Source organism: Solanum dulcamara, chromosome 8 (assembly GCF_947179165.1).
Source record: "Solanum dulcamara chromosome 8, daSolDulc1.2, whole genome shotgun sequence".
NCBI lineage: Eukaryota > Viridiplantae > Streptophyta > Magnoliopsida > Solanales > Solanaceae > Solanum > Solanum dulcamara.
In genome coordinates this window covers 16,874,518-16,946,606 of record NC_077244.1, presented here as the reverse complement: position 1 = coordinate 16,946,606, position 72,089 = coordinate 16,874,518, and the positions used below count along the sequence as shown (strand labels likewise).

The window sequence follows — 72,089 nt, the reverse complement described above, 5'->3', positions numbered from 1 at the left end:
TCCTTCTTATTAGTGTGAACTGTGCCACATCTATAATAGGGAGGCTATAGGACTTTTGAAAATGTTTCGCTTCTTTCATACTCCAATTCATGCAATAGAGTTTAACTTTATGAAATCTTCTTATAATTCATGTGTTTCACATTTTCATATAATGCCTTTAAAACATACTTTGAACCAGAGTAACATTACTGACTATGAGATTCCATAACCATCTAGAATGTAGACCCAAAATCGAGCCCGAGCAGCTGAAACTGAGAATGAGACTAGGACTCAAGAGGTTCCACAGACTGTCCAGCCTACTATAACTTCTTAGTCGAAGTTTAGAGTAGCAATTTCTATGCTCACACAGTTAGCTGCTCATCCTGGTTGTCAAAGTACCCCAATTCTTAGCTATAGTTCTCAAGAGGCATCTGATATCATATGGATTAGAGACTTTCTAAGGATAAACTCACCAGCCTTTACTGGATCCAGAGATGAGGAGGATCCCTGGAACTTTATATATGAGATGTGAAAGATCCTCAAGGCTATGGATGCGACTGAGATTGAGAGAGTCGAGCTTGTTTCCTACCCCCTGAAATATGTTGCTAATGTCTGGTATAATTAGTGGGACGAAAGTCATGGAGAGGATGATGAGACTACAATTTAGGATGAGTTTGAGAATACATTCCTAGATCACTTCTTTCCATGAGATCTGAGGGAAGAAAAGATTGATGAGGAGTTTGTTAATTTAAAAAAGAGTGGTTGACTATTAGAGAGCCTCAAATTTATCCAGTTATCCATATATGCTTTAGAGACGATTCTTTATATGAGAGATAAGATGAGAAAGTTTGTCCTTGGCCTAAGCAAGCATATGAAGAAGGAGAGTCAAGTTGCCTTGTTGATTTTAGACATGGACACCTCTAGACTAATGGTGTATGCTCAAGAAGTTGAGGAGAACAAGAGGAAGGATAGGGAGGAGCACTAGAGTAAAAAGTTCAAGTCTATGGGTAATAAGTCTAACCACCAGAAGGGTGGTAATGGTAACCTTTACTTCTCTCAGAAGAGATATTCTAGTTATGCACCATCATCAGCAAGTTTACTTGCAATAAACAACCAAAATAACTAGAGATCTCAAGGGATTATAGGCCAGAGTTCTTCACGCAAGCTGCCTTATGGTAAGTGTGGAAGACTATATTTGGGAGAGCCTTATAATGGTACTAATGATTACTACAAGTGTGGCCAGATAGATCATTTTATGATAGATTATATGTTAGATAGCCAAAGTAATGGGGAAATAGAGCCCAGTCTTCTTTAGAAGCATCACCAGGTAGAGGTAATCAGAGAGATTCTAATTTAGGGGAAGGTGGAGGTTCAAACCATCTGTATGTTATGGCTAGTCACCAAGACCTACAGAATTTACCAGGTGTTGTCACTAGTATGCTTCAAGTCATTTCTTATTATATTTATACATTACTTGATTTAGGTGTTTTCTTTTAATATTTTTTAAAATGCTCATAAGTGCCTTAAGAATGCCTTAGGAATAGGCCACTTGCGTAACACATTATCCTTATTGTTTTTGGCAAATCCAAGTCTGGAAGGTTGATCACGGGGTCAAAACCTATGGGAAGATGGAGTCGATGGATTTTTAGGACTCGTGTATTAAAAGATGAATTTTGTCAAAAATTATACAAAACAGTAAGGTGCACGACAGCTCCTCTTCTCTCACTTGATACCATTCAGTGTAATTTTTCCCCCAGTCAAAATCTGGCCAAAATCTCATTCGCTAAAAATTTCCCTATCCAGGAGCAGCTCCATGTCGTGGACCTGGGAGATGTTTTTTCTCCCGGATTCAGTTTTTAAGTAAGGGTACTTTATACTTTTTCATAGTTATTAATTAATGAACTTGGACGTTTTTAGGGCCTAATTCTACTGTATAAACTACCCTAAACCCTTAATTCCATTCATTCTTCTACAATTTACTTACACAAGTATTTCTCTCTCTACAAGAGGCTCTCAAGGACTCAATTGAAGACTTTCAAGATATTCACTCAAGCTCTCCATCAAAATTCTCAAATTCTTCCAAATTCTTTAGTCTTCTCACTCAAGGTATGTGGGGATTGATTCATGTTCTCTTTTCACCCATGAAGTCCCAAAGATTTCTCACGTCTTCATTTAATTTATAATTAATTATAAACCCTGGTTTTGATGAGTTGCATTGGGATGATTTGATTTTGTTTTTAAATGTTATCAATGATCTTTATATGCATGTTTTCATATGAATTACATGATTTCAAGTTGATTTATAGATGTCCATGCATAAAGCTATATTTTCAAGCTATGATTATGAATTTAAGATAAGTTTATGAGTTGATCATGAGTTAAATGATTTTCAATGAAAGTTTTATATGATTTAAAGGTGAGATTTATGATTATAAAGTTAAAGTTATGATAATGATAAGAGTTAAGATCAAAACATGTTTATAGATGGTGATAAGGACAATTTTCACCGAATTTATAGAATCTTATAAATCACTAAATAGATGAGCTATTCCTAATATTTTTTAAAGATGGATTGATAGGCAGTTACTATCTTTCCCTACTATGTTATGATCATGTTTATGATTTTCTATTAGGATAGTGACTAAGCACCGAGAGGTCTTCTAGGTAGGGTTCAGTCCGGTAACACAGTTAGTTACCCAAGGGAATTCTAGTAGCAACCTAAAGTCCCAAACTATGTTGCCCACGTAGGTTGCCTTCATGGCCTAGCTAGTGGGTCCACATATATCATAGTTGAGTTGAGTTGAGTTATTTTTGGAGTATACCCTGGCAAGGTAGCCTCTCCTATTTCAACGCAAGAGTCATCGGTCTATCTCGATGTAGGAGTCATTGGATTCCATGTAATAGCTCGTATTGTCTTAGTTGTCGGTTAATCGTCCTATCCCACACAAGTTGAAGTTGAATTTATGAGATGTGAAGTTATGAGTTTATGATAAAGTTTTATGATATGTATTGACTAAGAGTTTCTTATGATTTAAATTGCTTTTAAACTATACTCATGTTCATTATGATTGGCCATGCATCCTATGGAATATTGATTACTCTCTTTACTTATTCATGCATACCTTACATATTTAGTACATTCAAATCTACTAAAGTATATTTTTCCTACATTGTCTCATAATGTAGGGACAACACTCATGATCACCCTATTTTTGGCTAGAGATTTGCTTTAGATTTCAAAGAAGTTGGTGATTCCTCATTCTACCGAGGATAATACTTATTCATGTTACTAGTTTTTACACTTTCTTCTATTGTTAGGGTGAGCTAGGAGCTTTTCCTAAGCCCCCATCAAAGACTACATTAGAGGCATATTTGGATAATATTATGGTGTAGTCCAGTTGAACGTTTATAGAGTTGATCTTCCTTAGTCCCATTCCCCACTTAATGATTACTTCCACTCATATTTATGTTATTCTTTACCTTATGTATATGATGTATGGTAAGATAGCTTATGGTTGGGCTCCCTCGCATCCTGATCGTCGTGTTACGATTAGGCCCTAGGTTGGGTTGTGACATTTGTTGTCTTTATTACTCCTTATGTGGCTGTTAAATTTGGGATCCTTTTCGAAAGTCTTTTAGACCCCTTCAGTATTTCAACTCATATTGATGAGTTGATTTTATCTAAGAGATTCTATCGAGATTGTACAATCTCTATTTATCATAAACATACTTTTGCAGACTTAGTTAAGTTAGACATTAAACTTTGATGTCATTCCTAGCATAGAATTGATTTATGCTTATTATGCCTTGGTTGATTGTAAAACTCGAGTTGCCAAGTTTCAGTTTTTGAATGATCCAGTCATTGAATGAAAAGGTAGTCCAATAGTTCGTAAGGGTAAATTCATTTCAAACCTTAAGGCCAGAAAGTTGGTTTCTAAGCGGTGTATCTACCACATTGTTCGAGTTATAGATGATAGTGTGGAGATACCATCTCTTCATTTAGTCCCAGTTGTAAGTTAATTTCTTAAAGTCCTTCCTAAGGGATAGACTTTGGAATAGATATTCTTCTCGAGACTCAGCCTATTTCTATTCTGCCATATAGAAAGGCTCAAGCCAAGTTAAAAATGTTGAAAGAATAGTCGAGAGATCTTTCAAATAAGGGATTCACTAGGCCAAGTGTCTCACCTTTCATGAGAAAGAAATATAATTGACTACCGTCAGTTGAACAATGTCACTATAACGAATAAGTACCCTCTTCTGAGAATCGATGACCTATTCGACCAGCTTCAAGGTGCCACTTGTTTCTTTATGATAGACCTCAAATCAAGTTATCATTAGTTAAAAGTGAGAGACAGTGACATTTTGAAGACAGCCTTTAGAACCATATATGTTCATTATGAGTTTCTTGTCATACATTTCGATTTGACCAACTCTTCTAAAGCATTTATGGACTTCATAAATAGAGTGTTCAAGCAGTATCTAGACATGTTTATTATCATGTTTATCGATGATATTTTGATCTACACTATAAATGAGGAGGAGCATGCCACAATATTAGAATTTTTCTCCAAACTCTTAAGGACCGAGAGTTATATGCAAATTTTTCAAAGTGTGAGTTTTGGCATGCATCTGTGGCATTCTTAGGTCATTTTGTTTATGGTGATGGTATCTGAGTAGATTTGCAAAAGATTGAGGCAGTAAAGAATTAGCCCAAACCCATGTCTCCAACAAACATAAGAAGTTTCTTGGGTTTGGTTGGCTACTATATGAGGTTTGTTGAGGGATTCTCATCAATATCATCTCAATTGACTAGGTTGACTTACAGGAACACCAATTTTCAATATTCAGATTCTTTGAGAAAAGTTTTCAAGAATTGAAAATGAGATTGACTATTTTTCCCTACCCAAGGGAATAGATGATTTCATCATTTATTTAAGATCCATGAGAGGAATTATCTAACTGATGATGTAGAGTTGGAAATTGTAGTATTTGCTCTCAATAATTGGCATCATTGTATCTATTGTGTGCATGTAGATATGTTCGCTGGTCACAAAAGTTTACAATATGTGTTAATCAGAAAGAGTTGAACTAGAGGTAGAGGAGATGACTTGAGTAGCTTAAGAATTATGACATGACCATTCTCTACCATCTAGGTAAAGATAATGTTATTGTTGATACTCTTAGCAGGTTGTCCATGGGGAATACAACTCATGTTGAGAAAGAAAATAAAGAGTTGGCTAAAGAAGTACATACACTTACATGTTTGGGAGTTCTTCTTGTGGACTTTGATGAGGTAGGTTTTATTATTCAGAATGGGGCTAAGTCTTTACTACACTAGTTTTGGAGGTGAAGGAAAGGCAAGACCACGACCATATTCTACTTCAATTGGAGGAATATATTCATAAATAAGAAGTGATGGCATTTTCCAAATGGGGAGATGGAGTGTTGAGGTATCAGGGTAGTCTATGTGATCTGAGTGTATATAGACTCCAAGATAGAATTATTGCAGAGACCATAGCTCCAGATATTTGATTTATCTAGGTTCTACTAAAATATATCATGACTTGAGAGAAGTCTATTGGTGGTATGGTATGAAGAGAGATATAGCATATATTATGTCAAAATGCATGATTTCTCAACAAGTCAAAGTTGAGAATCAAAGACCTTGTGGTGTAGTTCATAATATAGAATTACTATATTAGAAGTGGGAGATGATAGATATCGATTTCATTACATGTATATTGTGGTCTCGCAGATAGCATGATTCGATCTGGGTGATTATGAATAAGATGACCAAATCAAACTACTTTTTGCCCGCTAAGGCAACAAATTCAATAGAAGATTATTCTAGATTGTTTATTCGATAGATAGTTTGACTTCATGGAGTTTCTTTGTCTATCATCTCAAATAGAGGTACACAATTCACCACTCCATTATAGAAGTCATTTCAGAGAGGTTTAGGTTTAAAGGTGAATCTTATTATTGCTTTCCATCCTTAGATAGATGGTCAAACAAAGCGTACTATTCAGAATCTTGAGGATATGATAAGAACTTGTGTCATTGATTTCAAACATAATTTAGATGACCACTTTCCTCTTATTGAGTTTTCCTACAATAATAGTTTTCACTTGAGTATTCAGATGGTTCCTTATGAGATTCTTTATGGGAGGAGATATAGATCACATATTGGTTGGTTCGAAGTTGGTGAAGCTAAGTTGATAGATCCATATTTGGTTCATCAAACTATAGATAAAGTGAAAATCATCCGAGAGAGGTTGAAGACTACATGAAATCATCATAAGTCCTACACTAATATGAGGAGAAAAGACTTAGAGTTTGAGGTAATGATTGGGTGTATCTGAAAGTTTCATCCATGAAGGGGGTCATAAGATTTGGGTAGAATGTGAAGCTTAGTCCTCGATATATTGGTCCTTATACATTATTAAGAGAGTTGGTAATGTCTCCTATGAGTTAGAACTACCATCAGAATTAGACAATGTTCATCCAGTGTTCCATATTTCAATGCTTAAGAAGTTCTTGGGAGATCCTTCACTAATATTTCCTACAGAAAAACATTAGAGTAAAAGATAGCTTGTCCTATGAGGATATTCATGTCCAAATTCATGATCGTCAAGTTCATAAATTGAGAACCAAAAGGATCGCTACATTCGAAGTCTTGGGGAGAAATCAATTAGTTGTGGAGGCTACGTGGGAAGCCGAAGAGGATATGAAAGCGTAGTACTCTCATCTATTTTTGTTCCTCTTAGTATCGATGTTGAAAGTAATATTTCTATTCCTATCTCTTGGTTTAGTGCCTTCTTGAGTTTTGAGTATTTGAGTAGTTATTTTTAATTTTGAGTATTTGATTTCTTGCATTGTATTGGTTCCTTGAGTAAATTCTTACCTTAGTCATCATTAGAGGACAAATAATCTCAAGGGGAAATATTATAACACCCCGTATTATTTTAACTTAGATTGATGCCGAGGATCCAAGAGAAATATGAGAAAATTGAGTTGTGAAAGGTCTACAGCCACACTCTATGACACGTAGAGTGTTCTACAAGCCATAAGAGGGGCTCGTAGAAACCCTTGACACTTAGCCAAATTCACGTGGTCAAGAACCTCTTCTATGATCCTATGTTATGACCCACCAATCCTTCTAGGACTCGTAAAGTTCATCATAGAACAAGGTATCACATTCCAGTAGCTAATGGTATGCATACCACAACCCTACGACCATTTCTACAATCCGCAATAATTTTTATGGACCGTATAACGGTCTGTAGTACCCTTGACTCAATTCTTCAGTAAAGCCTACGATAGTCCATTACGACCCGTCTTTAGGCCTATGACACATAGAGGTATATTCATAGACCCACCAAGTCGTGAAACAGTAAGCTCAAATTTTGGTCCACAACTCCTATGACCGACCCTCTATGATTCGTAGAAGAGCCCATAGCGGCTAGAGATAGTTTTTAAGTGGGAAGATTTTAGTCTTTTTCCATCTTTTCCGAACTAAAATTAAGATGTTTAGGTACTAAAATTAACCCTTTATCAGTACCCAATTATCCTTTTCTCTCATTATAACATATAATATTTTGAGAGCAAGGATTGGAGAGAAAGACAAAGTTAGGGCCCAAGAGATTCAAGCAAGATCTTTGAGTTTTGCTTAGATAATCATTGTTCCATGTATATAAGGCTAATCACAAAATTGGACTGAGTTCGTGCTGGTTCCCTACATCTTCATTCAGTCAAGTTTGAGATTGAGTTTGAGTTAAATCTCGTATATTGAATTTTGAGTTAATTATGAATCTATCATTGAGTTCTCAATTATGAATCTTTTGTTGAGTTTGCTATATATTTATTTATATTGACATCATTCATATGAGTATGAATTCTTGAGATTATTATTCATAACCCTAGTTGAGCAATTGTGTTATTTAATTTTATGCATTGTTTTGAGTTTAAAGAATGATATATTTCACCTTTTAATTGAGAAAGAGTTTGAGCATGAGTTGAGTTTTGAGAAGTCTCTTATTCACTATTTTGAGCTTGATCATTATGAAATCTAAATGAGTTGATTTTTAATGCATTTAAATATATATTTTAATATTAGGTTGACAAGTCAGGCAATGTTTTTAAATTCATTCATTGAGTTGAGAATACAATGTTTTTAAAAGAAAAGAGATGAGTTGAGAAGAGTGGAGTTATTAAGAAAGTCCAATGAGCCTAAATGAGTTATTTGAGTACATATACTAACTTGAGATATAAGCATAATAAGAAACAATTAGGATTAGTATGGAGCATCAATTTGGGTAAGAGTATAAGAACAACTTGAACCTCATAAACTACTTAGCCTGCGTAGGATAGGATTGTGTTGTTCATTCGGATCACTCCTCACCAACTTCATTGAGGGATTTTATATGGATCCATAACATGAGTTGAGTCCATTATCCTTACAAGGTATTTGATGGTTGTGTCAATGATAACAGTTTATTGTATTATCATAAGGCTCATAGTGATAGTTGTCGGTTTGAGAAACTCCCCAAAAAGTAAATTACTATTTTTATACTTAGTTGCATTAAATATCTATATTTTTGTAAAGCATTGTACCTCTGGAAGAAATGAAAGGTAAGGTTGTGTACAATAGACCCTTGTGGTCAGGCCCTTCCTCGGACCCCGCGGATAGTGGGAGCTTTAGTGCAGCGGGCTGCCCTTTTATTTTTGTAAAGCATTGTCTAATTCATATATTCCATGCTTTATTGAGTTGAGTTTATTGAGAATTCATTGAGTTGAGTATCTATGATTAAGCTTCCATTCAGCTATTTTACATATTATATATTCCATATACTGACGTCATTTAGAATTGCATCATTTTATGATACATACACAGGCGATATAGATACTCAATAGGCGCATCGTTGAAGATCAGTTTTTCATCCATCTTTTGATGAAACCTCTTTTCATTCAGATGACCTCTTGAGTCCTTATTTCAATATTTACATTAATAGTATTTTAAGGTAGTTGTAGGCATGTATCGATACCTATTTTTATAGTCAGTTTTAGAGGATTCATAGACTAGACATAAACAGAGTTGAGTTATTTAGTTTTATCCTTTGAGTTCATGTTTTGCAAATATTGAGTTATATTATATTCAGAGTATATTTGGAGACTGAATTATGAGAAGTGAACTTATAAATTTGCATGCTAATCATGAATTATATTTCTATGAGTTGTGTCTTCTACTTAATTAGCTAGGCCAAGGGTTCCCTTGGTAACCAGCAATGGTTTCTAAGTGCCAGTCAGCCTAGGGTGTCGACTCGAGGCATGACATTTGTAATAAGATCATCAAGATTTTGCTAGCAAAATATGACATGAAGCAGTATAAAGTAGCTACCCCTTACCATCCACAGTCAAGTGGGCAAGTTAAAGTGCCCAACAGGGAAATCAAGGAAATTTAGGCAAAGTCTGTGAATGCCAAAACGACAGATTGGCCAAAGAAGCTAGATGATGCACTATGGGATTACCGGAAAGCTTTCAAAAATCCCATGGTATGTCACCATACTAGTTAGTTTTTGTAAAGGCATGTCACTTTCCTGTAGAGTTAGAGCATAAGGCACTATAGGCACTTAAGAAGTTTAATCCAAGTTAGAGCGAAGCCACAAACATGGGGTTAGAGAAAATTAATAAGATGGATGAGTTCCTATTGAGGGCATATAAGAGAGCCTCTCTCTATAAATAAAGAATGAAAACGTATCTTGATCGGAGAAATGAAAAGAGAGAATTTAGTCTAGGGACTTGGTGCTGCTATTCAATTCTAGATTTTGGGTAAGCTGAAGTCAAAAAAGTTCAGACCCTTCACCATAGCGCGAGCATCTCCACATGATGCGATTGATCTCAAAAAAAAGATGGTCATAAGTATAAGGTGAATGGGCAGCGTGTGAAGTTATACACAAGAACTCAAGATGAGGTCAAGATAGTTGAAGAGATCAGCTTAGTAAGTCTGAGTAATCAAATAACCTATGTCGTACTGAGATGTTAAATTAGGCGCTACTTCAGAGGCTACCCATGGATTGTAATTTTATTAGTAGATTAAATTTTTGTTTTCAAAATTTATAGTAGTAGAGGTATATGGAATGCGTTCGACTTTTACTTGACTATTCGGCATGGCATCACCCTTTTATGCATCGCTTGGCTATTCACTCCTCTAGTATCCTGATGGGGATGTTATATTTCTAAGACCTAGTTTGGACTCAAGAAATATGTATGGACTACACAAGTCCTCTATGGTCCCTTCTAGCTATGAGTACCATTGTACTGGATAACGGAGCGACATGGATCCTACCTAGCAAGACAACAGTCGGGGTTGGTCTATACACTTGGTTATTGATGATTTATGAGAGCCATTGTTAATATTGCAGTTTTTACTGCAAACTTTCATTCATACACAATGTCTATCACCAGTATAATTATTTGTTGTTTGGCAACTCCCATTTTATAAAGACTGGAGGTTATGTTTGGTGGTTGTACTTATGTTTTTTGGTTGTACCTTCCGGGGGAATGGGCATCAAATTGGTTAATGTTTCATGGTAATTGTGTTTATCTATTGTTGCATTGGTAGTTGGTTGATCATGTGTCTTATTCTAGATTTGTTGTTGGTACTACCTGTTACATTGAGTTGAATTAGTCCTTATGTGGTTATACGGTTAGCAGTGATCGCCGGCATTCAAATCTTGATTAATAGACTTCTGTAGTGCTTTCTTTTTGTAAATAGGTTGTAAGTTTGCTCCAAGTAAATTCTTTGACTCAGTTCCCTTACTCCGTGTGATTCTATTTCTTCATTATTTTTAACTATCCTAGCATGTTATATCTCTTATGTAGTTACTTGTGTTGCACTTACCAGCCTAATTTTCATGTTGTTTATACTTGTTTTATCTCTGGAGCTCAGTTGGCCTATGCCTAGTGAATCCCATTCATTTGGTACTCACACTACACGCCTACAGCCTACAGATTGTTGGATGGGTTATTAGGAGTGATTTGTCTTTTGTGCGTAGAATCTTGGATTTGGAGATTTCATAAGCTTTCAACGTTCATAATTGCTGATTTCCATCTATGTTTTGGTTAGGACTAGTTTTTACTTTACTTTCGAAGATGGTCTGTATCTATATTTATATTTTTCCCAACACTGTACTCTTAAAGTGTGCTCGGTCTTATGGATGGTTCTTTGTATGTATTTTTGTTGGTTTCTCTTTATTCTTATTGTTATTGGTCTCTTGCTTCTTTTTGGTTATCTTCCACTTGATAGCCTCTTGCTTTTAGTTTCGGGCTATGGGTTACGCTTACCAACTAGTGGTTTGTAGTAGACCTCATCATGACCTGAGAAATTAGATCATGACAACAACGAAGGAATATAACCACACGAGCAGCCAATCACCAATAATTATGTCTATGAGTACATCAACAATAACAAACCTAGTGTACTGCTCCTAAACTTTATAGAAACGTGTCGAAAGAAGGGAATAGTCTTAACATACCTTTTTCAAAAATTTCAAGGAGTGAATTGAATTCTTCCAAAAACCCCTTTGATACTACAACAAGAAGATATAAAAATCAACACACAAGAATACAAGTGTAACACCCCATATATTTTAAGGCAACTAACTCACTAATTTAAAGACGTATGCATAAAAAACTTATATTTTTGCCTTACGTAGTCTGTTGGCGAGTTGTCGAGAGAATTAATATGATTTTAAATGGGTGATCATACTGAGTATTACTTATAGTATTTCACAATAAGTGATATACCAAGTTAGAGAACCAAGGAAAGCTTGGAACAATAGTACAAGTTGAAGGTTACGTCATGAGGGATTATTTCATATAATCTCATATATAGTGTAACACCCCCTAAAATATTGTATGTGGTGTTTCAATTCTCGATGAAAATGATATTACTTATATATTTTGGGCATAACTTTTCATCCAATAGTCCAAATTAGGTGATTTAAATTTTTGAATAACCCCAATGGCATTACCTAAAACTTTTATAAAGACCATATCTTAGGTTTCAGAGGATATGTAGGTCAAATAAATTAATTTTTGCAAGACACGGTAATGTGATGAAATAGAGTATCTGTAGAACAAAAATCATATCTCATGGTAGGATACTCCAAATCGATTGATTCTTGAACGACATCAAATTATACTTCTAGATCTACAATTCATATGCAGACACCAAATCCTAATTAGGAAGTTATCTTATTCAAACGCAGCTCCAAAAAAGGGTATTCTATTAAAAGAAGGTTCACCTCACCAACCATGGAAAGATCTATATACATTTGATATTACCCATGACATCAATAATCCTTCATTTGATATCATCCATGAAATCACAATTCTCCATTGAATTTTTAAGATCAGCCTTTGTAATTATTTTTATTTATTGTTAGGTCCCTCCTACACACCTATAAATACCCATCTTATTTCCTCATTTTATTCATCAAGCTTTCTCAAGAAACTCTTCACTTTATACACTTCTTTACTCATTCTTAAATATAGTTTTAGTTTTTAGTAGTGTAGAAATACTATTCCGGTGATTCTTATACTCCAGGTAGATACAAAATACTCCGGTGGGAAGAAAAGGCTAGGAGTTCAAGAGTGATCATTGAGTTCTTCAGTTTGGAGTAAAGTTTTGAATTTTAGGTATGTATGGCTATTCATAGCATTGGATTGAGTTCATCCATACGTCCAATAATTAAATTCATCATAATTAAGTTATAGTTGAGTTTTATCCTAATTCTTGAATTCTAAATGACCTATTCTTCTTCTATTGAGTTAGATATATTTATGCATTGAGATTATTATTATTTTATCTCTCATATTATTGGAATTATTGTTTGTGGCTAATTTCCCATGAACCCTAATTGATTTGATGTTCATGAATATTTTTACACGTGTTTTGAGTAAAGATGTTGACTTTTAATATTTATTGACAAAAAGAGTGATTTGAATTAATATATATATGTATTTTATTGAGTTTTGAAAGAGCAAAAGAATTTAGTTTAAATGAATTTGAGTAAATGATGTTTTGAGCAAGATGTTTTGATGAGATGTAAATAATGTTTAGAAGTGTAATGGTTGATGAAGAGGTAATAAGATGAGTTTGATGTTTTTCCGATAACACAAGATGATGATATTAATATGAGCACATATTTTGGGAGTAGTATTGAGCACTGAGTTGGGTAAGAGTTTAATTGACTCAAACCCCAAAATTATGTAGCCAGCGTTGGATGTAATTGGAGTAGTTCTCCTTTGAAACTACTTCTTCTAAGAATTATTTCTTTCATTTGATATTGATAATGGCTAGCCCACATAAGTATTTTTATTTTCACTTAAGTCTTTTGTTGATGAACGAATGAGTGATGAGACCAAAAGGTTCTCTCAGAGGCCAGAAATGGTTTTTGAGTGCCAGCCACGCCTAGTGTACCCTCTCGGGGTGTGACAAACTTGGTATCAGAGTATGGAGTTCAAGAGTCCTAGGTTGTCTATGAAGATGTGTCTAGTAGAGTCTTTCTTATGGGTATCATGCACCACACTTATAATCAGTAGGTTATAGGATATTAGGAATTGTTTTACTTATTTCATAATCTGAGTTCGTACGATAGAGTTTGATTCTTTATAACTTTCTTTCTAATTCGTGCGTTTAAACATTGCAGACCATGCCTCTTAAATGTGCATCCAGTCAGAGGAACGCTGCCACCACTGAGGTTCTATGGCCAGAGATTCCTCTACCGAGAACTAAGGGCCGACCTGCAAAGTCTACTGAGGTATCCCAAATACCTACTGTTTATACCACTCCTACTTTGGAAGTAGAATTCAGAGGAGCTATTATCATGCTCACTCAACTGGTAGCTGCCCAGATGGATAACCATAGTTCACCAACTCCTAGATCTAGCTCTCAAGAGTCATGTTCCACCACAAGGATTAGAGATTTTCTGAAGATGAACCCGCCAGTCTTCACAGCGTCTAAGGTTAAGGACGATCCTCAAAATTTCATTGATGAGATGTAGAAGATCTTGAAAGCAATGCATACTACCAAGGTTGAGGGTGTTGAGTTGGTTTCTTACCAGCTCAAGGATGTGGTGAATGTTTGGTATGACCAGTGGGAGTAGAGTCACGAAGAGGATATTGGACCTGCAGTTTGGGATGAGTTTGAAACTGCTTTCCTTGACCATTTTTTCCCCAAGATATACGGGAAGCAAAAGTTGAGGAGTTTGTGAACCTCAAGCAGGAGAGCATGACTGTAAGAGAGTATAGTTTGAAGTTTATTCAGTTGTCCAAATATGCCCAAAAATTAACTCCTCATATGAGGTCCAAAATGAGAAAGTTTGTCTCTGGCCTAGGCAAGCATGTAAAGAGAGAATGTGTCACGACCCGACCTAGGGCCTAGTCATAATACGATGATGAAAACCCCTAAGGGCTCCAACCAAGCCTCTTATACATATCATAAGCATACATAAGGTCAAATATAAAAGCAGAAACATCATAAAAGAGTCTAAAACAGGAATAGAAATCTTAAAATGTCTTATGATAATATAGACTCAAACATATGTCCAACTAGATACCTCTAAACATGATTATGGGGACATTTCCCTAGCTCACCCTCAATATACAACGTAAAAAAAAGTCTTTTGAAAAGAAAATAGTAACCAACTTGAAAACTACTCCCCGATCAATAAGGACTCACCACAACACAGTCGGATAGAGAATGCGTACTAGTTACGTAGAAGATTAGGATATTCAACCTCAACCCCTACATTATGAGACAATATGGGCAAAAAGTATGTATTAGTACTTTGGAATGTACTAAGTATGAGGGCATGACATGCAACGTAAATCATGGAATGCAAAGGTCAAGTAAAACACATGATAAGATGGAATAAGTAAAATCATGAGAAAATAATATTGACCAAAGCATTTAAAAGTATAAATTCAAAATCATAACATACTTAAGAGATCATACATACGTGGGATAGGAACCATAGCCGACAATAAGTCCTGCGAGCTATAACATAGAATCCGATGATACCCACATCGAAAAGGAGGAGGCTACTTTGCCAAGGTAGATTCCTGATCATGAACATGTGCTATTTGTGGATCCACTAGCTAGGCCATAACGGTAACCTATGGTGGCACGTAGTTTATGGGACATGAGGTTGCTACTAAGTCTTTTGGTAGGGCCCCCACCTCAAGTCCACTCGGTGCTAAGTAAAATTCCACGGTATACATACATAACATAAGATCATATTTTCATAAATCATAGTTATGATCATAGGTTTGAAATCATAGAGTAGCTCATTTTCTTAACATACTTTTAATGTGAGAATTGTCCTTTCATCATTATAATTATATTTGCATACTTCATATCGTTAGGCCTTAGGTCACCACATAGGGCCCTAAGTCACTTACTTCATAACTTGCATGAAATTCATACCTTCAACTTAGAGTAAAACTCAATTGCATAATCAATTGACTTTGAAAATTATGTAATTCACTTAAAAATATGCATGATCATAAATTTTATATCATCCCATACATAATTCATATAGATAATATCCTTTGGAAGTATAATTCAAAATACTCATAATTTACATCATGAACCCTAGAGATCAAAATAGGAGAATTCATGGGAAAACTCTTCAATTCAATGCAATAACCATCAATTTATATCAAAATAGACTCATGGTCATATTTTGAATCATAATTCATACAATAAGAATAGAGATCATAAAACCCATAAAATACCATACTTTAATTTGATAGAAAATCTTGAGAAATTGATTGGACTTCATGGATGAAAGAATTCATGAATCAATACCCACATACCTTAAGTGACAACACCAATTAATTTGGAAGAACTTGAGAGTTTGATGGAGAAATTGAGTAGATTACTTGAATTCTTCAATAGAAACCCTAGGGAGCCTTTTTGTAGAGAGAGAAATATTTGATAGATGAATTGTAGAAGAATGAATAGAATTAGGGGTTTAGGTGAATTTATAAAATCGGATTAGGCCCTAAGAATGTGTAGGTTCATTGACTAATAATTTGGGAAAGGTCTAAAACACCCTTAAAAAAACTCAACTCGGTCAGAAAACTCTCCCAGGTTTGCGACGCAAACCTGTCGCGAACCCTACTATTTCGTGAATTTCTTCAAAAATCTATCTTTTGATATACGGGTCCCAAAAATCTATCGAGACTATTTTCCCACAGGTTTTGACCCCCTGATCGATATTCCAAACTCGAATATCCCAAAATGAATAAGGATAATTCATTACATGAGTGGCTTATTTCCAAGGCATTCTTAAGGTACTCGTAATTATTTTTTAGGGATGTTACAGAATGTAAGGCAATGCTAATGATTGAGGATGATAAGAAAAAGGACTGAGAGGAACACTTAAGCAAGAAGGCTAAGTCTGCTGGGCATGAGAATGAGTAGAAGCAAGAAAAGGGTAACAAGTCCTTCTTTCAGAAGAGGTCTTCTAATTATGTACCTTCTTCAACAAGTGATTTTACACCTAATCAGAGGTTGCTGAGTCACCAGAACTTCTGATCTCAGGGTTCTCAATCCCAATTATATGTGGCTTAAGGTTCTAGATAAAAGCCATAGTGTGCTAGATGTAGAAAGATCTATTATGAAGAGTGTCATGTGGGCACCAATGCTTGCTATGGATGTGGAAAGATAGGTCACTTCCAAAATGAGTGTCCTTCAAAGAGATAGGGAGATGGAAGTAGTAGAGCTTAGTTTTCTTCTGCGGAGCAATTAGAGAGGTGCAGCTTCAAGGGCATGAGGGGGAACAAACCTTCTGTATGCTATGGGTAGTCGTCAAGACAAAGAGAATGCACCCGATATTGTTACTAGTATGCTCTGAGTCCTTTATTTTGATGTGTATGCATTACTTGATTTGGGTGCTACATTATCTTTTGTGACTCCTTACTTGGCTAGTAAATTTGAAATCCTTCCTAAGTGTCTTCTTGAGCCTTTTAGTGTTTCTACTCATATTGGTGAGTCTATCTTAGTTGAGAGGGTCTATAGAGATTGTACTGTGTCAATCTATCACAGGGATACCATGGTTGACTTAGTTAAGTTGGACACAGTTGATTTTGATGTGATTTTTGGCATGGACTGGCTTTATGCTTGTTATTCCTCAGTTGATTGTAGGACCCAAATTGTCAAGTTTCAATTTCCAAATGAGCTTACCTTAGAGTGGAAGGGGAGTTCTATAGTGCCTAGGGATAAATTTATTTCCTACCTTAAGGCCAGAAAGTTAATCTCTAAGGAATGCATATATCACATAGTCCCAGTCAAAAATATTAATGATCAGGCTCCATCCCTTGAGTCAGTTCCCATTGTGAGTAAATTTCCTAAAGTCTTTCCTGAGGATCTACCCGGAGTCCCTCCTAATAGAGAGATAGAATTTGGTATTGATGTCCTTCCTAATACATAACCTATCTCTATTCCTCCTTATAGGATGGCTCCTGCCGAGTTGAAAGAGTTAAAAGAACAGCTGAAAGACCTCCTAGATAAGGGGTTTATTAGGCCAAGTGTCTCACCTTGGGGCGCTTTTATCCTATTCGTGCGAAAGAAAGATGGATCCCTTAGAATGTGCATTGATTACCGGCAACTGAACAAGGTCAACATAAAGAACAAGTATCCTCTCCCCAGGATAGATGATTTATTTGACCAACTTCAAGGTGCCACATGCTTCTCTAAGATAGACCTCAGATCAGGCTATCATCAGTTGAAAATGAGAGAATGTGACATCCCGAAGATGGCTTCCCGAACCCTCTATGGTCATTTTGAGTTTTTTATTATGTCCTTTGGATTGACAAATGCTCTTGCAGCTTTTATGGACCACATGAACCGGGTATTCAATCCATAATTGGATACGTTTGTGATTGTCTTCATCGATGATATTTTGGTCTACTCTAGAAGTAAGAGTAAGCATGTTAACCACCTTAGGATTCTCCTTCAAACTCTTAAGGAGAAGGAGTTGTATGCTAATTTTTCGAAGTGTGAGTTTTGTCTTTTGTCTGTAGCGTTCCTAGGACATATTATATCTGGTGATGGAATTCGAGTTGATACTCTACACATACGCAAGCCGACAAGGCTTCCTCTACATACCACGTTCCAAAATGTACATACATACAAGTCGACAAAGCTACCACTACAAAAGAGAATGTCCCCAAACATATAAATCGTTAACATAGCTGGACAACGTCTATATACAACTCACATATATGTCTACAAACTTCTAAGAATATCAACAGTATTATATGGCGGGACAGGGCCCTACCGTACCCCTAGATAAATAAATATATACATCAAAATATCTATACCAAAAGTCTAGGCTCCGGGATAATAGAGCATTTCCAAAATAGCTGAGTGGAAATCCTAAGCTGGAGGATCTCCGAAATGAATATATGTACCTGCGGGCATGAAATGCAGCCCCCCAAAGAAAGGGGTCAGTATGAAATATGTATTGGGTATATAAAATGTAAGAATATTAAGTCTAGATGAATCATGAAAACAGTCTCAATAATTAAATGCATTTGTGGCCAACATGTGATAATAGCTACATGACTCTATATAACTAAATTTGACTTTACGGTGTATGGCAGGCATAGATTATAGTATAACTGTTAGTGCTGCAGAACATACAGCCCGATCCATACATAATATAATAGTACCGAGGAATGTCCGGCCCGATCCATAAATATAACATATTAGTGCCGAGGAATGTACGGCCCGATTCATATATAATATAATAGTGCCGAGGAATGTACGGCCCGATTCATATATAATATAATATGTTAGTGCAGAGGAACATACGTCCCGATCGATATATAATATAATAGTGTCGAGGAACATACAGCCCGATCCATATATAATATAATACATGTACGTGCATGTAAACTCGAAAACATATCAGGCATCCCTCGAATATCATCATAAAGTATGTCAAAGAGCCTTAAGAATCATAGTCATATGTCACTATAGTATAAAACATCTTATACAAGTCCGAACATTAGTTATCGTAGAGTCCCTAAGAATAAAAATGGATATATATCGACTATTACCCAACGTACAGAAAACTAGAGGGGGAGGCTAAATCACTTGAGAATTGTAATATCAAGAAGTGAATAAGAATTATGAAGCACACTCAAAGCTTATGAATGGAATTACCCCAAATTTCATACACATATCATTCGTCACTTATATCTAAGACATGCCCAAAAGAAAGAAGGGATAGGCTTTACATACCTTTAGCGTTTATCCGCACACAACATATATATGCTGCCCCATACGGTCTTAACCTATATTAATAAGTTAAGCACTATGATTAGGCTACAGAGAGGCATAAAACGTACTTCATCATTAGTAGGTTATTTCTAGAAAAATTAGACAGCACCTCCCCTATACCACTTACTTTCTCCACTTCCAAACCTGCCATACAATCACCAAGAAACATCAACAATCACACATTCAAATGGGATGTCAAGATTAACCAAGATGATATTCAAAAATACCCCAAGTAACCCACATAACATTTGACTTTTGTTAATTAACTACATGACGATAACGGTGCTATTGAATTACTCTTAATAGGTTGCAGTCATTACACATTATCGAAATGATTTATAACAGCCCAACAATTAACCATACAATGCATACTCATAACTATACTTAATCCTTCAATTTAACATAAGCAGCCACACGTTACAACCAACCCTTAAATCAATTACAACTCCAACTTGACATATCGAATTCTTTCATTTTCATAATATAATCAGCCACAATAATAACTACAACATTAATCGAAATTAATCCACTATTTTTAGCTTAGAACAGCCCCAACACGGCTCAAATGGAGATTTAAAATTAGTATATAAAATCCCTTCACTTTTAACTCATAATCTATAAAAATAATAGCAACCACGACAATCAACCCAATTTAATTCAAGCAACTCCAATTCTATCCATTTCAATGTCAACACTAATCATGGAGTTTTCTTATTTCCAATTCCATTTAATACAAGTTAATCTCTTCATTATAACATTATTTCTAGATTAAGACAGCCCATATTCATAATATCCAACAATAATCCAAATCCACATACTACTACTACATCTTCAAGTTATCTTTAATGATCCATATTCTTAACATTTTCATCAGAACATTCCTACGACAACCCAACCAATATACAACATAACATATAATCTTAAATATCATTAATCTTCCAAGAAAAACAACAACATATCAAAACAGCCCCTAATTAACAACATAAGGATGCTCGAAACCTTGTGAATACTTGTGGACACACCAAGGAACCCACATACAATTTTTATACCTTATTTCATACTATCTTTTCATCCAATTTTTGTGAGATATAGCAGCAGCCACAAGACCATTATATCACTTTATTCATATGCAAGAAAACTACATTATTATCATTAAAATCCTTACAACATCCCACAACAAGTTTAGCTTCAACTTTACTTACTAAATACCTTCATTCTCATCATAAAATCCATAACAATAACAATCAAAATACTAAGCAAAATTAATTTCATCATTTTTGACCCCAAAATAGCTCCCTAACGTCCTCCACTATATTTCAATATCAACACCCATAATTTCATACATTCATCACACATTTACCAACTTACACAAGTTCAGATTACCTCCAAAATGTGTAGAAAGATTGAATCTTATCTTGATAACTTAGCTCCTTAGTTTGCTGAAATTTGAGGACTGAAATGGTAAGTGTTTTTGCTTCTCCAATGGTCAAAGTCACATTGCTAAGGACCTTCTAAAGGGTTGAATTACCTTGTAATATTGCTTGTTTTGATCACCAAAACTTGAGACCTCCCAAGGTTAGCCATGGCCGAACTTTACCCCTCTCTTGGTGAAGATGAGAGCTCCTTTCTTCTTGAAGAATTTTCTGAAGTTGGGAGTAATTTTTGCTGTAGATTTTGGGTCAATAAGTAGACAAGTGTGCTGCCATAACCTTGAATAATCACCACCCTTGACCCCTTAATATCTCCCTCACTCTCTTTCTCATTACTTCTCTCTATCTCTATTTGATGAAGATGAGAGTCTATCTTCTTGGAGAACTTTCTAGAGTTGGAGTGACTTTATTTTGGAAGAATAATCAAACAAAAAAGGGAATAAATGTGATTCCCAATATGTTTATTTGTCCCCTACTTAAGCATAGGCCAATCAGAATTGGCCATGTGGTAGTGGAAACCACTTTTTATCCCACTATTAGCTTAATTTATCTAAATAAATCTTAAATTCCCATGTAATAAACCAACCATGGTTAATTAATCCTCTAATATCAATTAATATTTCCACACTAATTAAAATTTACAACTAAGTCGAGCCATTTAAAACTCAAAATTAAAAGTCTTTCAATTTATGTCCATTAGCTCATGAATAGTTCGATGCGGAAAACAAATGCGAAATATAATATGCCTTTAATTTAAGTTGACTTGCATGTAAATAATTTGACGTATTAACATATGGGGTATAACAAAAAATCTCTCTAATATATAGCCCTACATCATCTTTGGTTGTGAAAGTAGTCCTGACTAGTATGAAATGGCCTGATTTTGTTAGCCTATCAATAGGCAAACTTAAGTTATGATCGGGGTAACGCTACAATAAAATTCATATTAATTGTTTCTCGTTTCCTTTAAACAAATGGCTATTTCCTGGACTTTCCCTACAGTCTTATGATGCTCAACCTTCGCCTATTGGCAATTAGGACAATGTGCCACAAACTTATCAATGTCCTTATTCATCCCATGCCACTAATAGATCTCCTTAATATCATGGTACATCTTTGTCAAACCTAGGTGAATAGAACAATGAGAATGATGTATCTTTGCCATAATCTATTGTCAAAACACTACAATATCTGAAACACACAATCAACCTCTAATCTGGGGACTCCATCTCCTGCTATATCAAAGGCTAAAGACTCTTGATCCTGAGATTTACCTCTGATCTACTCTAAGTTGGGATCATCATGTTGTCGTTCCTTTACCTACACAACTAGAGATGATATGGTTGTGCCCTGAATTATGACCCCATATCACCTACTGCTAATAATCTGACTCTGAAGCAAGCTAACTGATAAAGCTCTTGAGCTAACTTATATCTTTGGACTCCTAAATAGGATAGAACAACCCATAGATCTATGACTGGTGGTATCGGCTACCATATTTTCCTTTCGTAAATAATATAAATCATCTATGACATAGTATTTCGATAACTCAACCTATCGACGTTGTCATAAATTTAACTCCTTCTGTATAAAAATATATTAGAGGGTCTTATGATCTATCAAGATGTCAGTATAAATGCCACACAAGTAGTGTCTCTAGATCTTCAATGCATACACAACTACAATCAACTCTAAATCATTGGTCGGGTAGTTCTTTTCATCCTTCCTCAACTATCATGAAGCATATGCATTATCTCATCATGTTAAATCATAACACATACCAATCTAATACCAAAAGTATCATAGTACACTGCATAGCTCTTTGAACCCTCTAGCAAGGGTAGAACTTGTGTTGATGTCAACCTAGCCTCCTAGCCTTCAGCTCTTGGAAATTATGTCCACAAGCCTCAATCACTAGAATATAGCTTCTTTTTGAGTCAGCTTCGTCAACGGTGCTGAAAGTGAAGAAAACCCTTCCACAAACATCTTATAATACCTAGATAACCTTAAGAAACCACAAACCTTTGTTAGAGTCATGGTCCTAGGCCAAATATTTATAGCCTCGATCTTCGGTGTATCAACCATATTGCGCGCATATGATATAATATGGCCTCAAAAATCCATAGAGTTCAACCTGAACTCACACTTAGAGAACTTTACATAAAGTTTTTGATCTCAAAGAACCTGAAGGATTGCTTGCAAATGATCTGCAAGCACAGCTTTTCAACGTGAATATACCCAAATATCTTCAACAAATACAATCATAAATAGGTCCAGATATGACTTAAATATGCTATTCATTAGGTCTATGAATACAGCTAGGGAATTAGTTAACCCAAAAAACATCACCAACAACTCAAAGTGGCCATATCTGGTTCTAAAATTTATCTTTGAAATACCATACTCTCAAACTCATACCTAATGATACCCTGATCTCAAATTAATATTCAAGAAGTACTTAGCACCTTATAAAAGATCAAAAAGTTCATTTTTCCTCTAAAGTGGATAATTATTATTTATATCGCCTTGTCCAGATATAGGTAATTGATACACATTCTTAGTGAGCCATCTTTTTTTCTCTCAAATAACATAGGTGCACCTATGGTGAAGAACTATGCCTGATAAAGCCTTTATCCAGCAAATCTTTTAGTTGGTCATTCAACGCCTTTAGCTCATCAAAATCATTCAATAAGAAGGGATTGATATGGGTTGTGTACCTAGTAGCATATCGATAGAAAAATCCATTTCCTGTTCTAAGGGGATACCAGAAAACTCATCTTGAAATACATATGGAAATTCATTAACCACTGGTATATTTTGGAGAATCTATGGTTCTGCATCCATATCCTGAACTCCAACAAGATGATAAATACAACCCTTAGTAACTATCCTCCTTATCTTAAGATAGGAAATAAACCTACCTTTCAGTGTTGTTGTATTGCCATTCCATTCCCAAACTTCCTCTCTTGGAAAATGCAATCTATAAATCTTTTTCCAGCACTCAATATTAGCGCAACAAGACCTTAGCCTGCCTATACCCATAATGACACTAATATTGACCATCTCTAAATCTACCAGGTTTACAGATGTCTAACGATCAATAATTTCTACTGTCCAAAAACTGATAGAGTCTCCAAGAAATAATAGACTCACCAACTAGTATAGACACAATAAAGGGTCGATTGAATGACTCTGATACTATACACAACTTCCTTACTATAAATGGAGTAACATAGAATAGAGTAGTTCTGGGATCTATCAAGGCACAAACACAATGGGAGAAAATAACCTATATACCTGTCACAACATTTTGTGATAACTCTGAGTCATGTCGGTCAGCTAGTGCATATGTACAATTTTGGCCACTACCAAAAGTAGATTCTCCCCCTTTATCTCTACCTCTACTTGATGAAGTCTGGGGTCTACTCCATAGATAATGTGCTAATGAGGAAGAACCTACTGTTGATTCTGTTGGCTGACCCATACCACCTTGACCTATGATCAGGTAATTCCTCCACACATGCCCCTCCTATCCACAAGAATAATAATTTGTGGAACCTTGTATGCATCTCAAATAATTCATCCTACTACATGTAGCAAAAAACAGAGGGGATAACCTAGCCTAGCTTGAACTCCTCTGCTACTAAGAGGCTGATGTTGGTGAACCTTTGTCTGGGTTTGTGTTACACCCCACACTCTTAAGCTTGGAATGCCTCCTAAGCTTCTTAGAAGTTATCATGTGAGCCATATAATCTACGACACCATCAAATAACTCTAAGGAAGGGAGAATGTGATACCCCATTGTAGGGAAGGTTGGAACTAGGGACATGAGAAGTCGGAAGGAGTTGGAGACCAAGTAATGAGTTGTAGAACTCGATTTACCTACGTAAGCTACTAATTTAGGGGTCTTACATACTTAAGTTACTTGAGTACATACCAAGATTGTGTGGCAAGGATTACATAGGTTCTTAAAATGAGACAAGATTATGAACCCATGAGGAAGAGGGGAGAATGACATATGGCAGCAAGAGGTGCCTACATGGCAGTATAGGAAGGTTCCATGTGGAAGAAGGTGACCCACCTACTTGGGGTAAAGTAGGTGACCCACTTGCTTGGGGGTGGGCCCCACTAAGGATATGTGATAGCATGTGATTGGTTGCATGAGGTGACGTAGCTGCCTAAGGGTGTGACACATGTCACCCTTAGAGGTTAACATGTGTCACTCTCCAAAAAGGTATATAAATATGTGTTTATGACTAATTCCTCATTTCATCAACTTAAACTTAGCCAAATATGAGAGAAAACCCTAAGGAACTTGAGGGAGAGCTGGGCCAACGACAAGAAAGGTAAGTCTCTAATTTTTCTCCGTGAATTAATTATCTACGGTGTTACTAAATCACGTGGAGATGTATATATGTATATTATGATGCCTACGGAACCGTATCTTCATCTTTACACTTGGAACAAACAAGAGAAAGTTGAAGGTAAACTTAGAAAGCCAAAGAGAGGGGGCTACGGGTTTGGTCTCCAAAACGTAAGCCTCCGTCTTTCGTTCTGTGAATTAATTATTTAAGTTATCCCAAAGTGATATGATGGTATTTAGTAACAAGAAATTCAATTCGGTACAGCAAAGAATCGATACAAATAGTTTGCTAAAGTTTCAGTACGATAAGGAACTTTCGAGGCTAGTTTGGCGAGTTTTGGCCAAATTCGTGTAAGGTGAGACCTTTCCCTTCAAGTTGGATCTTATTGTGTTGTTATGAAGTGTATTACATATTTTTTAAGTGGCTGTAAATATGAAAATCCCATAAATATGCTCGATGATTCAAAACAAACTAAATTGGAGTCGCTATAGTTAAATTATAGTCGAAGCAAGGTATTGTCCTTGTGGTGTGCTGCTGCAGGTGTGTGGTGGTGTGTTGCAGGGACTAAAAGTATTCTAAAAGAGGTTTGGTTTCTTTTGGTTGCAGCCACACGATGCCTCGTTTTGTATAATTAAAGGTTTTGCGAAAGAAAGACTAGAAACTCTATTTTGGTATTGTAATTTTCAGCAAGTTGTTTGGAGCTTATGTTGTGTAATGTTGCCATGTTTTATTTGTACATGATCTGAAGGTTGTTGTTTTTGTTTGGATGTAGTGATTAGGGATCTAATTGAAAATTCAGATAGGGCATGTTATAGGGGAGGTGCTGCCCGATTTTTGTTAACTCCTTAACTAGCTAAAGACCTAGTCGAGAAGACAAGCAAGGAAATGAGTTCTATGAATACTCGTGTGCAACTTAAGATGCTGAAAAGTCAAGGATGGTTGATATTCGTATTTCTACCATGTTGAATAGTTTCAAAGGACGACGAGGCGAACGTGATAAAAAGTAACTCGTAAGAGGTATGTGAAGCTTTCTCTTGGCATGTTTTTGGCATAGGTATGTAAAGCTATCTTTCTTTCCTTTTGTCATGCCTTAGCCGTAAGTAAATTGGATGTGAAATGTGGGGGTAATTCCATTCCCAAACTCCAAGTATGCCTCATAATCCCTATCCACTGCTTGTTATTGGAACTCCTGCAAGAATTAAGTATTGCTTGTTAAGGCTTCTACGTATTAAAAAGTAGTGTGTGGAAAGCTATCTCTCATTTCTCTTGATATGTACTTGGTATGAAAATGATATTATGATGCCATAGTTTTTCACCGAGCCCCAGGATGGGCCGGGTACGAAATAGGTACATGATGACCACATGAAGGAAAATACAGACTATATAGAGCTTATTCTCTTTCTTCTTTTGGCATGTCTTAGTTGTAAGTTAATTATGATATGAGCTCCGGGGTAATTCCATTCTTAAGCATCTCCTATTTACTTTTGAATATAGAACTCCTATAATAGTTGAACTATTTCTCTAGAAACTTCTATATGTTAAAGAGGTATTTCTATATGTTAAAGAGGTACTAAATATACAGGCTTCAAGTCTTAAAGACTATATGATAACAAGTGTTTCTGATTCCATAAGCGACTTGGCCTTACGTTAATACTGTCTAGGGTCCCCGAGATTACAATTGATATAACCCATAATGGCATTTAAAGGGCACTCGAGATGAATAAACTACTACTCGGGTCCTTAGACAAAAGTTTAATCTTCTTATACAGTCAAGTCTCTGATAATGTTTTAAATTGCATATGGTTACTCACTACCCTACTCGTGCATACTATAACCTTTCTATCACCGATTCTCAGGATGGGTACATAGACATGTGCAGTTCACTGCATTATCCACCGAGTCCCTCACTAAAGAAGGCCGAGTATACTATACGAGGACATAATAATGCAATGACATGAAAAACTCACTGATTCCCTTACTAGAGGGCCGTGTACGTATGTATATATATGATGATGTGTTGTAATAAGACGGTGATGGCGTCGGGTCTATAATGGTCCTACAGATATATTCACCGGATCTCAAATAGGGCCGGCTATATTGTATAATTTGAGCATGCATTCTTTTATGATTCAGAGGATACAGGTATAGGTTTCAGATTTGATATTTTATCCCCTGCTTCTCTATTTCAGATATACTTCTAGTTGTATTATGCTATGTTTTACATACTCAATACATATGTCGTACTGACCCCCTTTTCTCAGGGGGCTGCGTTTCATGCCCATAGGTACAAATCCAGGTTTTGGGAGTCCGTCATCTTAGGATTCCATTCAGCTCAACTGAAAGAGGCTCTATTGTATCAGAGCCTAGCTTTTGGCATTGGCCGCTGATGTATATAATTGTGTTTTTGTTACCCAAGGGTACGACGGGGGCCCTATCCTGCTATATGTTGTCATTAATATTTTTAGAGGTCTGCAGACATGTATATGTGGGTGGTATGTGTAAGTTTTGTTCAGCTCGGTCTACATGACGTATTATACAGGTATGTGTTATAGCAGCCTTGTCGGCTTCTGTGCCCTTTCATGTTATGATACAAATGAAAGAGGCTACAGATATATAAAATGCTATGACCCATAGGGGTTTTCATATACGTATCATGTTGTTTGTAGTCCAGTTCGACTACACTTGATTTATATGCATTACATGTCTATAATTCGACTTGACCACAATTGATAAATATGTATACGGGGATCCAGGTCGGACCCCAGTCGCGTCCTACGGGGTTGGATCGTGACAGTTTGACTATCCCTGACGAGGAAGTCTACTACCCTAGAACTATTGTGATGGAGGTGTAGGTGTCCTGCCAGAATATCAGGGTCTGGGACCACCCTAAAACTCACCCTATGAACCACCAGGCCTAGCCATCTTCTAATGCTCTCTCTCGACCCTATATTCCTGATGTCGGTGCTCCTCTGTGCCTTTTGCACACACCTAAATTAGCGAGATATCTATATTATCATTTAGTACAGTACTAGTTAAGGCAATTATATAGTCTGGATCAAGCCATCCCACAAATCGACGCACCCTATTATGCATCGTATCAACAATTGATGGTTCATATATATCCAATGAATCAAATCTCATCCCATACTCTCAAACACTAAATTTTCCCTATCGGAGGTTGAAAAACTTATCTACCCGATCATCCCAAATCTTTTGAGGAAAATAGTGATATAGGAAAGCTTCTATAAATCTATCCCAAGAAGGTAGAGGTGCCTCATTTCCCTTGGATCTCTCCCAACTCTCGTACCTTAATATCGCAACATCATGCAACTGGAATGATGCTAATCAACTGACTCTATTGTTGAGGCATGAATGATTTGAAGATCCTATGAAGCTGATTGACAAAGTCTTGATAGTCCTCTCTATGATATATCCCAGTAAAGGGTGGGGGGTTCAAGGAAAGAAACTCATGAACTCCCAAACCTTTTAGCCCTTTTGAATTTATAGCAACGTCTGGCGTAACCGATTGGTATTGTGCCGCTACTAATTGTGCCAACATACACATTGCACTTGTGACATCATATCCGTTTGAATGTTAGAATTAACTCATACTTTTGGAATAAGACTAAGACTCCTTAACATATTAGGATGGGTGTTGAATTATTTTAATTGCACAAATTTTGTACAATAAGTTTTAAAGTCAAGAAAGTTGTGAAATAAAAGGCGGTAAAAGTTATTGTAAATGTCATTAAGGAATACTCTAAAATTTTGGGTCAAATATATCTGCACTTTTTGTATAATATATAAGAAATTAGAATTCCTATACCCTATCAAATCAAAGGATTACAAGTCTAATTTCTGATGCAATAAATTATTTGTCCATACTACTTCAAAATAGAGAGATATTCACATTTTTGTGAGACTGCAAAAGCAGGCAACTTGAAGTGGTTCCCCCTAGCTCTAAATCGATGGTCATTATAGATGACCACCCTCTTCGTCTTTGTTCTAGTAAGAATTGATGAATAATCAGAAAATCCATAACTAAAGGTTCCAAATACTCCTTGGGTGCTTAGATTCTCCACTCAAACGTTTAATGGAAGTTTCTCTATGTTGTGAGCTCATCATTGTGATAAAATTTTTTTACTGATTTAGTGTCACGCCTCGAGTCTACACTCTTGTGGTGGGAACTCAAAAACCATTGTTGGTTTCCAAGTGAATCCTTGGCCTGGCGGAAGACTTAACTCACAAATAATGTAACTCAGATGGGCATACAAAGAAAGTAATTTATACTTCTCAAAATAAGTCTCAAAATCTCAATAAAAAAGATGTTTCAAAACATATGCTCTGAAAATAATTAAAGTAACTCAAACTCTGTCTGTGACTAATTTTTGAAGCCTCTAAAACGGACTCTGAAAAATAGGTATCGGGATAAGCCCATGGCTGCCTCAAATACTAGCAATTAAAGACTGAAATAAAAGACTCAGTAGCGCCTTTAAATGCAAAGAGGTTTCAACAAAAGATAGATGGAAATCTGATCTTCAATAATGCGCCTATTGAGGGTCTCTATCACCTGTGTCTGCATCATAAAATGATGCAGCGCCAAATGGCGTCACTACATAGAATGTACGGTATGTAAAATAGCTGAAAGAAAACTTACTAAAGAATGCTCAACTCAACTCAACTCAATAAACGTAACTCAGGAATAGTTCAACTCAATAAATCATGCAATATGTATAAATAAGAAAATGCTTTTAAAACATAGATATATAATGCAACTTAGTATATAAATAATATTTTAAAGTTGAGGAGTTTCTCTAACCAACAATCATCACCATGATCCTTGAGATGATACAGTAAACTGTTGTCTTTGCCACATCCACCCAATACCTTGTCAAGGTAAGGGACACAACTCATCTCATGGATCCATATAAAATCCCTCAATGAGGCTGTGAAAAGTCCCCTGAATGAATGGCACGATCCTATCCTATGTTGGTTACGTTGTTTATGGGGTTCGAGTTTTTCTATACTCTTACTTAAATCGGTGCTCAATACTACTCCTAAAAACATATTTATAATAATCATATCTCAAGTGAGTGTATGTACTCAATTGACTCATTAGTCTCTTTGGACTTTACTCAATTAGCTCAACTCATCTCTTCTCTTTAAAAGATTATATTTTTAACGCAATGAATGCATTTAAAAATGTATCTCAACTCAATTCAAAATAGCTATTTAAATGCAAAATACTCAACTCATTTAGACTCAAAAATATTCATGCTAAAAATAGTAATTAAGAAACTTGTCAAAACTCAATCGCATGCTCCAACTCTTTCTCAATTTAAAAGATGAAATATACCATTCTTTAAACTCAAATAATGCATGATATTAATAATGCAACTTTCTCCACTAGGGTTCATGTGAATGTAAACACAAACGAAAATTCAAAAGCTCAATTGATGAATATCATCATATTATATTGATATGTAGAAGGAACTCAACAAGGGATTACATAGATCACTCAACAACTCAATGTTACGGGATTGAAACTCTAATGAAAACTCAATCTTCATTGAATGAAGATGTAGGGTACGAGGAATAAATCAGTCTAATGTTATAATTAGCCTTACATACCTAGAATGACAATTAACTAAGAGGAACTCAAATACCTTTCTCAAAACTCTTAAACCCTAGCTTTTCTCTCTCTCTGATTCTTGCTCTCAAACTATTTGAAGTGTTAATGAGGGAAAAGGCACATTGGGTACTGATAAAGAGTTAATTTTGGTCCCAAATCATCTTGCTTTTAGTTTAGAAAAGGTGGGAAAAGACTGGAATACCCCTCATTAAAATGAGTTGTAGCCATTTACGGTCCCTTTTATGGACCGCGGCGTCCCTCTCGTAGGAACTGGGGTCCAAAATTGGACCACTTTGGAATTGACATACTGGGTCTACGACCACCCCTCCTATGGATCGTAGTCCTTAACACGAATCATAAGGGTCTCTCATAGAAGCACTGAGGCATTATGAAGATTGGACTCTATGAGCCATCGGATAGCTCATACAAATTGTTCGTAGGAACCTGTACATTCCAGTAGCTACTGGAATGTGACACCTAGGTCTACAATCGACCCTACGAGTTGTAAGACTTATTATGGATCGTAACAAGTCTCGTAGGGTTGGTCTCAGTAACTCAAAATTTAGTTAATTCATAGGGTGACCTATGAATGGACACCTATAACTTATAGGTGCTCTTACGGATTGTAGGTACCGATCGTGGCCACTAGATAGTGGTTACATTACAATTTTCTCATGTTTTTCTTTGGGTTCTCGAACTTGATATAGGTTAGAATAGTATGGGGGTTACAATGTCTCCCCCTTGGGATTATGCATCCTTGAATGATGACCTAAGCTAAGAACTCACCCAATGCACAAAGACAATGCAAGAACTCAAAGACTCAACTCAAGAATAACTACTAAAACTTAAGAAGGTACTAACTCTAAGATAGGGATAGGAATATTACCTTCAACATCGACATTAAGAGGAACAAATAGATGTGGGTACTTGGCTTTCATATCCTCCTTGGATTCCTATGTAGACTCCTCGACAAACTGGTTTCTCCACAAGACTTTGGCTGGAACGATCTCTTTGGTCCTTAATTTACAAACTTGATGATCAATAATTTGGGCAGAAATCTCCTCATAGGACAAACTATCTTTCACTCCAATGTTTTCTACAGAAACAATGAGTGAAGGATCTCCTAAGCACTTCTTAAGAATAGAAATATGGAACACTGGATGAACGACAGCAAACTCTGATGGTAGCTTTAACTTATAAACTACATTGTCAACTCTCGTAATAATATGGTAAGGACCATGTATTGGGTGCTAAGCTTCCCCTTCTTCCCAAATCTCATAACTTTCTTCATGGGCGAAACTTCCAGATACACCCAATCATTCACCTCAAAATTGCCAAGGTAGGACCTAGCATCTCCCAAAATCCTACATTGGGATAGACACAACAAGATCTAGAATCACCCAGAATCTTATATCGTGTTAGCCATAAAGAAACCTAGCTTCTACGAGAATATTACATTAGGATAGCTACAGCAAGAGTCGATCTTTCTCAGAATCTTATATCGAAGGATACAATCACACAAAGAGATCCAAAATTTTAGTAAAGACTAAGCACTTATTATACCACACCTAGCCCAATGCTGATACTCAAAAGGTTTTTGAATGTTAAAGTCCAACCAGAAGGGTATCATCTATCCTAGTCTGTTTCAAGTCAAGCATAAGCTACACGAGCCACCAAGGCTAAAATCTAAGACACACACTAGCCAAACTTAGACTAAGTACTTAAATAAGATAACAAGGCAATCCTAATCCACACATAAACCATGGGAACGAGAACATGAATATAGACAAGATCTAGTAGCATATTTCCCAAAATAACCTGAAATAGTGTGAACGAATACAATTAGATATCAAAAAGGATCATACTAGTAAACCCAACCCAAGTACTATCAAATCATCATGCTAAAATAATCAACGAGCCAAGTCTAAGAATAGTAAACCATAGCCTACCTTGATACCAATCAGCACGCTCTAAATCCACTAAAATGGGGCTTTTCTTTTCTGCTAAGACTTTGAATAATGCCACATTATTAAATTAGTGATCTACATGTCAACATGAGTGAATCAATACCCATAATTAAACAGAGAATTTTGAGTCCAAAATCAGGCCAATAATGGGATCGTAGGACCCATGTGCGGAATCACCAAATTGACTTCACCAATAGGTCCTAAATAGATCAAGGAACTTTTGCCAAAAAGTTGGCACATTCCAAGCTTAAACAAAACCCAAAATAGACTAACACCATACTAGCTCAAAAACACCCAATTAAGAATCAAAAAGGAGAATCGATGGAAATTTACAAGATAAAATGCGATATATTTGACTCCTACCATGTCCCCCAGAAATGCACAACCAATACCCAACAATTCCTAATGTTTTCCCCTCATCGAGCTCAACCCAACTTTAATGGAGTAAAAACTTGAGAGAGATAAGATCGAATTTCGTTGAACCAACAATATGTAGGCCTGCGCACTACTTTTTATGATTGCGGGACCAACGGTCATGATTGCGAAGAATGATTTCGACATTCGCGACTGCAGCTCTAGGATTACGAACACGAAAGGTAAAGTGTGGTCCACTAATTGCACCAGCTGAAACGGAGTAGAGAAATATTTCGACGGGGTGCTAGGGATTTGTTCAATATCTCGTGCACACCAATGAACTATGTTACCCTACCTACTTTGATATTTCTGACTAACAAAATGCCAAAACTTCCAATGGAGGTTGCTTTGATGAAAAGTGGGTCCCACACCCCAAGCTTTGTTTTAGCTAAAATCACGATGTAGCTCAAAATGAGTCTGACCATCTCGAGACGCAAACCAAATGTTCTTCTACACTAAAATCGATGTTTCGAAGTTAATGGAATCATCAAAGTACATTTCGAGGTTGTTTACCTGATGTTTTGACCAAATTCAAACATCTAAACTTCAAAACCTCCAAAACAGGAAAACTTGCGTAAAAACCAAATGAACTACCTAGGAGTCGTCCTGTCAATCCTAGGAGGTCATAAATGGTTTGGGGCAACTATAAGAAATATTTAAACATAAAAAATAAGAAAAAACAAAAAAAATGACCTAGAGGGTCATTATATTAATAAAATTTGTATCTCATTTTGTTCAGTCTGCATAATAATTGTATTTTTATTTTTGCTTTGTTTATTTATAAATAATGAAATAGCTCCGATGCAATCTGCCTAGTGGCCTTTACTTAAAATAGTGTGTTCCAAAAATAAATCTTGATAGCAACTTAATATTGTTTATATGGAAAAGAGTATCATCAATATTTTTATCCAAAAATGCTCCTAAAACTAATATTTTGGTCCAAAATATTTTGTCATTAATATTTTGATTCGGAAATGTCCTTATTGTTACTTTTGAATCAAAATTGTGTTTTTCCTAATAAATATAATATTTCTTTTCTTTTTAAATACATTATTTTTCTAATAAATATTATTTTTAAAAAGCCTTTTTTTTTTTTAAATCTCTTGAACTAATATAAATATGGAAAGCAGTCTTTTTTCTTCTTAATCTCCGTTTACTAATTAAATTGAATTATCTCTTTTACTTTTTAAACTAATAATGTAGATCATATATATAAGATCATAGTAGTCTCATCATTAATATTTATTTAGGTAATAATTTAAAATAGATTTCAATAGAATAGAAATCTTTTTATTTTTTAATATTTTTCGAATTAAAGTAGAATAAAAATTTGTTAATATATTCCTTGATTTTAAAGTTAATAAGAAAAAGGGGTCAATAATAACTCCATCAGCGATATTATAAAGATATTTTGGGATATGAAGCAATGTACTAAATTTTCAATCTTCATTTCATTATGATTGTTGTATCTTAACTTTAAAACCAACGATTATATTAGAAAATGTTTATCCTTCTTCATTAAAAAAATATAAAAAATAAAAATATTTCTTATTTTATCAGGAAAAAGAATTTTATCGTTATCTAAATAAAAATTAATGATGGATTGTAGACGATAAAATTTGCATCGAGAATATAATAAATAGGACCGGAAAATATTGCAACAATCATAGTGTTTGATTTCAAAATATGAGTGTTACAGTCTCTATGAATCCTCTGATTCGTCCTTACAAATATAAATTTAAGGTCTTTTGAGCTTGATCTTGAATCTTGTGGGGCTTGATAGATTAGATCTTGACTTTTACTTGAATTCAAGGGTTTTCTGGCTTGCTCTTGAATCTTGTTGTCTTGATCTTAATTTGTGGACTTCATGAACTTGATATGAACTTGAATTTGATGAACTTGATCTTGACCTACACTTGAATTCAAGGGCTTTTGAGCTTATTATTGAATCTAGTGGTTTTGATCTTGAGTTGTTCTTCAACTTAAATGCTTGAGTTCTTGAATTCTTGAACTTGTAGCTTGTAGAGAAATCTGCGGCGTTTGATCCACGAGTTCTCTCTGGCTTCTTGTTAGAATTCTGGTGTCTTTTCTGAATTATGAGGATCTCTATTTATAGTTGTGAAATAGAGTTGTGATAAGAATGCTTCCATTCGGCCAATCAGATTTAAGTGATATGACATATTGAGTTTTAGCGAAGTGGGCTTATCATTTTGACATATGGCATGATCATATTGGCTTATTTGTTTGACTCGGCACCACACGTCACTTGACACGTGGCACTAAAATGGATCACTTGGAAGAGATGATATTGGGCTTAGCAAAGTGGACTCATCTTTTGTAGCCCAAATAAGTGAATTTGGACATTTAATTAATTAAATTTATATTAATTGGACTTAATTAATCAACCCAATTATATTAATCCACAATATTTATTTGGACTAATATATGCTGAATTTGATATAATCCGAATTATTTTATAAATTTATATTTAATAAATTTTTAATGATTACAAGTGTCCCCTACTTCAAGTCTTGTCGAGATATTTTATTTTTTGAAAACTAGACTTGAAGTACTAATTTCATGTTATAACTGAAAGAAATATATAATCTTTGCACGCAAAAATTGGGTAATTAAAATTTTGTGTGCAGTATTGTGAGATCAAAGATAATAATGTTCATAAATGTTCACATTCTTTTGTAGAGCACAAACTCCATGCAACTGAATGTTGCTTTGATATACAATACATTGGATTTCATCCCTTCCAAATCCATGCAACTGAAAGTTGCTTTGTCCTACCAACGTTAACAAGTTTTACTCCGTTTTAGGAGTCCAATTTTTTCTTTTAAGGAGTCCTCATCGAGGAACTGCCTCGGCCTTTTTTTCCCAATGGAATTAGGATACCCATTAGTATTAGGAAAGAATAATTAATTCTAGCTACCTTGTGACCTCTATAAATAGTCACCCGTTCTTTATTGTTTTGCATCCATTGCGCATCACCAGCCATGTCGAGGGAGCGTAATCTTTTTTCGATTTTCATCACTTTTTTACAGCTTGATATGTCTGTGGTAGAAAATTCATATCTTGTGATAGAAATATCGAAATCATGAACGGTTAGATATTCTAGAAACTAGACTTCTCGATCTACAACATATCCAAAATTCAAAATTATACTCCATCAATATCTTTCTAGATGATTATTTTGAAGTTAACTTTAAATTGTATGATGCTGAAAATTTCAGACTTGTGCGGCTTTACTAATACTTTCGTATCTTGATGTAGAAATGACGAAATCACAAACCGCGTAATTTTGCAATAGGTAGACACAAAGATATACAACATAACCAAAATTCAAAATTTAACACCGTCGAGATCTCTTCAGATGTTATTATGAAATCTGCCTCAGGTTTTGACGAGCCAACAGTTTCAGATTTGCACAATTACACCAAAAAAATCATATCTCGACATAGGAGTATCATAATCATTATCCACTTAATTCTAAAAAAACTAGATACATTCAATTGTAGCATATCCAGAATTATTCTAGATAATTTTTTGAAGTTGATCTTAGATTCTATCCCATAGAAAATTTCAGATTTGCACTGCCTTACAAAATATTTTATATCCTGATGTACGAACGTCATCACCAAAAAAGAGTGTGATCGCTAGAAACTAGACTTTAAGGGCTTCATTCTCACCAAGAAAATATCGTCTCAAGTATAGCCTAGTTAGTCTACTATGGCTTCTAAGTCTGAAACGTCTTGACAGGTAATAATCTCTCCTCTACTTGTACTTTCTTTGACTTGTCTTTTTCCTTTCCTTTTTTAGTAGGTAGGCTTCAAGGGATGATCCACGAAGAAGGTAACCTTACGATGCAAAGAGATGAATACTCTTTCTCTCCCTAAAAAAGATAATTTTATGATATTCTAAAGTCACAAAGGTGGGAAGAGCGTCCCCACATTAAGAAGGTAATTTAGAGGTAATCTTATGGTGTAAAGTGATGGATGCGCATCCTGGCCCTAAGAAACGTCATTTGAAGATATTCTTATGGTGTAAAAGAATGGATACGGATTCCCTCTCTAAGAAAGGTAATTTGAAGTTATTTTTATGTCAAAAAAGAATGGATACACATTATCTCCCTAAGAAAGGTAATTTGAAGATAGTCTTATGGAGAAAGAGAATGGATACGCACTACCACCCTAAGAAAGGTAATTTAAAGGTATTCTATAGAGAACAGGAATGGATACGCATGCCCCCCTTAAGAAAGGTAATTTGAATGTATTCTTATGGAGAAAAGAAATGGATTTGCATTTCCGTCCTAAGAGAGGTAATTTGAAGGCATTCTTATGACGAAAAGGAATGGACACGCAATCCCACCTTAAGAAAGGTCACGACTTAAAGACTTCAACTTTCAGACTCGACGATTTGCAGACATGATAGATATAAAACTTCCATTTGAAGACTTCAACTTGCAAACTTTGAAGATTTTCTGAAGTTAACATACTTAGTGTCTTTGAAGAACTCAACTTTGCAACCATGGTGGATTTCAAACTTCAACTTGAAGACGTGGAGGATTTGAAGACTTCAACTTATGGACTTGGTTAATTTGATACTTCAACCCACAGAATTGAAGAATTTTTAGGACTTTAATTTGCATATTTGGAGAATGTGAAGACTTTAACTTGCATCTTAAATGATTTGAAGACTTCAACACGGACTTGGTCAATTTTAGACTCCAACTCGCAGGCTTGGAGAATTTTGAAGAGTTCAACATACATAATTGGTTGATTTAATTGAAGACTTCAACTTACATACTTTGTAATTTGAGACCTCAACTTGCAGACTTAAAAATTTGAAGAATTCAACATGCAAACTAGGTTGATTTGAGACTCTAACTTGCAGATTTGAAGAATTTGAAGACTTTAACTTGCAAATTTGATTGATTTAGGACTCCATCTTGTAGATTTGAAGAATTTGAAGATTTTAATTTGCAAACTTGGTTTATTTTAGACTCTAACTTGCAGACTTGAAAATTCGAAGACTTCAACTTGCAAATTTGATTGATTTGAGACTCTAACTTACGGACTTGAAGAATTCGAAGATTTAAGCTCGCAAACTTGGTGGATTTGAGACTCTAACTTACAGACTTGAAGAATTTGAAGACTATCTTCTGTTAGAGAAGCTCATATTTCATAAGGGTTTGCCCCATTGAGGCACCACCATTTGGTGCAAGTCTGAGTTTGGTGAAAGAGTACTCATAACCTTAGCTTTCATGTGACAGATCGAGTGGGAACATGTATTTTTTTTTGGACACTCTTGCAATTGAACTAAGAATGTAATTCTAAGCGCCTACGTACCTCGGTTAAGAGCATCAAATAAAATGTAGTTTAGGATAAATAATTTAATCAAATGGTTAATTTTTTTAAAAAAATAATTAACTAACAAGAAATCACATAGTGCTCTCGACAAAGTTAAAAAGTTTCTTACATTCTTTCACATAAGTGCCCATCATGCTAATAGAAAGTGTGAGGAAATCCTAATGAAATACTTTTTGGGCAAATGGCAAGACCACAAGTTGAGTCTATGGTTGACGACTTTGTTCACTTCTTTTTGTTGTCAAATCATTCCACCTATGACCTTTATGGTATAATTAGTTCACAGAATTAGCAAAGGAAAAAATAATAGTAAAATTTAACCCACACCTCCAACTCCAAGAACGCACGAAGTGAACAATAATAATTATAGTGCAGTAAAGAACTCCTCAGTATAATAATCTCGCAACAAGTGGAAGAAGAAAAAACTCTTCGAAGCTATTGGTATTTTGACTTCAGTCAACAATATGCTAATGCCGAGCACAGAGTAACTTCTAATAATTATCGACTTAAATCGTAGTTACAGAAACCAAGAATACAACTTAAGAATCAAAAGAAAATTTGCAGGTTATGGGGATACATCTTGTTCTTTACTTTACAGTGGATAAATGTAATTAAAGTTATTAAAGAACATATATAATAGACCTAATTTAAACTTAGATCGATTCATTTGGTAAGAATTATTCAAGATCATATAAAAAAAAATTATTAATTCCTTCAGCCAATGTAAAGAAAGGCTGCCTGAAGGGGCAAGAATTGCTTTAGGCCCCAAAACATTTTATTTTATATACTACTTACACTGATAATATAGTACTAATTGACGAGATTTGCGATGGATTAAAAATTCTCAAATACTAAAATTTAACTCAAATTCTAAAAATAATTTTTAGAATTTGGAAATTTGAGATGTTTGTCAAATATATTTGTCAAATAACGAAAAGTTATATGATCAAATATTAGTTTCCAAATTTTTCCAAGTTTTTCCCAAATATATTTGTGGCCAAAAAGTACCTTATAGTAAAAAAATTTAGATTGATTATTTCATAGTTAGAGTGAATTAAAGCGTTTTTACACTTCACAAAAACACTTATCATTCCACAGTTATGAAATAAAGTTTAATATCTACTTAGTGACACAAGAATGTGATTATTAGAAATTTATAAAAACATTATCTTTAACTGTCAATTTATGTTTCTTATAAAAGATTATCTAATCCTCAATGCAGAGTTACCAAATGCATCCAAGGGTTGAAGAGAGCAAATAACCAATTGGAATAATCAAGTATCTGTACAAGATGATCCTTACAACAATGTCAAAAAAAAAAAAAATCAAATAAGAATATATGAAATATATCTATTAAATAAATCTAAAGACCTCTTATTAAGATTCATCTTTAGCAACCAATTTTGTTGAGTTGCCCCAGCATAAGGTTGGATCATCAATATGAGGATTTAACATTTGATAAATTAAGAATATGAATTAGTCCCAATCTAATATGACGTTAAAGAAAAGAAACATATTAGGCGTGACTCAAGGTCAAACATTAACTTGAGTAAAAAAAAAATTATATATGAAACAACCACCTATCCTCAAACCTGTGGAACATTATAAAAAAGACAGGAGAATAACGAAGGTCAAGTAAATAGGAACATACGGCTCTTTACTCTTGACATTGATTTGGATGTATTAGTGCACTAGAAATAGGGCATTTTACAAGTAGAAAGTGACGTTAGAGTCCTATTTGGCCCATTAGTTAATAAGTGGACTCAGCATCTCTGTGTCACTGTCATGATGCACCGAGTATTGGTAAACAAAGAATTACAAGTAAGTTGAGAAAGATCTGAAATACAAAAGAATCTATACTCAGTTACCACCTACACCTGCCTTTTTCACTGAATGGTCCCCTACTCGTATAACCCTCACAAGACCCCCCACCACCAACAGCAGCCACCAGCAGTGTCAAGCACCATCAAGAAACATCTTACCCCACCATCGCCTAGGTCCTCTCTTTCTTTTCCTTCCAAATACCTCATAAATAACTCAATGTGATGGATACACTTGATGTTTCTATTAAGAGCTTCTGCCACTCTATTTCTCTATTTTCTCTGTCTTTCTTTCTTATAATAGTAGTGTGTGAGTGAGTATTATTATATATTACTCCGTACTTTGTTGTCAGCTCTTTGGTAGTAGCTTTTATTTTATGTTTTCTTGATTAAAGATCAAGGGAATTCCGTACTCTGTGTTCACGTTTAGTAGAACTAACATAGTACTTTTCTTTCTTATTTCCGATGCCAACGCCAGTTAGTACTGCTAGACAATGCTTGACACGTGAAGCTTCCATGACTCTTGACGATGCTGTGGCCATGGCAGGTCGTCGTGGGCATGCTCAAACTACATCTCTTCATTACATATCTTCGTTACTGTCTATTCCTTCTTCATGTTTACGTGAGGCTTGCTCTCGTACAAGGAACAATGCATACTCTGTTCGTGTCCAATTCAAAGCTCTAGAGCTCTGCTTAGGGGTTTCAATGGATCGGTTGCCTTCGTCACCCAGCAGCAGCAGGGTCGGTGATCCACCTGTTTCGAATTCTCTGATGGCAGCCATAAAGAGGTCGCAAGCGAACCAGAGACGGCAGCCGGAGAATTTCAATTTTTATCAACAACAGCTTCAGAATCAGTCAGCCTCTTCTTCTTCTGTTCCACTAGTGAAGGTTGAGTTGCGGAATCTCATAATATCTGTCCTTGATGACCCTGTTGTGAGCAGAGTATTTGGGGAGGCTGGTTTCAGGAGTTGTGATATTAAGCTTGCTATTCTTAGGCCTGTTAATCAACTCTTCAGATATTCAAGATTCAGAGGACCACCCTTGTTTTTGTGTAATTTAACCAATCAAACGGATCGAACATTTAACTTCCCATTCTTGGGCTTTTCTGGGGGAGACGATGATTGCAGGAGAATTGGGGAGGTTTTCGTCAATAACAGAGGAAAAAATCCACTTATTCTTGGTACTTGTGCACAGGGTGCTATGAACAATTTCTTGGAAATGGTACAGAGCAGCAGAGGAGGAGTCCTGCCTGTTGACGTATATGGATTGAATGTGATTTGTATAGAGACTGAAATCATAAGGTATGTTACAGGAGAATATGCTGAGGAATTAGTGAAGTTGAAGTTTGAGGAGATTGGAACTATGGTGATGCATAATAGTTTAGGTCCTGGTCTTCTTGTCAATTATGGAGATTTAAAACTGTTAGGAACAGAAGATGCTTCTATTGATCCCTGTAGGTATATAGTTAGCAAATTGACAAGTTTGCTACAGCTTTATCATGGGAAACTCTGGTTGATTGGGTGGGTGGAGAGGTATGAGATATATTTGAAAGTTTTGAATAGATTTCCCTACATAGAAAAAGATTGGGATTTGCAGCTTTTGACAATCATTTCTTCTGGACCTCCAAAGGAAGAAACATTTCCTGGATCCAGGTAAACTGAACCACTGTTTTCTTCAATTATTTCTTTCCGTTTTTTACTAATAGCCTATTTGGATTAACTTATTTTTAAGCAGATTATAAGTTGAAAACTACTTATAAGTTTAAAAAAAAAGTAGGTGCATGCTAGCTTTTTTTTGACTTATAAGTTGTTTTCAACTTATAAACTGATTAAAATAAGTTCATCCAAATAAATCCAACTATTTATTGGGGTTTAAGCACAAAAGGATTTTAAGTTGGTCAGTCAAACACTAAAAAAAAAACTGAAAACAACTTATAAGCAGCTTATAAGCCAATCCAAACGAACTCTAAGTAATTATTGTACCAGTGTATGATGTACTTTTGATATGCAGCATATCTTACCTTTTTGATTCTTCTTTCCTTTTATTTTGGTGTAGTTTGTTTGCTTTTTCTTGTCTGATACTGGTGAAGGACTTGTAAGAGTAGACATAACTCTTGACATTTTAAAAACTTTTAGATTTTAAAGAATCCTTTAAAAGACAAAACAATTTAGTATTGAAACAAAAAATGGACCTGTATAGAGAGGAATCACTTGATCGGTAGATTGATATTCTAGTGAAACGATAAAGAGTTGATAGTTTAAGGACCTCAGATTAAATTTTAATTTGTCTGGTTTCAGTAATATTTGAGGATTTTCTTGATGAAGCTAAAAAATTTCTAACATAGACGTCAAAAGATTTCTGTGTATTAATTTAAAAAGCAAATGCATAGAAACACATCTGAAGTAGTCTTGAATTTGTTGATACACACTCGTACTATGGCGGGTGCTATTACCCCAAGACTTTTTTAAAACGAAATAAATACAACATTGGAATAGCATAATCAATTTTTTGGTACCGGTACATACAGCTTTCATGTGTAAATATCTATATTTTTCTATATTTTTCTTATTATTTTCCTTTTTTTTCCGTATCCTTTTTATTTTTTTTCATTATGTTTATTAGTTTTCAATAACTTTTTCCTGATTCCCTTTCCGTTGCTGTCCTCCTTTCACAGCAACTCAGTTGATCTTCTTCTGTTTTTTCTATTTTGTGACATTTCATTTTAATATCCTTCTATTATTATTCACTACTGTATTTTTTATTTTAATTAGGGGTGATAAATTAATTCAGTTCTATATGTAGGCTCAAGTTTTAACAGATTTGAGTTAGAGTGATTTTGATGATGAGTCCATTTGGGCTAACCAAAGTTGACCCATCATTAATCAATAATTCAAATAGATTCACCAAATCAATAATTCAAATAGATTCACCAGGAATTGGAATCTTTACCCATGTAACTGCTTAATTTTAGCTTCTAAAATTCAACTTTAGATTAAGATTTTTGTATATGAACAACTGTTTAAGTTTTTTTCATTATCATAGACTACTATAAATATAGATTACTATAATTGTTATTATTGGTGAAATATTATTACTACTTACATTTTTAGAGGAAAAAAATCAATAAATTGGTACAAATTTAAAGAATGTGTAAGGTATAAAGTTGCATTGATGCAACTCATAACATAATAATCATCTAAAGAGAGACATAAATTATTGACGTTCTATGGATAATGTAATAATGATAAATATGTTGTTATTTACATATATTTTTCCACTTATGGAACAATATTCATATAGGTATTTTTCATATTTTTTCTAGTCATGGGTAATCAATTGGGTCTTGAATTTGAATTTTGTATATAAAAGAAATTATGGTAGGGAGTTGAGTCTTACGAGATGCAAATTCGAAAGTTGTAGTGTTAATGCATATAAAAAAATTGGGTGAAAAATGAAAAGTGTAAATATCTACTTTTAAATTTGAAACATTGCAATCAACAAAAAGAATTTGTCTTCATTATTTCATTGCTTTGTTGTTTTTATTGTTTCTGAATCTTTTACTTCAGTTTGAAGCACTTGAGTCAAAGGTCTTTCGAAAACAGTCTTTCTATCTACTTGAGGCAGTGATAAGGTTTGCGTATACTTCATCCTCTCCAGACCCCATTTAATGAAAATCCACTAAGTATGTTGTTGTTGTCGTTGTTGAAGTGTAAGTTTTAAAATTATAAAAACGATGGATTAACTTAGCGGGTTGGGTTATGACCTATTGTTTAGTTCATCTTAGCCCATCATAACTTTGGACAACTTTGGACAATGACCCATTTATTGTTGAAAAATTAATTGGGTGGGTACTTTTTAATAAATAATCACTAATTTTAGTGATATTTTTTCTTTATTACCATTTATAGTAATATATAACAATATTATAATAAATCAGATTATACATTAAAAGTGAATTATGCATACAATATAGATGTATCATAAATGTTTTATTATATATTTTATCTCTATAATATGCATTAAAATTATATTATAAATGTATTATAAATATTAATAAAAAAGAAAATGCTATTATTATAAATGATAAATATTTTCTTTATATAACATATCTACGTCAGTTTTGCTTTATTGTTTAACCCATCTTGACCCGTCCAAATTGCCCATTTGACAGCCCAATCCAAACTCATCTCAAAGTTGATTTAATTCCGAAAAAAAGAAGTGTCTTTCTTTCCTGCGACTAGAGGGTCTTTTTTTGGGCAATGAATTTTCAGATAATTTTCATTATCTTTCTTATTAATTTGAAAATTTATGGCCCTCTTTTCTCTTCATGGTATTGATGGAGGTTTTTCTGATTGATGGTGGGAAAGTGATGACGATATACGTTTTTATCTTCAAAATGTGGCAGTGCTGGAGTTTGCAATTTCGATAGTGATAGTACTTGTTTCAGCCGAAGGAGGTAGGTGTTGTTGTGGTGGTGATTGTACTACTAAAAGTTCTTGCGATTGAGCTTAGATGACTCGATTTCTCAACAAAGAAGAGATAAAAAAACAAAAGAAAATAAAAAAGAAAGGAAAAAAAGTTCATCTCAAGTTATAATGTTAATTAGTAAGTGCGTGCAACTTACAAAAAACAAATCAATTAAAAATTAACATATTTATATATATATATTCTATTATAAAATATAAAAAAATTGACATGTACATATTAATTAGCAAATCAGTCTCTTACTTGGCCTTGTTTATTAACAGAGTTTCAGGGTGAACAAAAAATACATTTTATTTTTTTATTATGATTTAAAATTACCCTCATGTTAAAACTCCATTAATGACTTGAGCCAGACATGAGACTTGAGCCAAACATGAGAAGACTCCATTAAAATTACCCTCATGTTAAAACTCCATTAAAATTACCCTCATGTTAAAACTCCATTAATGACTTGAGCCAAACATGAGACTTTTCTTTGATGGAAAGTGTAATATTAGATAAAAAAAATTAATGCAGAGCCAAGTTACTTAATTTCGAATAACAAGGATAAATTTAATCATTTTTCCTTTATTCAATTGGTTAATATAGCTTTAAGCCTTCAACATATGGGCAATTTTTGGTATTACTTTATGTACCCACATGAACAGAACAAGTTGCCTACTAAGTGTTTTCATGCCTTGATTATATCTCTTTCTATTACCATGTGATTGACATGTTTAATTTGATATCCTAACAGCTTGATGGAATCTTTTGTGCCATTGGGAGGATTCTTTTCTACCCCAGTTGCTGATATTAAAAGCCCGTTAAGTTGTTCATACCACACTGCATCCCGCTGTCACCTATGCAATGAGAAATGCAAACAAGAGGTAAGTGCACTCTCAAAGAGTGGATTAATTAGCAGTGTTTCAGTTGCAGATCACTACCAATCAAGTTTGCCTTCTTGGTTGCAAATGACTCAACTCAACACTAATGGAGGACTGGAGGCTATGAAGGTCTGTGTTTCTCACAATTCTACTAGTCTTCACCTCTCTTTTTTTCTTTGTATCTCGAATCTCTAGATTTTGCATTCAGCCTATTTTTCTGGTACTACTATTAGCAATTACTCTATTTAGTCCTATTTTATAAGCACTTCCCTTAGTAGTAGTTTACCAAAAAGGATGACACACTTATCTTTTTTGGAAATTACTCAATCTCAACATCCTTGTTCTTTCCTTAAAATATACCACATTTGTTGCGATTAGAGGTGTCAAGTGGGTGGGTTTGGCTGAATTTGGGCTGGTCAAATTAGGTTGAATGACCCACCTAGAAGTTGCTTGGGTTGAAATGGATTGGGAGGAAATGACTCATAACTCAACCCGCCCAATTCTTACCAAGTTTAATTGCTTTATTTGTTTTTTACTTATAAACTTATAGTATATCTTTTCTCTATTATGACTATTTATAACATATCAAATAAAAATAATGTCTTTTTAAAAATATTTTGATAAGATTTCTCATAAGTCAAATTTGGGCTATATATCAACCCAATTTTTAATCAGCTGAAATAGTTTGAACAAATAAATGGACGGTTAAATAACCCGTCCAAACTCGAACGGGTTGAATATGATTTTCCGACCCTTAGTTGCGACTCACTTGATGTATGAGTTCATTATTTTTAAGAAGAGTGAATATGAAAATACACATGCACCACTTGTTTAAAAGGATTAGTTTGGTACTTGCTTATAGTTAGCTTCATAGCACAAGTGCTATGCAATTTTTTAAATCCATACCAGTATACCTTGACATAAATAGATGGGTGGGAGTATTTCCTTTTGTTTAAATCCAGTAGTTTTGTTCTCAACAGCTTTACAATCTAGAGTATTACAATTCTTCCGTGTGCCAACAAAATATTAAAATTACTTCACATCAGTAGAATGAATCTATTCTAATCATATAATAACTTCTTTATATGGCTTCAGTGCAGGCCAAAGATGATAAAATGGTATTGAGTGCGAAAGTTGCTGGTTTGCAGAGAAAATGGGACAATCTCTGCCAGCGTTTACACTACGATCAACCATTACCCAAGACAAGCAACTTTCAGAGGAGTTCTGAAATCCCATCTGTTGTAGGCTTTCAAGTTGTTGAAGACCGAAAACAAAGTGTCAATAACGAAAAAATTGAAATTGGAAGGAAGAAAATGACTTCCACAATTTCTTCATCAAATGAAAGCAGCAATTTTCTCTCCAAGTTTAGTGAAACGCCCTCACAAGTTGATGATGAGCATGGCTTCAACTCTCCAACCTCTCTAACTTCAGTGACAACAGATTTAGGTTTGTGCATGGCCTCTACTTCTCCAAGCAAAGAACAAGAGCATCTGACAAGCTACAGTAGCATTAATCAAGCACACGACATATCATGCAGTGTATCAGCAAGTGCTGAGGTGCCTCATTTCATTAACCGGTCTCCTTTATCGTCATCTCTTCAGCAGCAATTGGATCCAAAAGATTTTAAGATGCTATATGCAGCTCTTATAGAAAAGGTTAATTGGCAAGAAGAGGCTGTAAATGCCATTAGCCAAACAATAGCTCGGTGCAGATGTAAAAATGAAAGAAACAATTGTCCAAGTCGAGGAGACATATGGCTCAACTTTCTTGGACCTGATAAGATTGGTAAGAAGAAAATTGCGATTGCATTGGCTGAGTTTCTATATGGAAGCACAAATAACTTAATCTGTGTGGACCTAAGTCTACAGGATGAAGTCGGGTTGTTTGATCTTCAGGTATTGAATCAATATGACGTGAGATTCAGAGGGAAGCATGTTGTTGACTATGTTGCTGATAAACTGAGGAACAGCCCCTTATGTATTGTTTTCCTTGAAAATGTGGATAAAGCTGATATACTGGTTCAGAAAAGCTTGTCCCAAGCTGTTAAGACTGGTAGATTTTTGGACTCTCATGGTAGAGAAGTTAGCATAGCTAATGCAATCTTTGTGACAACATCAACAACATTAGCTGAAGAAAGAACTCTTCCTTCTACCGAAGAAACAGCTGACTATTCTGAAGAAGATATATTAGCAGCTAAAGGATGTCAAATCCAGATACTAATAGCATTTGATCTTACAGATGATGTCAAAAGTCCCAACTCAGCTGCATTGATAACAACTAGAAAAAGATCTTCAAGCCAAATCTTTGTGAATAATAGAAAGCTTACTATTGGTCCAATCGAAAGTGTAGATCAGCAATTTGGAAGCTCAGAGATGGTCAAACGAGCCCACAAGACATCAAACACATGCTTAGATTTGAATCTTCCAGCTGAAGAGATTGAAAATTATGACAACTTTACTGGATATTCTGGCTGTGACTTATCCAATGAAAACAACACAGCATGGTTGAAACAATTGTTTACACAATTTGATGAGACCGCAATTTTCAGGCCATTGGATTTTGACTCTCTAGCTGAGAAGCTGTTGAAGGAGATCAGAATATGCTTCCACAAAATTGTCGGTCCAGAATGTTTGCTAGAGATTGACTCAAAAGTATTGGAACAAATTCTGGCAGCTGCATGTTTAAGTGACAGCAAGAAAATAGAAGATTGGATTCAACATGTTCTCAGCAGGGGATTTGTAGAAGCTCAGGAAAGATATAGCTTAAGTGCTCGATCTGTAGTGAAACTTGTGACCTGCGAGAACTATTTCCAACAAGTGCATATACCAGGAGTTCTCCTTCCTGGCAGAATCATAGTGAACTAAAATCTAAGTTTCTCTATTTATAGTATGTAATATATAATGTATTCACATTTTAGCACACCTAGATAATTATGCTTGTGTTACCGGATATAGCCCATGTTTTATTGGGTTTGTGCGGGTCACGTTCGTTATAGTTTAAGCCATAAATTGTAAGATTTCACCTTAGACAATTGTCAGGTATGAACTATTTATGTGTTATGAGTTGATCATTCTTTCCTATTGTTACCATCCGGTTTTATGGTCTTTCTAAAAATCCATGGTGACGCTCTTATTGCAATACCGCATACTTTTGAGTTAAGGTTGAACTCTTTTAACACAGGATATTAGGCTCGAGCCTCAAAGAATTTGGTTGTGCCTAGATACAAAGGCCAGGATTTGAGCTTTAAATGATTGTTACAAGGTCGGAGTTTAAAAGAATTAGTTTGGGAGTTCAGGGTTGAGATAGACCTGAGATGCGGTGCTCACTTTGGATTTTCATCGAACAGATACACGATCGCAAGTAATAAGTCGCTGCTTTCGCAGTCGGGCTTATTGATCCTCAAAGAGTTAATTGCTGACAATCTATCAATTTTTCTATCATATTTATTAGAACTAGTGTTTTTCGTTTCTATAGAAGTTGGTTTGGTTTTTATTCTAACTAAAACTACTATTGAATTCTACAAAAACACTTATATTAAAGCAGAGATTTATTGTGAGAGTTGATTAGAGAGATTAAAGACCTAAGGTTATGACGCTTTGCATACTATCATCTGTTGTAATTATAGTTGTTAAGCATGATTAAGATATCTGACGAATTGTTGAATCACATGATTGATAATATAATCATGGTCTTTCGAACCATATAATCACCTATCTAAATTGACCTCACACGTAAATCATTGACCGGGGATGTGGTAAATCATTTTGAATGCATGTATATATCTTCATGTATTTGACCCAAGTCGGTCAAACTAGGTACTTTCCGTCTTAGCCGCTAATCTATCTTCCCCTTAATCCATGTTCTATTCCTAGCTTTCTTGTCTCCAGTTCCACTAGCAATTATTCATTTATCTTATGGATTGTGAAGCCATGAATAGTTGAGTATAAGATTAAGAGAACAAAACATGTATGGTAGAATCCACTAAATAATCATATAAATAGAAGAACATGTTCATAAAATGACCATAACCCTAGCATGAAGGCTTTTATCCACTCATATTCCAATTACACATAAAATAGTTCATAAACAACAAATAAATAATAATCTAATGCTAAAGTTTAGAGGAAACCCTAGAATAATAGAGATTATGCTTTGCTTTGTGCTCCTACAATGTTCCTAATATCAATAATGTCTAACTCTGGTTAAAAACATTCAAGGGGGTATTTATAGACTTTAAAAATATCTTGGGGGGGGGGGACCTAGTCAAACTAGGAAAAAACAACCTTTTGCCCTAGTCGGTCTCATCTCGCTCCGCGAGGCAGAGGGCTTCACTCTGGCCCTCCGATAATGTTCAAATACACCTCTAAACTAAAGTGTAGATGATTGTTTGCAATATATTAACCTAACTAAGAGTTTGCGTCGATCCCACAGGGAATAGACAATAAAACTCACCTTAGAGTGTAACTAAGTCACTAGGTCTAACCTAATTGTACTTCATATTCCTGCAAAGTAGACATTATTTTCTTTGAAGAATAAGAGGCCATTGAAGAAAATATAATAGTGTCATCTGCATATGAAATATGATTGACATTATTACTCCACTTTGGAAAATCATATCCCATAAATTGGGCATCACAAACAAGAAATGAGAGTCCTGCTTAAAATATCTGTTTATATGATGAATAAAGCATGAGATAAGGGATCTCCTTGTTTCAACCTTCTAGTAGAGTGAAAATATTCCTGAGACTAAATATTAACCAAGATTGAATACCAATTATTTGATATTAATCTCCACATCAAATCAACAAAAGTTATAGAAAAAACCATCTACCTTAGAACTTTCATCAAGAAAAATAATGAAACTCTATCATAATTCACCATGTTTAGCTTAATAACCACATTGGCCGATTTACCCCTTTTTCTTGTATGTGTAAAAATCTCTTTAGTAAACAACACATTCTCAATAATACTTCTTCCTTTTGTATCATATTTTACTTACATCTAAGACATGCCAAAAGAAGAGAGAGGATAAGCTTTATATAGTCTCTACTTTCCTTCATGTAGTCGTCATATACATATGGGCCGAGGAACGTACGACCCGATCCTTAGATAGTAACATATACTGAGGAACGTTTGGATCAATCCTTATACACATATACCATACATGGCCCATCAAGGGACTCGGTACCATAAACATCTCATCATCACATCATAACTTATGTCAAAGACATATCAAGACAAAAAGAAGGATAGCTTTACATACCTTTTTATGGATTAATTGTAATCAAGTTTGCCTCGTTATCTACTTAACCTATTAACATGAAAGTAATACTAATATTAATAACCTTTCACTTTCCAATTTCCAAATCTACCACCAAGTATCTATAGGAATCATTTCCTTATCCATTTCCTTCGACTAGTTTATTACTAGTTCCGAAGTTAGCGGTAATCGGGCAGCATCTCCCCTATAACTTGCCCTATACAAATTCTAATCTTAGAATCTATATTACAATAACAACCAGCATCTATATACAATCAAATCACTCCAATATGATGCAATACAAGTTCTACACAACTCGCCCAAAACCACAATACCAAAATAAAGTTTTCTATCTCTATTTTGTAAAACCTTTAATCATATGAACCGGAGGGATATGCGGCTGCAACCAGAAGCACCCACACTCATTTTGAAACACTTTCCATCCTTGCAACACGTAACCAAACCATCTCCAGACGCAGCACCACAACCACAACACACTACTCGACTTCGATTTAACTAGAACTACTTCAATTTAGTTTATTTCTCACATCAAGTATAATTATCCAATTTTCCTACTTCCGGTTTTATATAACACATGTAATATACTCCATAACAACATCATTAACTCCAACCCAAAAGGTAGAAGCTTACCTTGCCAAAACTCGCCAAAACTCATCTCGGAAGTTCCTTAACGCGGCTAAAAATGTAGTGGCTGCTCGTTACCCTTTTGGTGCTTCTCCAAACAGTAAATTTACATCATTAACACCTTTATTTCATTGTAGTACACCGCAGATAATTAATTCACAGAACGAAATTGTAGGGTTTACCTTTTTTTGGCTCTAAACCCGTAGCGCTCTCTCTCTCTAGTTCTAGGGTTTATTTCTTTTCTTTTCTTTTGAATTTTGAAGGAAGAAGTGAATTAATACTCATCAAACATGTATATATACACCTCCTTAGGAGGTGACACATGTGATCCCCTAAGGGTAACACATGTCATCCCCCATTGGGCCAATGCATCCATGTCTCCAATCAGGGGATGCCACGTAGCAGTTGGGGTCCACCCCAAGCAGGTATCTCCAATCTTTCCTATTATGGGGTATATCATTCTCATTTCCTTAGAGTTATTTGATAGAATGGGAGATAATCTAGATCACATGGCACTTTTCAAGAGACGTAAGACAATGTCTCAAGGTGCGAAAGTATGGGGTATAACATCTATAAAATAGCAAGAGTGTTAGTTTATCCAAATGACATAACCAAGAACTCAAAGTGCCCATACCTTGTTTGAAGTACTTTTTTGGAAATGTCTCACTCCCTCACACTCAATTGGTGATAATCGGACCGAAGATCAATTTTGGAGAACTCACTTTTACCTTGGAGTTGATCATACAAAGCATCTATTATTGGAATCGGATATTTATTCTTTATGGTGAATTTATTTAATTGTCGGTAGTCTATACACATGCAGAGTGACCGATCCTTCCTTCTAACAAACAATATGGGAGCACCCCATAATGAAATACTTTGCCTTATGAAACCCTTATCTAATAAATATTTTAATTATTCCTTTAACTCCTTATGTTCTACCGGCGCCATATGATAAGGAGGATTAGATATAGGGTGGGTGGTTGGAAAAAGATCTATACCGCAATCGAATTCCCTTTTTACAGGAATACTGAGAAACTCATTGGGAAACACATCAAGGAATTTATTTACAATGGGAACCGACACAATATTAGTATTTTTAGAATTTCTATTCCTAACCTGCACTAGATGATAGATACACCCCTTAAAAATCATTTTCCAGGATTTTAGGCATGATATGAACCAAACTCTACATACCAAATCATTACCCTTGCACTCAACAACTGACTCCTTAGGAATTTAGAATTTGACCATATGGGTTCTACAATCAATAGATGCATATGAATCATGTAACCAATCCATACGAATAATAACATCAAACTAGGTCATGTCAAGTTCAACAAAATCACAAGAGATTATTTTTTGCAAGACCGACACGAGGCAATTCATATAGACTTTCTTGGTTAGAACTGAATCACCAATGGGAGTATAAACCAAAAAAAGCTCTAATAAGATTTTGGGATATATATCAAATATTATAGCAAGGTAAGAAGTAACAAAAGACAATGTTCCCCCCAGATTAAATAAAGCATAAACATCAAAGTTAAAGATCTGTAACATACCCGTAATCACATTGGGAGACTCCTCAACATTTTGCCTAGCTAGGAGTCCATAGAAACTATTTTGGAGTGGGGCACCACCATACTGAACTTGACCACCTTGAGTAGATTGACCTTGAGGATGTTCTTCTCTCCGTTTATTAAGGCATTAGAGATTTTTTGCCCTATTTTACCATATTCAAAGCAAGCATCCATAACAAACAAATATTTACCTCTATGGTTTTTCCCATAGTTGGGAGGAATGAACCCGCTAACACCACAACTTTGGGACTTAGAGTTGGCCACCCTGTCTTTCTCAAAACTTTGGCCCGAAGCTTGTGAAGAACTTTGGCCTTAAAATCATTGGCCTTTTTTAAACGACCATTACCACCACCAGATTTGGATTGAGAAACCGATCTTCAAATCGAGCCCTTTTGGACTCCCTCACCTTCCTCTCCTTAAGATTTTCTCCTTCAATTTGTTTGGCATATGTCAAGAGCCTAGAAATATCCAGCTCTTTGATAAGCATAGCAATTTGACATTCTTTCATCACAAAGTCTGACACTTTCGAAATAACCTTACTCATTCAGGCACAGAAGTCGGCTACCAAAAAAAGAGCATAATTGGAAAACTTTATGAATTTGAGGGCATATTTCCTCAGACTCATTTTACCTTGCTGAAGGTTGATAAATTCTAACACTTTCTCCTTTCTCAATTCAAGTTGGAATAAGTTGTCAAGAAATACAACCTTGAAGTTCTCCTAATCTATGGGACCTCATTCATCCCTTTCAGCCTTTCATTAATTGAACCACACATGAGAAACACCCTTGATTTTATAGGCCGCTAATTCCTCCTTCTTCACCGAATACACCCCATGATAGCAACAATATTATGCACTTCATTAGCAAAATCTTGGAGATCCACACAAATATTAGACCCATGAAACATAGGAGGATTCATTCCTGTAAAGTCCCTAAACCTTGAAGTACGTGTAGAAACATTTGGAGGAGCCACAACTCCATGGTTCACTTGAGTAGTCATGGTTTGGGCTATCATAGAGATGGTAGTACGAAATTATGCAAGGGTAACTTGATCGGCTAGAGGATCATTAGGAGCTTGAGGGGCCTGTCCCTCATTAGCATCAACCCCTCTTAGATGTGGAGCTCCTCTTGGAGGTATTTTCTGAAAATCACAAAGAATAATAGTTAAAGGAAAAAGACTTATAGTACACTATAATGCACGATATAAATCATGAAAGAAGTGAGGATTTCCTAAGATACCTCATATTCTCCTACTCATAGACGTGGAATTCTTCACACCCATGAATACTAGACGCGTCATGTTGGAATCCCTAGGATACTTTAAAACCTTATACTCAGATACCTAGCTGTGACACAACAATTAGAATTCCCGAATAAACCCCAACTAAGCCTCTTATTATATTATAAGAATACATAAGGTATAAAATAAGTGGAAACTCATAAATGTCCAAGAATATATCATAGATAGAAGGAAGTAAGGAAATATAGACTCCATACACATATGCCCAACATGCCTCTACATAACTATAGGTGCGGGGACTATGACACATTCTTAGGTCACCCTTAAAGAAAGTAAAATGACATAACATTAAATAGTGTAAAAACACCAACATATTATATGAATAACAATAAGAAGGAAGAATGACTTGGTTTTCCATCAAAGCATGAGGAATCACCACATAATTTTCATTGACTAGACACAAGAATAGGATGGAGCATCCATCACTACGTTGTGATATAATATTGGCAATGAAGTGTGTGTTAGTATATTTGAATGTACTAAGTATGTAGGCAATGCAATACATAATAAAACCATGTTGTGAAAATGACCATTTTAAATAGCATGATAGAAGAGGTAGTAAAATCATAAGTTAACATAAGAAAGATCAGTGCACAATAAACCATAAGAGTATCATATAAAACTAGAGGATAAGAGTAGTCTTTTAAAATATTATAAGGACAATACATATGTGGAAGATAACCATATCTGACAATAAGAACATGCGATCTATTACATGGAATCATATAATCTCCACATCCATAAAGGGGGTTACTTGCAAAGGTGTGAGGTTTTGCGTGTTTTGAAGGTTGGAGGGTGCTATTATAAGGTGAAATAGGGGGGAAATGGCTTTAGAGGAATTTGTTTTCTCGAACTTGATGAATTCAAATTGTATATATGAGTTAGGATCAATTACTAAATATATAAAGAATGTTAGATGAGGTGTAGGGTCAGACGGGATATCAACACCAAGCCAAGCCTAAAGAATTTCTATCAGCTAAGTTTTTGTATGAGTGCGTATAAGGGTCAACTTCAAATAACTATATCTCCTAGAATATGAGGTGGACCTTTACCTATCAAATTAAAGTACTTTGAGTCTTCTATCCAACACCACCAAGATTGCATTATTTGGAGTTAGGAGTAAAGCGATATGTCCTCTTAACAAGAAGGATCTGCTCCAAGTCTGCATCGCAAACTTTGTCAATCTTGGTTCAAATTATAATTTTGAAAAAACTAAACTGTGGATGAACATTTTCATGTCGTAGAACTATTCCCAGTTAGTTCAAAATTCAGCTAAAATTTCCAGTTTCAAGTAAGGGTAACTTGGACAATTCCCTAAACATATATAGATGGGCTTGGACGTAGTTTGAGGTCATTTCCCACTCTTTTGCCTACAAAAAACCCTAAACTTGAGCCCCCTCTCTTCCAAATCATTCCCTACAAAATTCCTCTCAAACTCAAGGTATTCAAGGCTCCTCATTGAAGATCAAGCATCAAGGTTTTCTTCAAGCTTTACTCTAAGGTATGTGTGTTTCTTCATCTATGGGTTCTTTCACCCATGGAGTCCCAAGACCCTTTCCAACTAATTCCTTCAAATTCAAGTACTAATTCTTTATGGGTACTTCTAATTTTTTCTTACTAGCATGAAGCATGATTGAAATTGTGGTTATTGACTCAAATTGTATGAAATTGATCACTACCTATAAAAGGGCAGCCCGGTGCACTTAAGCTCCCGCTATGCGCAGGGTCCGGGGAAGGGCCCGACCACAAGGGTCTGTTGTACGCAGCCTTACCTTGCATTTCTGCCAGAGGCTGTTTCCAAGGCTTGATCACTACCTATGAATGCCTTAATTTCCTATCTTGGGTTTATGAATTTTCATATGGTTATTGTCCAATCCTTCTCAAATTGCTAGATTATGGTTCAAATTATGGACATTATGTTCAAGTAAGCTTTATTACTACTCGATTACATAAATTATTGAATTTCAAGTAATTTCCTATCTCGAGTTATTATGGATCTTTAAAATGAATGGTGGGTTATTTGAAGTATGTTTGAAATTGACTCAATTGATATTTTTCATGCATGGTCCTTTTGAAAAGCATGTTTGAAAGATGAATTTAATAGAACCCACCTAATTTTACTATGTTTCCAGTAAAGTTTGACTTGAAAGCTTTTGACTCCTAATGAATGTTTATGAAATCAATGTCTATGATAAAAAGGGAGTCTTATGAAATGAAAGAATGATGAAATAATACGAATGAAGGATTCTTTATGTTTTAAGGAAAATTCTCACATATTTGAATCAATAAAGGTTTTAATGAGCTATTCAACCAAATGTGATATTTTGAATTGTCAAGATATATTATATGACTAATAAGAGGTATTATACTATTTTGTGGCATTTGACTTAACATCAAATGTAGCATGTAGATGGGGACTCGACCAAAGGGGTCCTTAAATAAAGTCTCATGTTACATTAACTATGTGCTACCGTAGGAGCCCTTGTAGGCTAGGACTTTGTAGCCATCAAATGTTAAATAAATATATGTAAAATGAATGGGGTTCTACCCGGCAATTAGTTTCTCCGTGCCTACATTGAGGGTTATGTTGGATTCCATATAATATCTCGCATGGTTTTAAATATCCGTTATGGTCATCTTCTCACATATGTATAATTTAAATGCTAACTACTTGATTACTCATGCATGCATTCACTAATGTATTTTACCTTATGAATGCCTTAATGTTTTTATCTTGTTGCATGCCTACATACTTTGTACATTAAAAGTACTAACGCATACTATTGCCTACATGATATCACCATGTAGGGACCGATGCTCCTCCCCATTCTCCTCCACATGGCTAGTTTGAGATTTCATTTGAAGAATACTTTTGGTGAGTTCCCATGTTTCATGAACAATACTCATTTATCTTCCTATCTTATAATATGTTGAGACCTCTAGACACTTACTATGGCATTTTATTCTATTTTGATTGAGGGTGAGCTACGAATTTGTCTTAGCCCCCGCCAAGTCTATTAGTAGAGGTATGTTTGAACATAAATATATGATGATCTAAGGTTGATGATGACTCTTATTTTATGGTGTTCTCCCTTATTCCCACCTTCCCTTTTTCCTTCCTCTTGATATTTATTTTCATTATTGATGAAAGGCTAAATAAATGGTAATAGGCTTGGGTGAAGTACCTCCGGTTTTTTCATTCATCGTATCACGTCTAGATCCTAGGCATGGGTCGTGATAATAGGTAGACTCTGTATCATGAACATGTGCTATTTCTGTATCCGCTAGCTAGGACATAAAGGCAACCTACGGTAGAAACGTAATTAAGGGACTAGAGATTGCTCTTAAAGAACCTCTTAGTCGAGCACCTACCTCAATTTCATGTCGGTGCTAAGTCTACATCCCATGGAATATATATCATATCATAAATTATAAGCTTTTCATAATCGTACATCATAAAACTTGTTCATAAGAATAGCTTATTATCTTATGATTCATGTAATGTGGGTGTAGGACTTCCATCATTTTGAATCCTTTTCATAGAAACATAATAAGGGTCTTAAGTCACCCTTTTAAATATAACATACTTGAATTGTTGAAATTCATGATCATATCTTATACTTGAAATTAAGGTGAACGCATAATACATGATCAATTGACTTGGAAATTATGAAATTGGATTGAAAACATGCATGATCATATACTTTATATCAACTCATACATAATTCATAAAAATAATATCAAATGAAAATATAATTGATGATACTAATAATTCATATCATGACCCTAAAGATTAATGTCGGAAAATTCATAGAAAAACTCTTCAATTCCATGCAATTTTACATTAAAATAGATTCATAATCATAACTGGAGTCATAATTCATAAAGTTGAAATCGAGCTCATAAAACCCATAAAAATACATAGTTAAATTTATCAAAAAGATGAGAATTTATTGGGATCCATTGGTGAATACTACCCTTGGATGAAATACCCACATACCTTGGATGAGAAGATCATAGAAAATTGAAGAAACCGAGACTTTTGAAGGAGAATTTCAAAGAATTCCTTGAAGGTATTCAATGGAGTTTTTGGGAGTCTTTGTAGAGAGACAATTATTTGAATAGGTGAATTGTGGTAAAATGTAACATCACTCAAAATGCTCATAAGTGCCTTAAGAATGCTTTGAGAATAGGCCGCTCAAGTAACGCATCATACTTAATCTTTTTGAAAAATCCGAGTTCAGAATATCGATCAGGGGGTCAAAACCCACGAGAGAAAAGTTTCGGTAGATTTTTAGGAACCATGTATCAAAAGATAGATTTTCAAAAGAATTTCACAAAACATTAAGGTGCGCGACAAGTCCGCATCGCGGACTTGCTCGCCTCTGCGTCGCGGACCTAGCGATGATTTTCGTGGCATAAATTAGTTTTTAATAAGGGCATTTTAGAGTTTTCCCAAATTGTTAGCTAATGCACTTAGACATTTTTAGGAACTAATTCAACTCTATAAATTAACCTAAACCTCTAATTTTATTCATTCTTTTATAATTCATCTACTCAAATATTTCTCTCTGTACAAAAGACTCTCAAGGACTCCATTGAAGATTTCAAGTAAATTCACTCAAGCTCTCCATCAAAACTCTCAAGTTATTCCAAATTAATTAGTTTTCTCACTTAAGGTATATGGGTCTTGATTCATGGATCCTTTCATCCATGAAACCCAATCAATGTTTTAAGTTTTCTATCAAATTAAAGTATGGTATTTATGGGTATTATGATCTCTATTCCAATTGCATGAATTATGATTCAAAGTATGATCATGATTCTATTTTGATATAAATTGATGGTTATTGCATTAAATTGAAGAGTTTTTCATTAATTTTCCTATTTTGATTTCTAGGATTCTTGATGAAAATTATCAGTATTTTCAATTATACTTCCTAATGATCTTATCTTTATGAATTATGTATGGGATGATATAAAATTTATTATATTACATATTTTCAAGTCAATTTCATGATTTTCAAATCAATTGATCATGCATTCATGTCTTACCCTAATTTTAAGTACAAGCTATGGTCATGAATTTTCAAAGTATGAATTATGATTATGTATTTCAATTATGATATGAAATATTATGTATGACTTGTAATAAGGAAGGACAATGCCCACATTGCACTTATGTTTATGTAAGTATGATTGTAATGATGAAATGACCAATCCCACATTACAAGTATGTTATGAAAATGAGCTACTCCATGATTGCAATCCTATGATAATGACTATGATATATGAAATTATGATTTCTATGCTGTGTATGTATTCTGTGGGATTTCACTTAGCATTGAATGTGGACTTGAGGCGGGGGCTCAAAATACGGGGTCCGTATATAAAGTCTCTTGTCTCATAACTATATGCCACCATAGGTTGCCTTTATGGCCTAGCTATTGGATCCACATATAGCATATGTATGACCCAACTAGCGGGGTAGAGTCTACCTTGGAAAGTAAATTCCTCTTTTCTCTGATGTAGGGGTAACGTTAGAATTTCATGTTATAGCTCGCATGGTTTTATTGTCGGTTATGTCTCCTAACCCACATATATATGGTCCTTTTTATGTTTAAAATGACTAATCTTATCTTTTACTTTATATTATATTCATATGGTTTATTATGCATTGATCCTTTTTAAAGACTAGTTATGATTCTTACTACTTCCCCTATCATGTTATTTATAATGGTCATTTGTATAATCATGGTTTTCTATGCATTGCATAGCCTCATACTTAGTACATTCCAACGTAGTAATGCATACTTTTTGCCTATGTTTTCTCATAATGTAGGGGTTGAGGTTGAAGATCGTATTTGTCCATATGGCTAGTTAAGCTTTTCTATCCGATGGTGTTTGCGGTGAGTCCTCATTTATCGGCGACTAGTCATCGAGTTGGTTATTATTTCAAAGACTTTGTTATGTTTTATTTTGAGGGTGAGCTAGGGACATATATTAGCCCCGCCCATATTCATGAGTAGAGGCATATAGTTGGACAAATGTTTCAAGTCTATGTTGTCATGTGATATTTCTTCATTTACTATTTATGATTTAGACTCTCTTACAATATTTCCGCTTTTACTTTACCTTCTGTATTCTTATGATATGTAAAAGAGGCTTGGTTGGAGACCTTTGGGGTTTCGATCGCCATGTTACGATTCGACCCTAGGTCGAGTCATGACAAACTTGGTATCAGTGAATCAGGTTTTTCAAGTGTCCTAGGGTGTCCAACATGCCGCGTCAAGTATAGTCTTATTCATGGGTGTAAAGCGTGCCACAGTTATGAGTAGGAGGCAGTGAGGTATTTTAGGAACTCTCACTTCTTTCATGATCCATGTCGTGCTATAGAGTTTACCGTAAGACTTCTTTTCCCTAATGATCTTTCTTTGTGATTTTTGGAAAGATGGCTCCAAGAAGACCACATTTACAAGTGGAAATAATGTTAATAAATCTCAAGCTCCCCTGGTTCCTCAAGGCAATGGTCTTTTTCTGAACCGCTATTACTATACTAGCTTGAGTGGTGACCAACCAAGGTGTTGTGACTCTTCCCAATGCTCGTACTCTATCCTCGAGAGTAAGGGACTTTGAACGAATGAATCCTCTAAAGTTTTATGGCTCAAAAGTTGATAAGGATCCTCAAAATTTCATCGATGAGGTCTAGAAGATAGTATGTATTATGGGGGTGACTTCTGAAGAAAAATAAAAGTTGGCGGCTTACCAACTTAAAGGTGTTTCCCAAATATGTTTCACCCAATGGAAGTTAGAGAGGGTGGATAAAGGTCCTATTGAATGGGAAGCTTTCAAACTTGCTTTCCTTGATCACTTTTTCCCTCTTGAGTTGAGGAAGGTTAAAGTGTCAGAGTTCATAAATCTTCGACAAGACAATATGAGGATGAGGGACTATTCCCTAAAGTTTACTAAGCTATCCAAGTACGCTCCTTCAATGGTTGTCGATCCACATGCCCGAATGAGTAAATTTATATCGGGGTTATCCGAATTGGTTTCTAAGGAATTTCTCATTGCTATGATTGTGCAGAAGATGGATATATCTCGTCTTATGACTTTTGCAGAACAAATTAAAGGAAAAAAGCTCAAGGAAATGAGGATGAGAGATTCTAAGAGGGCCTGGTATAAAGGTACATTCTCCAATGCTAGGACCATTAGTAGTAGTGGACGCTCTCAACATAGCCAAATATCGGGGAAGAAGTTTTCTAAAGATAGGGTGTCATACCCTAAAGATCAAGAAGAAGGCGGTGTAAATTCTAGTAACCCTTCTTTTCCTAAGTGTGCAAAGTGTGGAAAGAATCATAGAAGAAAGTGCTTGATGGGAACGGGTGCTTTCTATGGATGTGCTAAGATGGGCCATAAGATATTCTAGTGCCCTCTTGTTTCCAACAAGGGTGGATAAGGTCGCCCTCTATGAGGACAAGTGCAACAAGGTACCCAAGCTCAACCTAAGGGTAGCTAACACAACAACCGATTTTATGCTCTTCAGCTAGGCAAGAGGTTGATGAGGCTCCCGATATGGCCACGGGTATGTTACGAGCCTTTAACTTTGATGTTTATGCATTGCTTGATCCGAGTGCTAACTTGTCTTTTGTTACTCCTTACTTTGCTATGAGATTTGATGTGTTCGAGGTGTTAATAGAACCTTTTTTGGTTTATACTTCCATTGGTGATTCGGTATTAGCAAAGAGAACTTATAGAAATTGTCCCATATAGGTCTTGCCCAGAGTTATCCCATGTGACCCTGTTGAACTTGATATGACTGATTTTGACATCATTCTTGGTATGGATTGTTTACATGCAACTTACGCATATATATGTTATAGGACTCGTGTGGTTAAGTTTCACTTTCCTAATGAGCCTATTCTTGAATTGAAGGGTAATGATTCAGTGGTTAAGGGTCGATTCATCTCATGTATTAAGGTCTGAAAAATGATTTCCAAAGAGTGCATTTATCACATTATGCGAGTTAGGAACATCGATTCCAAAACTCCTACTCTTGAGTCGGTACCTATAGTTAATGAGTTCTTCGATGTGTTTCCCGATGATTTGCCCGGTATTACTACTAAAAGGGAAATTAACTTTGGAATAGATCTCCTTCCTAATACCCAACCTATTTCTATTCCTCCTTACCATATGGCTCCGACGGAACTTAAGGAGTTGAAGGAACAATTGAATGATTTGTTGGACAAGGATTTTATAAGACCAAATATTTCACCATAGGTTGCTCCCATATTATGTTTTAGGAAGAAGGATCGGTCATCCGAATGTGTATAGACTATCGACAATTGAATAAGGTCACCATAAAGAACAAATATCTAATTCCAAGGATAAATGACTTATTTGATTAATTACAAGGAGCAGTCTACTTTTCTAAGATTGACCTACATTCCGGTTATCATCAATTGAGGGTAAGGGAGTGTGATATTCCCAAAATGGCTTTTCGGACAAGGTATGGTTATTTTGAATTTGTAGTAATGTCATTTGGTTTGACAAATTCTCCCGCTATATTCATGGATTTGATGAATTGTATTTTCAAGCCATATTTGGACATGTTTATGGTAGTGTTCATTGATGATATCTTGATTTATTCTCGAAATAAGGAATATCATATGGGTTACTTGAGGATTATGTTTCAAACATTGAGAGAAAAGCAATTATTCGCCAAAATTTAGTAAGTGGGAATTTTGGCTAAGGGAGGTTGCATTTTTGGCCATGTGTTGTCCGGTGATGGGATTAAAGTAAATCCAAAGAAGATAGAGGCGGTTAAGAATTGGCCTAGACCATTATCTCCTTCGGACATTAGAAGCTTTTTGGGCTTAGACGGATACTACAAAAAGTTTGTTGAAGGGTTCTCATTAATTTCTTCGCCTTAAACTAAGTTGACACAAAATAATGTAAAATTCTAATGGTCGTTGGAATGGGAGAAAAGTTTCCAAGTATTAAAGGATCATCTTACATCGGCTCCTATTTTGACATTTCCTGAAGGTTCAGCTAGGTTTGTTGTTTATTGTGATGCTTCGCGTGCTGGCTTAGGTTGTGTCTTAAGGCAGCACAGTAAGGTCATAGCCTATGCCTCTATAAAACTTAAGGTGAATGAAAGGAACTATCCAACCCATGATCTTGAACATGCGGCGGTCGTGTTTGCATTAAAAATTTGGCCCCATTATCTTTATGGGGTACATGTTGATATGTTTACCGACCACAAAATCCTGCACTATGTGTTTAGTCAAAAAGACTAGAACCTTAGGCAAAGGAGGTAGCTTGAAATCCTAAAAGGCTATGACATGAGTATATTGTACCATCCAGGTAAGGCAAATATGGTATCCGATGCTCTTAGTCGGTTGTCTATGGGTAGTGTTGCACATGTTGAGGAAGGTAAAAGGGAATTGGTCAAAGAGGTCCATAGATTGGCACATTTAAGTGTGCGTTTGGTTGATTCTAATGGTGCAAGTGTTCTTATACACAATGGTTCAGAATCGTGTCTTACGACATATGTTAAGGCCAAACAAGGAGATGATTCAATTTTGGTCAAATTAAAGAAGTTAGTTTCCAAAAAATCCATTGAGGCTTTCTCCCTAGGATAAAATGGGGTACTGCATTACCAAGGTCGTTTGTGTGTTCTAAATGTTAATGGATTAAGAGAGTTGATATTGAATGAGCTCATAGTTCTCGCTATTCAATTCATCCAAGATCCACCAAGATGTATAATTACTTGAGGAAAGTGTATTGGTGGAATGGCATAAAGAAGGACATAGCGGAGTTTGTGGCTAAGTGTCCTAATTGTCAACAAGTGAAAGTTGAGCATCAAAGGCCGGGAGGTCTATCTCAAGAAATAAAAATTCCTACATGGAAGTGGGAAGATGTGAATATGGAATTTTTCACGGGTTTGCCTCATACTAGAAGACAACATGATTCTATTTTGTTCATCGTGGGCCGAATGACCAAATTGGCATATTTTCTACCAGTCAAGATTTCTTATGCTGCCGAAGACTATGCTAAGTTGTACATTTGTGAACTTCTGAAACTTCATGGTATTCCTTTGTCGATTATATTGGATAGAGGTGCTCAATTTAGTTCATATTTTTGGAAGTCATTTGAAAAAGGTCTTGGTACTAAAGTCAAGCTAAGTACCGCTTTCCATCCTCAAATCGATGGACAAGCCAAAAGAACAATTCAAACCTTGGAGGATATGTTAAAGGAATGTGTGATTGATCTTAGAGGAAGTTGGATAACCATTTGCCATTGATTGAGTTTGCCTACAATAATAGTTATCACTCTAGCATACAAATGGCTTCTTTTGAAGCCTTGTACGGGAGAAGATCTACGTCTCCAGTGGAGTGGTTTGAAGTAGGTGAGATTGCATTGATTTGTCTAGATTTGGTAGTTGATGCAATGGAGAAAGTAAGGCTCATAAGATAAAGATTGGAAATGGCTCAAAGTCATCAAAAGTCTTCGGACACTAGAAGGAGAGAACTTGAATTTAATGTGGATGATATGGTGTATTTAAAGATTTCTCCTATAAAAGGGGTAATACAGTTTGGTAAGAAAGGGAAGTTCAGCCCTAGATATATAGGACCCTAGAGGATATTGAAGCGCATTGGTAAAGTAGCATATAAGTTATACTTGCCACTTAAATTGCCTTTGGTCCATCCGATATTTCATGTGTCAATGTTAAGGAAGTTTGTGGGTGATCCAAATTCTATTGTGCCAATGGAGAATGTAAGCATTGAAGTGAATTTTACCAATGAGGAGGTCCCAATTGAGATTTTAGACCGGCAAGTGAAGTAGAGAGTGCTACGTGGGAAGCGGAATCAGACATGATGAAGAGTTATCCGTATCTCTTTCCTTCCACTCAAGCCTAAAGGTACTAAGTTGCTTATGATCAACTCGATTAAACTCCTACGTTTCAGTTCCTTATGTCATTCATATGCATGCATGATTAATGAAAATGATTTTTCTCAAAGACTATGATTTATGTTAAGTATGAAGTTTATATGTTCTGTGCATTTTTTCGAAGTGTCCTCATTATCATGTTGGGTTGTTAGTTCTTTTTAATCGTCCTTTCCATATTAGTTGAATCTGATTTGAGGAAGAATGTTTCCAAGGGGGAGATATTGTAACATCCCTCAAAGTGCTCATAAGTGACTTAAGAGTGCCTTGGGAATAGGCCGCTCAAGTAGCACATCATCCTTAATCTTTTTGGAAAATCTGAGTTCAGAATATCGATTAGGGCATCAAAACCCATAGGAGAATAGTTTTGGTGGATTTTTAGGAACCATGTATCAAAAGATAGATTTTCGAATAAATTGCAAAAAATAATAAGGTACGCAACAAATCCGCATCGCGGACCTGGCGATGATTTTCGTGGCCGAAATTAGCTTTTAGTAGGGGTGTTTTAGAGTTTTCCCAAATTGTTAGCTAATGAATCTAGATGATTTTAGGACCTAATTAAACTCTATAAATTAACCTAAACCTCTAATTATATGAATTCTTTTATAATTCACCAACTTAAATATTTTTCTCTCTACAAAAGACTTTCAAGGACTCCATTGAAGATTTCAAGTAAATTCACTCAAGATCTCCATCAAAACTGTCAAGTTCTTCCAAATTAATTGATGTTCTCACTTAAGGTATGTGGGTATTGATTCATGGATCCTTTCATCCATGAAGGCAAATTAATTTCTCAAATTTTCTATCAAATTAAAGTATGGTATTTTATGGGTTTTATGATTTCTATTCCAATTGCATGAATTATGATTCAAAGTATGATCATGATTCTATTTTCATATAAATTGATGGTTATTACATTAAATTGATGAGTTTTGCATGAATTCTCTTATTTTGATTTTTAGGGTTCATGATGGAAATTATGGGTATTTTCAATTATACTTCCTAATGATATTATCTATATGAATTATGTATAGGATGATATAAAATTTATGATCATGCATATTTTCAAGTCAATTTCAAGATTTTCAAATCAATTGATCATGCATTCATGTCTTACCCTAATTTCAAGTACAAGCTATGGTCATGAATTTTCAAAGTATGAATTATGATTATGTATTTCAATTATGATATGAACTATTATGTATGAATTGTAATGAAGAAAGGACAATGCCCGCATTGCACTTATGTTTATGTAAGTATGATTGTAATGATGAAAGGACAAATCTCACATTACAAGTATGTTATGAAAATGAGCTACTCCATAATTTTAAACATATGATAATGACTATGATATATGAAATTATAATTTTTATGCTATGTATGTATTCTGTGGTATTTCACTTTGCATTGAATGTGGACTTGAAGTGGCGGCTCAAAATACGGGTTTCTTATATAAACTCTCTTGTCTCATAACTACGTGCCACCAAAGGTTGCCTTCATGGCCTAGCTATTGGATCCACATATATCATATGTATGACCCGCCTAGTGGATTAGAGTCTACCTTAGCAAGTAGATTCCTATTTTCTCCGATGTAGGGGCAACACTGGAATTTCATGTTATAGCTCACATAGTTTTATTATCGGTTATGATTCTTACCCCACATATGTATGGTCTTTTTTATGTTTAAAATGACTAATCCTATATTTTACTTTATATGATATTCATATGGTTTATTATGCATTGGTCCTTCTGAAAGACTACTTATGATTTTTACTACTTCCCATATCATGCTATTTAAAATGGTCATTTGTACAATCATGGTTTTCTATGCACTGCATTGCCTCATACTCAGTACATTCCAACGTACTAATGCATACTTTTTGCCTACATTGTCTCATAATGTAGGGTTTGAGGTTGAAGATCATATTCGTCCATGTGGCTAGTTAAGCTTTTCTATCCGACAATATTTGTAGTGACTCCTCATTTATTGGGGACTAGTCATTGATGTTGTTATTATTTCAAAGACTTTTGTTATGTTTTATTTGGAGGGTGAGCTAGGGACATGTCTTAGCTCCCGCCTATATTCATGAGTAGAGGCTATAGTTGGACAAATGTTTCAAGTCTATGTTGTCATGTGACATTTTTTCATTTACTATTAATAGTTTAGACTCTATTATGATGTTTCTGCTTTTACTTTATCTTATGTATGCTTATTATATGTATAAGAGGATTGATTGGAGCCCTTCGGGATTTCGATCGTCGTGTTACGACTAGGCCCTACATTGGGTCATGACATAGGTTGAATGAGATTAGGGATTTAGGGAAGTTTATAAAATTGAATTTTGTCGTAAAACGTTCAGATTCATTAACTAATAGTTAGGAAACTATCTAAAGTGTCTCCATATAAAAATTGAATCCAGACAAAAAATTATACCTAGGTCCGTGATGCGGACTTGTTCCCTGACTAGTCAATTTTGAGCAAATGAATATTTTGTCTAGATATTGACTTGGTGAGAAATTGCGTAAAGGGGGAGGATACGGACCTCTTGCGCACCCTACTAGAAGTGCAATTTTTGAAAAAAAATTATCTTTTGATATACTTGACCTAAAAATCTTTCGAAGCCATTTTTGTAAGGTTTAACCTTATTATATTATATTCCAACCTTCAAATGCCGAGGGTATTACAGTTCGGGCCAAGATGGTGCATACGGAATTCTCGTATCCCCTATGTGTCTCTCTGCCCATGAGTTTCAATGTACTAATTGAGAGAGTTGCATAATTCCTACCTAGCAGGCGAGGGCCGGGGTGGATCCATACACTTGGTTATTCATGAATTCTAAGAGCCACTGATGATGTTACCTATTTTTACTATGAACTTGCATTGATATGCATCACCTATCACCAGTATACATGTGGCTATTTGATCTTCCAATTTATGGGGGATAGGGGTATTACTGTTATTATTTGTACCTTCTGGAGTATGGGCGTTCGATTATTTATTATTTAATTATAATTGTGCCTTTCTTATGTTGCATTTGTTGTTGGTAAATAGGGGGTCTTATTCTATATTTGTTGTTAGAACTCCCTACTAGGCTGTGTTGGATTAGTGCTTACATGATTATATGATTAGCACTGATCATCGGTATTTTTCTATTGATTTGTTGACTTCTATAGTGCTTCCTTTTTATAAATAGGCTGTGGCTTGCGCTTTTAGGCACATTCCTTGTCTCTGGTTCTTTTCTCAATATATTCTATCTATTCACCCTTGTTTCCTATTCTACCTTATGTTAGCTCCTACTTGGTTACATATGTTGTACATACCTTATTTATATGTTATTTATACTTGCTTTATCTGTGGAGGTTAGTTGTCCTATGCCTGCATAGTACCATTCATTTGGTATTCATATTACACTTATGTACCATGGAGATCATAGTACGGCTTATTATCGGTGATTCAACTTGTGCAGAACATCTTTTGATTCAGAGATCCTGTGAGCTCCTTACATTTAGAGTTGCTGAATTCCATCTACTTGGATTAGGACTAGTCTTTTCTGTGCTTTAAAGACACTATGTATTTATTTGTGCATTAATAAAAAACTTGTATTCTGATTTTTATTAGATGCTCGAATATTAATTGATGCTATATCTTAGGGATGGTTTTTTGGATAAGTTAGTTATTCTTTCTCATAATTATTATAATTTTCTTCTTTATTTATTTCTTTTCTACTTGATATACTGTTGCTTCTAGCTCCAGGCTATGCGTTAGGCTTACCCAGCAGTGAGTTGGAGTAGGTTCCACATGACCTGGGAAATCGAGTGATAATATGTGGTATCAGAGCTCTAGGTTGACCTCCATTACAAGTATGAGAGTAAATGCTTAGTAGTCAGGCGGATCAGTGCGTTAATGCCCATATCATACCTTGAGGAGGCTATAGAGAACTTTGAGCAAACCCTATTTTTTACTCTTTATTGTGTGTTTTCTCTTCGAATGACCTCTAAAATCACTTCTTTGTCATCCACTCTTTCTTACTTGGTCCTCGCATCACCATATTTTATAGTTATGCATGTTAAATTATCATGTGTTTGATCCATTACTCTTCATACTCAGTACATTTCAAGTATTGACCACATTTCATACTTTCTACCTATATTGTTTGATAATATAGGTGGACAAGTTTAACATTTAGGTCTTGGTTAGTATGATTTATGATCAACATAGTAACTTGTTAGTGGATCCTTATCACTCGAGGATGACTTTTATCTTTTTATTCAATTTTTTACTTTGAGGGTTTAGACAGATGGAGTTAGCTTGGGGTTTGTCCTAGCACCTTATATGAGTAGACGGTTTTATAGAATCAATTTAGACTCAACCTTTGGTATTCATATGTTTTTTGTTTCATTTTAATAGACTACTTTAAGAATTTGTTTCCGCATTCAGTTGTCTTTAGTTATACTATGTTGATTCTTAGTGTTATGCTAGACCATAAGGTTAGCTTATTGTCACTTGTGCTTCTAAGAATTGTGTAGCATTAGAGAGTAGTTTTGGATCATGACAAACTTAGTATTAGAGAATTAGGTTAAAATGTCATTGGGTATCTGAAAGTCTCATTAATCAGATTCTGTCATGTGTTTGGAGCGTGCTTTAACTATGAATACGAGGCTATGAAATGTTTTAAGAAATATTTAACTTCTTTCGTACTCTATATTATGTGATAGAGTGCAACTCTATATAATCTCCTTCAAACTCATTCTCTAAATGATTATAGAATTATGACTTCCAAAAGATCCTACGTTAGAAGGAACAGAAATGAAGAGCAATAAGCACCACCAGCTTTAGCATACCCTTTGGCTGAACAAGTCTCCCAGGATGAGTTTATGGCTACTTTTTAGGTTCTATCACAAGACATTACTGCTAAGGCTGATCAATAGGTCGTGGGCTCAGTTAATCGAAATAGGAATACAACAGTTACAAGAAACTAGGACTTCACTCTGATGAACCCCTTAGAGTTCCATGATTTGAAAGTGGATTCAGATCCACATGAGTTTATTGAGGGCATATAGAATATTACTGAGATCATAGGTTCCACTCTAGTTGAGAGTGATGATTTATCCACCTATTAGTTAAAAGGAATGGCTTAGATTTAGTATAAGAAGTGGAAGGATGTCAGGGCTGAGGATGCAGGCCCAATTGATAGGGACATGTTTGAGGCTTCTTTTGTAGACAATTTCTTTCCACTAGAGTTGTGGAAAGTTGAGGTCTAAGAGTTCATCAATTTGAAGTAGGGTAATATGAAGGTGAAGGAGTATTCTTTGATGATTACTAAACTTTCCAAGTGTGCTCTGACCATGGTGGCCAACTCTAGGGCCCTTATGAGTAAGTTTGTCTGTAGTATTTCTAGGACTGTGGTTAAAGAGTGTAGAACTGCTTAATGGCTCATACTAAATAGATTAAGGAGGAAAAGCTCAAGGAGAGTGCTAGGGATAACAACAGGGATAGAACAGACAATATAGACAACTCTCAACAGAATTCATTAGGTTGTAGTAATTCTCAGTTCTATCTAAAATATTTAGACCTAGCCCCATCTTTTCCTAGTTCTCTAGTGCCTAAGTTCGGAGAGGTTAACAAGGATAGGACACCAGGCTCTAAGTCTAACAGTAGTGTAACTAGTGGTTACACATTCTAAATATGTCAAAAGTGTTGTAAGAACCACCTAGGAGAGTGTATGGTATGTTGTTGTAATTATTCTGGATTTGGTAAGATAGGTCATAGATTAAGGGATTGTCCCTCTTCAAGAGGTAAAGGCAAGGTTGCTCGGCATGAGAAGCCTAACACTTCAATAGGTCGCCCGATTCAGTATGGTACCTCACCTAGTACTAGTAGAGGACAACGATAGAATAAGTTTTATTCTCTTCAGACTCGTCAAGATCAAAAGGATTCCTCTAATGTAGTCACTGGTATGTTATGAGACTTTTAGTTTGATGTTTATCCATTGCCAGATCTAGGACCACACTTTCCTTCATGACTCCCTGAATTTCATTGAATTTCGATATCAAACTTGAAGTCTTATTAGAACCCTTCTTAGTTTTTACTGTTATTGGAGAACCCGTACTAGATAAACGAGTATACATAATTTTCCAAGTCACTATATTTATGAAAATCACCTTAGTTAACCAAGTAGAGTTAGACATGGTTGATTTTGATATCATTCTTGGCATAGATGAGTTACACGCTTGTTATTCCTTAGGCGACTAAACCCGCGTTGTTAAATTTTAGGTTACTAGTGAGCCAGTAAGTAAATGTAAGGGTAGTACCAAAGCGCCTATATGTCTTTTTTTCCCTTAAGACTAGAAAAATGATTTCAAAGGATTGCATCTACCATCTAATCTAGGTTAAGGATTCCAGTTTTGAGACCCCAACCCTTAAGTCAATCCCTATTATGAATGAATTTCAGAAGTTTTCCTAAAGATCTTCCCCGGAGTCCCACCCCTACCCCAGCAAAAGGGAAATCGACATTGGGATAGACTTTCTTCAAGATACCAAGCATATATTCATTCGATCTTTGAATAATTTGCTCCAGTTAAGCTTAAGGATTTGAAAGATCAGCTAAAGGACTTTCTAGATAAAGGTTTCATCTGACCAAGCATCTCTCCATTGGGTGCTCCAGCTCTCTTCGT

At 35.2% G+C, this 72,089-nt stretch overlaps 1 protein-coding gene across 2 annotated transcripts; it reads left to right on the top strand.

Annotated features, from left to right (window-relative positions):
* The first annotated feature begins 40,359 nt into the window (after nt 1-40,359).
* Nucleotides 40,360-48,769, top strand: LOC129898890 (protein SMAX1-LIKE 6-like). Of its 2 annotated transcripts, XM_055973604.1 has the most exons (4): nt 40,360-41,987; nt 44,741-44,791; nt 45,557-45,812; nt 46,784-48,769. In XM_055973604.1, the coding sequence occupies exons 1-4, from the start codon at nt 40,801-40,803 to the stop codon at nt 48,545-48,547; spliced, it is 3,258 nt and encodes a 1,085-aa protein (XP_055829579.1). In that variant the 5' UTR covers nt 40,360-40,800; the 3' UTR covers nt 48,548-48,769. The 2 variants fall into 2 exon arrangements, with proteins under 2 accessions (XP_055829579.1, XP_055829580.1); XM_055973605.1 differs by lacking the exon at nt 44,741-44,791 and having other exon boundaries at nt 40,361-41,987.
* Nucleotides 48,770-72,089: the final 23,320 nt, after the last annotated feature.

Coding starts and splice junctions, on each gene's coding strand:
- LOC129898890 (XM_055973604.1), top strand. CDS start 40,801: ATGCCAACGCCAGTTAGTACTGCTAGACAATGCTTGACACGTGAAGCT. Junction 44,792..45,556: donor ACTTGTTTCAGCCGAAGGAG/GTAGGTGTTGTT, acceptor ATATCCTAACAG/CTTGATGGAATCTTTTGTGC. Junction 45,813..46,783: donor GAGGACTGGAGGCTATGAAG/GTCTGTGTTTCT, acceptor GCTTCAGTGCAG/GCCAAAGATGATAAAATGGT.